Source organism: Chanos chanos, chromosome 1, assembly GCF_902362185.1.
Source record: "Chanos chanos chromosome 1, fChaCha1.1, whole genome shotgun sequence".
NCBI classification, from domain to species: domain Eukaryota; kingdom Metazoa; phylum Chordata; class Actinopteri; order Gonorynchiformes; family Chanidae; genus Chanos; species Chanos chanos.
This window is the reverse complement of record NC_044495.1, coordinates 17,731,380-17,802,317: the sequence shown is the minus strand read 5'-3', so window position 1 is coordinate 17,802,317 and position 70,938 is coordinate 17,731,380. Positions and strand designations below refer to the sequence as shown.

At 38.8% G+C, this 70,938-nt stretch overlaps 5 protein-coding genes across 6 annotated transcripts; 3 read left to right on the top strand and 2 right to left on the bottom strand.

Moving 5' to 3' along the window:
* The first annotated feature begins 13,788 nt into the window (after nt 1–13,788).
* On the top strand, nt 13,789–33,169 carry ppfibp1a (PPFIA binding protein 1a). Its single transcript, XM_030771788.1, has 25 exons — nt 13,789–13,873; nt 19,569–19,642; nt 20,501–20,706; nt 22,206–22,295; nt 22,539–22,652; nt 22,873–22,983; nt 23,989–24,081; nt 24,653–24,770; nt 25,329–25,390; nt 25,685–25,769; nt 25,987–26,099; nt 26,448–26,563; nt 26,812–26,866; nt 27,461–27,632; nt 28,213–28,354; nt 28,489–28,617; nt 28,716–28,866; nt 29,101–29,212; nt 29,347–29,435; nt 31,185–31,307; nt 31,417–31,542; nt 31,618–31,806; nt 31,921–32,079; nt 32,308–32,373; nt 32,825–33,169. The coding sequence occupies exons 2-25, from the start codon at nt 19,579–19,581 to the stop codon at nt 32,909–32,911; spliced, it is 2,772 nt and encodes a 923-aa protein (XP_030627648.1). The 5' UTR covers nt 13,789–13,873; nt 19,569–19,578; the 3' UTR covers nt 32,912–33,169.
* A 916-nt stretch (nt 33,170–34,085) lies between these two features.
* cyb5r3 (cytochrome b5 reductase 3) lies at nt 34,086–39,410 on the bottom strand. Of its 2 annotated transcripts, none has more exons than XM_030781612.1 (9): nt 39,286–39,410; nt 38,806–38,931; nt 38,501–38,573; nt 38,238–38,344; nt 37,790–37,919; nt 37,255–37,338; nt 36,715–36,800; nt 36,405–36,504; nt 34,086–35,319 (listed from the first exon to the last, which is right to left on the bottom strand). In XM_030781612.1, the coding sequence occupies exons 1-9, from the start codon at nt 39,304–39,306 to the stop codon at nt 35,147–35,149; spliced, it is 900 nt and encodes a 299-aa protein (XP_030637472.1). In that variant the 5' UTR covers nt 39,307–39,410; the 3' UTR covers nt 34,086–35,146. The 2 variants fall into 2 exon arrangements, with proteins under 2 accessions (XP_030637472.1, XP_030637481.1); XM_030781621.1 differs by lacking the exon at nt 39,286–39,410 and adding an exon at nt 39,158–39,207.
* A 2,175-nt stretch (nt 39,411–41,585) lies between these two features.
* On the top strand, nt 41,586–46,274 carry si:dkey-222f8.3 (Poly(U)-specific endoribonuclease-C-like). Its single transcript, XM_030777273.1, has 7 exons — nt 41,586–41,608; nt 42,696–42,795; nt 43,195–43,306; nt 43,588–43,709; nt 44,226–44,338; nt 44,784–44,937; nt 45,329–46,274. The coding sequence occupies exons 1-7, from the start codon at nt 41,598–41,600 to the stop codon at nt 45,587–45,589; spliced, it is 873 nt and encodes a 290-aa protein (XP_030633133.1). The 5' UTR covers nt 41,586–41,597; the 3' UTR covers nt 45,590–46,274.
* A 901-nt stretch (nt 46,275–47,175) lies between these two features.
* On the bottom strand, nt 47,176–48,102 carry tnnt2c (troponin T2c, cardiac). The gene is made up of 2 exons (XM_030773424.1): nt 47,986–48,102; nt 47,176–47,907 (listed from the first exon to the last, which is right to left on the bottom strand). Exons 1-2 carry the CDS (start codon nt 48,100–48,102, stop codon nt 47,176–47,178), a joined length of 849 nt encoding a protein of 282 aa, XP_030629284.1.
* Nucleotides 48,103–54,392: 6,290 nt separating this feature from the next.
* Nucleotides 54,393–70,180, top strand: mthfd1b (methylenetetrahydrofolate dehydrogenase (NADP+ dependent) 1b). Its single transcript, XM_030767644.1, has 28 exons — nt 54,393–54,562; nt 56,628–56,712; nt 57,469–57,528; nt 57,935–57,988; nt 58,171–58,307; nt 58,476–58,576; nt 59,463–59,599; nt 61,108–61,219; nt 61,689–61,816; nt 62,134–62,231; nt 62,435–62,608; nt 62,862–62,998; nt 63,094–63,140; nt 63,309–63,416; nt 63,630–63,704; nt 64,008–64,110; nt 64,387–64,463; nt 64,733–64,873; nt 65,350–65,418; nt 65,872–65,983; nt 66,429–66,568; nt 67,242–67,283; nt 67,870–67,970; nt 68,211–68,388; nt 68,558–68,665; nt 69,000–69,152; nt 69,378–69,489; nt 69,636–70,180. The coding sequence occupies exons 1-27, from the start codon at nt 54,525–54,527 to the stop codon at nt 69,465–69,467; spliced, it is 2,805 nt and encodes a 934-aa protein (XP_030623504.1). The 5' UTR covers nt 54,393–54,524; the 3' UTR covers nt 69,468–69,489; nt 69,636–70,180.
* Nucleotides 70,181–70,938: the final 758 nt, after the last annotated feature.

Genomic DNA, 70,938 nt, shown 5'->3' with positions numbered 1-70,938 from the left:
ACTGGAGGGTTACTGGTTCGATTCCCAGGCCCAACATCCATGGCTGCGTGCCCTTGAGCAAGGCACTTAATCCTAATGCCTCCCGGGTGCAGAGGAATGCTGCCCACTGCTCCTGCGTCTGGTGTGTGTGTGTTCACTACTGGTGTGTTGGATGGGTTAAATGCAGAGGACAAATTCACTGTTCACAGTGTGTGTGCAATCACAGAAACTTAATTTTTCTTTAACTTACTTCAGTGTGCATTTTGAAATTTAAGTGGAAATTGCATTCAAGTGCATGTGAACAGCAGTGTTTAGAAAAACATTCAGTCACATTGCGTGCAAAGTATTGTCAAACTGTCCTTACCCCTCAACATGTGAAGTTACAGTGAACCTCATGGGATACAGTCCTTTAATTTCATCTCAGTGAATCTCACGGAATACAGTTCTTTAATTTCATCTCAGTGAATCTCATGGAATACAGTCCTTTAATTTCATCTCAAACTCCAGTTCTAACTTTGACTTAAATAAATCAGTTGGTCAACTGGCTATTTCTCACTGGTGTTTAAATAATAAATTTCTTCTGAAACTGAATTCTTTCCCTCCTAATTAGAGTAAGGGAAGTGCCAGTCCTCACCATGTTGCCAACCTGGAAAATGTTGTACCATTAACGCTTCACTGGACCTTCCTTTTACCAGTCAGATAATGACATAAATAAGGTAATTAACCTGATTCTAAAATGTCAAAAGGAGATAAGACTCTATTGTTCCATAAATGGAAACCCCAGAAGGGACCGCATTCAGCTCTTTCCTTAACTGTGATTGGTGCTCTCAAAGTTTTATTACCATAGTGTAAAAATAAAACATTATAAAATATTTTTAAATTATATATATAAAAAAAACTCATCCCTGTAAAGATATTTTAATCTCCTTAGTGCTTTCCCGTCTGTAGAGACATCTTTTAATAATATCTGCATAATTCAAAAGATATTACCCAAAAGTACAGAAGTATTTTTTTTTTCTTAAAACTTTTGGTTTACCAAGAGAGAGAACAAGTGAGTGAGAGACGGCAGGATAGGAGGGCAGAGAGAGGGGGGGGAGAGAAATGGAGGGAGTGAGAAAGAAGAAGAGAGATGTCTAGACAGTGTTTGACCTTTAAGAAACTCTGGTTTGGCAAGGGTTTATAGTATTTGGCATGATATTTGCATAATATACCGTTACTCAAAGCTGACCTTTTCTTAGCAAGCAAGCAAACAGTTTTGACGTGTATTTTAGGAGGATTTGTGTTAACCTGGGGTCTCTGATCATGTATTTTAGGAGGGTATGTGTTATCTTTTGGACTTTGACAAATTCAGCTCACAAATTCCAGTATATGACAAGTATCTGCTTCTTTTTAATGATAAAGATTCCAGTAGACATTGGCACAGCTTCAGACAAAATAACCAACAAGGAGAATTAACCTACACAGATTCTATCACTTAGCAAAGACTTCTTATAGGGTCAGCTTGGGACAATTGCAAGTTATCTCTGTGCTGACTTACTAACCACAGAATCTACTAAATCTGGGGAAACCTCTGATCACGAGTCCCCCAAACCCAAATGGAAAAAATGATCTAAGTGAGCAAGCACAGGCATCAAACATATTTTGAACCTCAGTTCTTACAGTGCTCATGTTACCTGAGAGGATCTGCTACTTTATGATTACTCTTTAGAAAAAGGGTGCTCTAGCACTTTTTGTCTTCAGCAAATAAAATAAGATGATAAAATTCTTCATTGACAGCCACTGCTAGAAGATTCAGTTGGAGGTATGTAGCCCTCTGCAGACTATTAAGTCTGTGTTCATATTTATAATTTCAGTGTGTTTTGTTGCTCTATTTTTATTGAATGGTTGAGTTATTACAATTCCAACTTGTTCACAACTCAACTTAGGAATGTATTTTAACAATAAACTGACTTCCAAGAAAGAGCATTATATTTTTATTTCACGTGGAGTCTAAATATTTCAATGTCCATGGTAAGGGCTTCCTTGTCATGAAGCTATATAGGTTGTGTTGATCTAAATAACACACAAAAGGACGATTCATTTTCACAACAACTTGGATTTACAGAAGTGCCACATTACACAAGAACTCTACCTCTTTTAAAATGTAACACTTGTATTAATTCCAGATTTTAGAAATATACATATAAAGCCACTTCCCTTCACAATATAATTCCACAGAAATAAAGTGCATACTCTACAAGCAGGGTACTTCAGCCAAGCTAAAGCATTCAGATCAGATATTTGTTTTAGACACAGCATATTTGTGGATAATGTTTTGGAGACTGCTGACTACTGACAGACCAACTGAAGTACTACATTCTGATTTTAAACACATAGAGTTTACAGTGTTCACTTTATCTTAATAACATCAGCATGAAGGCTTAGTAGGTGAAAGTGGCCTCAAGAACATGTGTGCATGCTGAACTCCCCCATGGTACACAAAGGCACCTATAAACAACTCCAAATATCAAATTCTTGTTATATAATCAGTTAAAGTCATTTGACAAGGATAATGCATGCATATGATTTCCCCCCAGCATCTCATAATATCTTGTAATATGTGCCTGAGAACCACATGGTGCCACTAAGAGGATTACAAATGGTAAACATTTACAGTCTGGCATTGCATCCAAGATTATTTCACATCAAATGAAGTCCACAGTTGCCATTTTATGGACTAAATTCTGAAACACTGAGTATTATGGCCAAAGAGAAAGCAAATTTAGGAAAAATGAAACAAGAATGCCAGTCTTCAAAAGACTATGCACATAGATATGTTTTCACTAGTTTTCTTTACACATGTTTCCACTCAACATCCTCCTAAGCTATGAAAAGTCATCAGCATAAAAGCCACTGAAACTCAAAGACTGAATACTTAATTAGCATTTTCTTTGTTGGTTTGCTGCCGTCCTCTCTCTTCAGCATCGTTATTGTCAGGTGATCTGAGCAGAATGCACAGCACTATGAAAGCTACACTGTGTCACCTCAGTGGTAATTCATATGAGTGACTGGACGTGAGGGTACATACAATGCACTAATTCTGTCTTCTTTTTTGTTTGTGGCTCCTTTCATTTCCTTTAACTGCCTTTGATTGTACTTTAATAAACATTCTCAGAAATTCTTGTTTTTGAGCTGGAAAAATAAATACGTGAAACCAGGACCTGTGGATGCTTTGGAATACAGCCTACCAATGTCAACAACATGAAAATCACGCAGTTAGAGACAGACTTTTAAAAACAAGTTACCATCACACTCTATCTGCAGGATAATTCTCTTTTTTCTTTCAGACACAATAACAGGCTCAAGATCATTTACATCTGAGTGCTTCATTAACAACAAATGAGCAATGTGAGCTCTGAGCAGGTGGTCTGATGCAAGCTTTGATATAAACATAATTGCATTTATCATACAAATATGTCACCTTGCATAGCTCTCAGAGGACAAGAATGCACAGTGTTTAGTCTTTGCCACCACTGGTTGAGGGAAAGGGGACTATCACATTGTCCATTAAAGCCATTAAAACTCAGCAGACACAGCCTGACTACAATTAAGGCTGGTCTCCACTAATGTGTGCTAATGGAACATCACATGAACTTTGTAAAAATACAAAGATTAATCATACAAGGATATTTCAAACAACCTGGATTTCATGTGCGCCTGCAATATCTTTTGGATTAACATCAGCAAATGTCTGGCTAAGGTCTGCCTGTACTGAAAACATACAAGGTCAACTTGTACAGCAGTGAGCTCAGTAATTTATATGATTCGGTGGGTATGTTCTCTGGCAATGAATATCTTTCTAGCTTTTAAAAATTAAAATTTACATAATGATTGAGTTACAGCAGTTTAGCTTGGATATGCCTCGTATATTCAATTGATGGATTGCACGCAGTAACATGTAAGAGGCTGACATGCTAGCAACTACTGAAACTAAGAAAATAGCAACCCGAAGCTAGACATGGCAAACATGAAAAAAGAATTAAGAAAAAGCTGTAATCAAACCCGCGCAGCATGGGCTAATTTCTGCAGAGCATTAGGTGTGGTGTATAGTCTGAGCTCTGCCAGCACACGTATCCACTTTGTGAACTGCTGTCTACATCTAACTAAAAGCAATTCTTTATCTCAGCAATAACAATGTTCTTAGATAATATCTGATTAAGTGATCTGTCGGAGTGAGTTCCTCTTCTTAAAGTGATGTGGGAAGTCTTGATCCTGCCCAGAAAATCACTGCAGAACATAATTATCAAAATGGCTCTCGGTTTTTTTTTCCAAGTGCAGAGGTGAGTAGCACCAAAGAGACAGACAAAAACCAAATATATATAATTGAAAGAAACAACAAAAGGTGACACAGCACTTTGAACATCAGATGCATCAGCAGGACAAAATTAATGGTTCTAAAACAAGATATATCAGTTTGGAAATGCTATGACAACATCTAACTCTATATGTGTATAGAAACAATACAGACTCTTAATTGTTATAAAACTGTACATTTTAGTAATTCCACACAACTATTCAAACTTAACCAAAAGATAACTGCAGCCCCACTGGGAAATAGGCCTGTCCTTTTATAAATAAACATGAACATGCAGCCATGCTAATTCCTAACCACCTCTACATACTACTGTTATGACTTCATCAAAATTGTATACATGTATTGTCAGTTTAATCTTCAGTTATCACATCTGCAGCAGGTTTTAATAGATGGTTTCGGGAAACATTTAGCTTGTCAGAAAACCCAATATAACCAGAGGTTTTGTGGAAATATCCACAGACAAAATTATCACTTTATATAGAACTTATTTGTCTACTCAAACATTGTCATGCTGGGTGGCAGACTTCTCTTCCTTAGAGAAGATTACTGAATTTATCTGAAAAAAAAAAGAATTGGCTGCACAAAGGATTATTGAAGACTTTGACTAAGTCGAAGAAACATCAGAACAATTAACATTCTAATGAGCAATTTATAAATATAAAACGACAAGGCTTCTTTTTTCCCCAGCATCTCTAAGAGCTCCTCTCTGATTTTCTTCTTTTATGGAGACTTTGTTTCTAGCAGAGCTGTAGCATAGGGAGTATGTTGTCATTTCAGATATTGAGTATCTGGCAAAATGAGGTTTTGCCATTTTTTCTAGCATGAAGTCAAGTGTTTGTCAGGTGTGGGCTCTTATCTGCGTCTTAAACCAACACCTGAAAAATTGAAAAATTCCAACCTCTAAAGCGCGATGCACTGGTATTGACTTTGGCTCTCAATTTTTGATTACTAAGCTGTGAGACAACGATAAAATGCAATTTAACTGTCAATCAGTCATAAAGGCAGTAAAATTAATACTTAGCAAAGGATGTTTTTTTTACTAGTTTGCTTAACAGTTACTCATAACACCTAAATTCAAAAGCTTAAAAAATTATTATGCTATTCAAGTACTGGCAAATTATTAGTTAGTTAATCAGTGGGCAAAATTATACCTTTAAAAACATCACTGCAGGAAGAGCAAAACTCTGTTTAATGTATACCCACACAACCTAAATGGAGGCTGTAAACCACTAACTGAATCACACACCTTTGTCGTTAGTAAATTATCATCCCTCAGTGTCTTTCTAGCTTGACAATTTACTTTGCTCATGTACTTCAATATAAACAATTTAGTTTTCATTACGAACGTAGCTATTTGTGTCAATCAAATCTCTATGAGGATTACAGAAAAATAATCACACGTGCCAAGCAGCCAGGGAATCAGACTTTTCAAGGGAAATTCAATACATTCCTATGATGTTCCTGATTATTACCTTTACTTTATTCACAGCTGAGCACCAAATTCTGTTTGGATATTTGAGAGTGAGGAACTGTAACCACTTTCATTCTTTTCTCTTCTATTTTTATCAAATAATTACCTCAAGCTCTATGTCCAATTACAGATGGGCTGTGTGTGTGTGTGTGTGTGTGTGTGTGTGTGTGTGTGCATGCGTGCTGGCGAAGAGAAAGAGCATACTATGTTTGGGAATGGCTGTTGCTAAGTTATCCAGGTGCACCTGAGGATATGTCCTCATATGGACCCAGTTGCTCAGCAAACATAGTGTTTGAATCTGTGCTTATTCAATTATGAATATTATAGGAAGATTTCATGTCATTGTCTTAACTGCACAAATTTGTATACCTTGTCGCAACATAAGGAGTATTCAGATTTACAGTGTTCATCAAAAGTAGCCCTCAGTAACAGATACTATGAATGTATTTTTAAGGTTGCAGTATAAATGCAACTTTGTACAATTACATGCTAACCTAAAGGGCGGCAACAAGGTAATGTTTAATAACACTAAACAATAACTGAATATTTACAAACTCATAAGCAGAAATGGACCACTTTTTGTTTTCAGAACACCTTCAGTCCCTCTTGGAATGGTCTTATACATGTCTTGAAGTTTACCTAGTGAGATATTATGCAGTCCCTCTGGTCACTTTGAGAGAAAATTTTAAACTTTATTTTGGTATTCGGGAAAGAACCTGGATTCATTTTGTAATTTTCCTGGATGTCTCCAATTGTTAAGCCATTCCATTGCAGGAAAAGAGAAAAAGACATTTTTTCAGATCAAATAGGTTTTCTCAGTGCTCAAAGGTACAGGTTTTGCACTCATGACTCCAAAATGTGCATTCTTAGACCTTGGTTTTACAAGTGTTTTTGAATGGTTGCCCAAGCACTCACACTTTGTGAAGTTCACAACATAAATGTTTTGTCAAATCAGGTCCAAGAGGTGTAGATTCAGTTTGGTAGTAGTTTTTATGGTAGTTTTTGAGCCCATGTCAGTTGACACCCAGTCATAATCACATAATTCAGACAATATCCAACTTTTAACCTTTGATTGACTTCTAACATATACCCTTTTACACTCCATCATCATCAGATCAAATTGAAATGGATCCCAATCACAAAACAATCAAGCTTTTATCACTGGACACTCATTATAATAAAAAAATGATAAACAAACAAACAAATAGATAACAGCCTATTTCTTAAACTTCGATTCGTTCTGTGAGACTTTGACCTTCTCTGAGCTCTGATCCCCTAGCTTCCACGGTGGCCCTCTGTGCTACTGCATCAGAATGAGTCAGTGTGTGAGTCATTCAAGGCTGCATCGTTCTGACTGATCCCTCCTCTTAACTGCTTTTTAGGAAAGTTATGTCACTTTTCCTGGCATAGGCTCACTCCCACATGTTACTATGGACTAATAACCATACATCCACTGTGGTGTGTGTGCCTTGAATTCCACTGCTATAACAGGTCAAATGGTGTATTGTGGCACATTTTATGCAAACTGAAGAGTCTTTCTCACTAAACAAATTGAACTGCAAGGCCAGTGTCTCCTCTGTACAGTTTAATTTACACTCACACTTACATTAAGTCCTCCTGGAAATGCTTATTTCCAAAGTGAGTTGCAAAAGAGCTACTGGCAAGGACTATTCTGAGGACTGTGCATGGATCTGGTGCTTTATTTGGTATATACTTTCTTTAATTAATAAGCATAGACCTCACACCTAAAATATAGAAAAGTGCAGTTAATGGTCAAGAGGTCAGAAAGGCTTGAAAGAGGTGAGTTTTTGAGGTGTTTTTTGAATGTATCCAGTGTGACTGTGCATCTGATGGAGAGATGCTACTTGTTCCACCTTTTTGGAGCTAGGTGTGAAATTTACGATTGAGACCTTAACTCATGCTCAGTCGGCACTCGCTGAGGCAGACCCTGAGAGATATGATTTGACTGCAAATTGGATGTATACAGGTGTGGTTCCATTGGCCACTCTGAAGGCCAGCATCGAGCTCTTGAACCAGAAGCGGGCAGCAACAGGTAGCTGGGGGAGGGAGACAAGGAGAGGAGTGACATGTGAACTATTTGGTCAGTTAAAAACTAAGCAAGCTACTTAATTTTGAATTCTCTGGAGTGGATGGACTGAACATGCAGGGAGGCTGGCCAGGAGAGCATTGCGGTTGTCCAGACGAGAAATGAACAACACCTGAATTAGAAGCAGCACTGCAAGCTTGGAGAACAAGGGCCTGATCTTCCTGATTTGTACAAAGCACACCTTGCAACTGCTGTGAGGTGGTCAGTGGATGCCAGATTGCCACCCAGTATTAATCCAAGTTTTCTGATCTCAGTGGGTCTTACTGCTGAGGTCATCTTAAAAGGGATGGGATAGAGAAGCTCACAATAATGACCAGAGGCTCAGTTTTGGAGTTGAGAGGTTGAGATGCTTCTGTATTTTCCCTTTCATTTAGTGTTTTGAGCAATATTTGATACTTTCACAGAGCACAAAAAAGCTGAGAGAACAACACTGAAAAACCAGTGGGATGTCCTAGGGCTTGACTGAAAATGAGTGAAGTGACCGGGGTGCACTCTGAAGACTCAGTCCATATCACTCCTGTAGCTAAGTGCTGGTACTGGGTTCCTCTGATGGCCCTCTTCAGTAGTTGCTACTAAGTGCCTGTTCTCACCCTTCTTTCCTGCTGTGCCCTGGCCTGCTTGTTGTTGGTTTCTGACGACTGGAGATAATTAGTGGATGTCACGTGGCAATACCATGCAATGGAGGCTATTTGTAGCACTCTCTGTATTTCTTTTCTTTTTTTCTTTTTTTTTAAAAAGCCTTGTTTTAAGGCTATTCCACATCCAAGAGCAGTTGGAAAAGTAGTCCCTGCAATACCACATGTTTCTCATCCATGCGAAATAGTCTCATTTTGACACCCACGCCAGATTCAGATCTGGTTGTGTTGAGAGATTATAGTCTTAATTTATATCAGACAGCCTTTAAAGAGATTAATCAATTTAAAACACTATGTATCATTAACTGATATCAATTAGCACTTACATGCCATATTTACTAGTAAATCATAACTACACACATTATGAAACACTGCTTCTTTTCATAGTTTCCCATCTCATTTATTGATTATGGGCAACACTCATTTTATATTACACAGTACACAAAAAATTATGTGCTCAAAATCTAATGAAAATTAATGTGGAAATAACACAGCTTTTGTTATCTTCATTTTCTCCTCCAATGCATTTACACATTTTTTTAAAAAAAAGAGAGATTACAAGCACATAGCTTTACCAGAGTATTGTAGCAACCATACTGGTTGGTGGCTCAACAGGGGAGACCCCAGGGACTCAGCATGTGGGCTTGATGCCTGCTAATTAACGTGCTGTCAACTCCATTATATAACAAATGCAGCTGCAAAGGAGAGCCACCCTCGTGACAAAAACACCAAGATGGAGAATGATTAAGTAAAACCTGCATGCTCCAAAACCTGAAGAGTTCACTCTAATTAGGGGCTCAGTACATTCACATTAATACTGCTTTTTACGATTTTTATTTATTTATTCTTGTCTTTTAATGAAAAGCAGTTAAATTGTTTGCCACTATGTTAGACAACATTCATCTCTCTTTCAGTCCATTCTAATCCTGCTGAATTACATCATGGCTTCCAAGCCTGGAGACATTTTCATTCATGTTACATTACCAGCTGTAAAATCAAAGTCAGTGAATCAGTGTGTAGTACAAGGAGTGTGATCTTTGAGCAAGAGGTGACCTACATAGATGCTTACACTGTACATCTATTTTAAATATTTTCATTCATCTACAGTTTAGACATTGCATCTGAGTTCATTATCAAATTGCCCTTTAAATCCATGGTTCACCTCCAGTTTGGATTTTGGCTGGACCTCTGCCACATCACTGTGATCAAGAGCTAGCCAACTTGACCCGACCAAATCTTTCATCCCTGTGGCTTGAATCCATGAGTTTATTTGCCCTTGACAAGGAACATGCACTAGAATGGTACATGGTGAGCCAGGTTGCCATGGTCACAAAAGTATCTCCAGATCAAAAAGAACGGGGTGATAAACCAGCAATGATGAGAAGTTACGTCGACCATCAAACATGTCTTCCTATTTCATGCTTTTCCTCAAATGTTCGATTACAGAGTGAATTTCTGACCTACTTTTATTTTACGCATATTTATTGAGTGCAACTTAGGCCATAGATAATTTCATGAGGCACATCATCTGTGTTAGAATATTTCAGAATAGATATCTGAGTATTCAGAACTGATATTTCAGTTTCTGATAAGAAAATACTACTACAGCTAAAGAAATGCAAATGATTCATTACATACAGTACCAGGCAGTTCAGTTTAAGGTTATATTTGTTTTTCAATTTAAAATTATGATGTTAAAATAGAAAATGCTAAAATACAAATATAATTAACAAATATGACTAATTATGTGTATAACTATTGCACAAATTAAACGAATTTGGACATAGTACGAATATGAGGAGATATTAGTAGGTGTGTTGGCCTGTGATGTTCTGACATGAGAAATGAAAGGTCAATAACACTGTGACAGACAGACTTTGGGCTAAATGACAGTCACAGACTGCAGCTCTGAGGCCAGTTCTGTACAGGCTGGTTTCTGGAGGTAATTGCATTGCTGCCATCTAGCTGGGAAAATTAAGATAACATGCTCACATGCTCACAACAGCTGTTCCTTTTTCTCAGGCATTTTTACATAAATATTTTACATGTAAAGTACAGTATAAACTTTTCGTCTTGTTCTATGCATACACTTTTTGCTAAGAGATCTTTTACTTTCAAATTTCTACAGATGTTTTTACTTTTTTTTTAAACAGTATAATAAGTTTGAACACCCTGTTTTAGCACTAGAGGGAGCTATTCATTAAATCTCACTCAAAGCAAGGTCTCACAATTCCAGCCTATAACACCCGTTAAAGAATAATAACCCCTTTCTCTACTACTAAGCAGTCTTGAATTTATTGATGACAATAAAAAGTAAATCACCCTGATGTCATAGCAATATGATGAGTTTGCAGGTCCCTTTGTATTGACTACTGAGAGGTGCCACACAATACAAGGAGAGAAATTAATTACAAACCCTTGTTTTACAGCTGTTTTTTCTAAGGCAAAGTGAAAGTGATGTCTCATTGCATCCAGCATGAATGCTTCACCACCTCTATGTGCTTAATGTGGTCTGCAGCAATGTAAGTGTCCCATCCAATCACCTGCGAGTGCACAATCAGGTCACTGCCTAGCTTAGCAGTTCTCAATCCTGCTCCTGGGGGACCCTGGCTCTGCATGTCTTCTATCTATCCTTGTTCCAATTACACCTGATTGGTGTGATTAACATTCTCTTGATTAAACCAGGTGTGCTCAGCCAATCAAAAGTGCCACTGTCAGGTAGGTAGAGTGGGGAAAATGGAACACATGTAGAGCTGGGGTCCCCCAGGGGCAGGACTGAGAACTGCTGGCCTAGCTGACTTACATGTCAGTTTGCCAGCAAACATTTCTAAGTAACATTAATGAAAGCTTTAGCTAAGAGCATATAGAGGTCCTCTGATTGCTCTTACCTCCCTGATAGCAAAAGTTGTTGCTATCAAACCAGTTCGCTCTCTTCCACAACTTGCTATGCATCAAATCAAATGGTTTTGTATTGAAAATCATTGTTCTGACACTGTAAACTTTATGCTAGCAAATGGTGCTAATCTTAACATTATCCCCAGAGTCTCCTTGATACAATACTAAACCCCGCCCATCCAGACTGACTTCCATGTGACTTCTATGTAACGTTTCGCATTGTCAGTAAAGACTAGCACAGACGCATTGATGAGCTGGTTGATAATTTCCCTGAAAACCTTCTCACATCCCTCTGATCATCAAAGATTTCAGATATTTTTAAGCATGGTGGATTCAGTTTGTGTTTGGCATCTTTTTCTCTTTGTGTAGATATTACGCTTTAGTTAGGTGAATAAGCTGTTTTGCAATCATGGCACAAATCTGGATGAATCACCAATAATATTCATTGAAGTCTAAGGACGATCAAACAGCCTTTTGGCCGTTCCCTGGTGGCTACAGCTTCATTCTTTCAGGGGTCTCTGGCTAATCCATACTGGGACAGGACATGCAGAACACATGCTGTCTGGCTTGGCACAACTGATATTTATCCAGTGACAGGTTTAGGCACTGGAGCCTTGTGTTTTTCCAATGTCTGTCCAAAAAGAAGGTCATTTAAGTACAAGACCATATCCCCAACCAGTAGATGTTGCAGTATTGCAGGCAGTCCAGTGATCCCCTACAGCATCTTTTCAAACTAAAAACACCGAAGAGGGCTTATGAACACTGCCCTGTCCTTATTTTCAAGGCTTACTCTATTCTGATTATACTTGCTTCTTATATCAAACACAGGGAACCATTTGCTTTCTTTGGGACTATGCAGGGCATCATAAGTTCACAAGGAAATATATAGGTTGGGGATGATTTTCCTGATGAGTGTGTGATAGTCAATATACATCATCACGGACCAATTCTTTTTCCTGATTACCACAATGAAGGGCATGCATTGTCAGATGGATTAAGTTATTATACCTGCTTGCTAGCAGCATGTTCAGATGTTTTTGGACATCTTCTAGGTCTGTTGGTATTGGACATCCAGAATGCTCTCTAAAGCAGAGATTCTAAACTCCAGTCTTAAGGGCTCCGTGTCCTGCAAGTCTTTTTGTTTTAACTCTTCATTGTCACAGTTAATTGAGCTAATCGAGGGCTTGATGATTAATTGATCAGTGGAATCAGGCGTGTCAGTCCTTCATAATGAAGAGTTAAAACAAAGATGTGCAGGACAGAGGGCCCTAAAGACTGGAGTTGAGAATCACTGCTCTAAAGGGTCAAGTGTACAAGGGGATAGCGTGCTTAAGTCCTTTAGCATGACCCAAATGTCCACTGTGAGGTCTGTGGAGTTGGTCAGGCAGTTTCCAGCCACCTAGCTGGTGGCATTGCAAGATCCAAAAACTGGCCCCAGTAATGGGTGACGAAGTTTGCGCCTACTACTTTGTTACATTCACAGTGGGCATATCCCCTCAACATTTTTAGCACTCACACAAACATTTCCCAGTGCTTTAATTAACCTCAATGTCAACAAAACATCCTTATCTGATATGCTCTCGAGATTTCCTCTCACTAAGAGGGAACTGCGCATGTTGATAGCTCTGTAGAGTGTAAAAGAGGCGAGGCTAACAGAGCTCACTGTACTTGACTGAGAACACTTCCTCCTGGTTTGACCTGCTGGTTGTGTGAGTCGAACGCTATCCTGACGTTTTTTGGTGGAGACCTGTTGACCACACCTGACTCGAACTATCCTCCAGTCGAGATTTTATTTGGTTTGATTTGTGCAGGACTAGAAGAATACCGTAACATTCTGGTTGTTCCCCGGATTGAAAGGGGTGAAATATTATGAAATAACAACGCAAAATAAAAACATTAACCCAAACAAATTGGCATAATTCAGAGGTTATAATTTAACCATCTGAGTTGCTGCTGTTGCTGCACTGTTGAGCATCGCGCTTCTGAGCAGGTTCGCGCAGATCTGGATAGTTCAGCCCTATTTCGTCATACTCAAACTGTTACGTGAAGGAAAGGATATGGTTAACTGAGTACCTTAAGTCACTAAAGTCCTGTAATAATGCTCCGTAGATATCCTTCAGATTGATTCGATTTTACTTTCGGCAAACTGAAACTTCTTGCTTCCAGATCGGATACTAACGCAAATGGTCTAGTATGAACGCTCTCATTTTGTTTGGACTGTGATTGGCTTGTAGCAACGCAAGCGCACAGAATATTCTACGCTGAAAGTTTTCTCGACTCCAATTGTCTGAAGTATGGAACACTTCAGCGGTCTTCATCGTGAGTGCATGGAAATATTTGGGACTAATACGAGGAATAGAGAGACTCTCTGCTTCACGAACAAGGATTTATTTTTCCGCTAACTTCTCTACGTCTGATAATTTTCAGTCCGAGTAAGATGAATTATTCTGTTGTTTTCATCATAATTAGATACACGCACTGAATAGCTGTCAAATAATCTTCCTTGTGTGCTTAAAGGCGGTTTGTAATTCAGTTTGGAGACAAAAACAAAGTAAACGAAGAACTATTTATTTGCTGAGATTGTTTGTCACAGTTGCATTCTCAATTAATATTTTGACGCCTTTATCATAGTTTTATTGAGTAGCCTACAATTGAACGAATTGTACGCATGCAGTGGTACGCACAAGAAGTAACTCATTTGGACGTAGTTGTATCTGAGGTTGCATTTCCCTTCATTCAATCATGGATCGAGTTGAATACATTAATTATAGTGGGCCAAGAACCATTCGTAGTCCTGTTTATAAATGGTTAATTGCTTTGCATGAAGTCATAAGTTCTATTGTTGCTGTACTTGTCTTCCTCTGGTTCATACGGATTAGTCTAATAGTCACTTTGTTTTCCCCGTCCAGCAGTCAGACAGGAAACAAACATCCTGCTTTGTGTCTGTTTCTCACCAACTGTTCGTTAAGAGTACTCGTGTTACAATCGCTAAAACGTACTCTTGGTGAAAAACGGATAAACACTTAAGAAAATACGTCAGTTTAAGTATGAAAGTATTCTCTAGGTACTGTAATTTGGTGGCCATGGCACCCAGATAATGTAATGTGGTCGCTTTGTTGGTGATCCCTCATGCTACCCACCTTCATTCTGGAAACCTGATATTAAATGTAGATATATAAAGTTAGTACAAATACTTTTTCTTTTCTCAAACAACCGTTTTTGTTTGTCTTGCCACCACAACTTATGTGACACAGCTATATAGTAGTGCTTAAAATGTAATTCACAAGTCTAACTAGAAATTCAGCTGTACCACCACATACACAAGCATCCTATAAGGAGTGGGTCAGGTTCTACTCTACATGCGATGATTATATGAGTTGCCATATCCAGAGACTGCTTGTCTCATTTGACAATTTAAAAATGAGCTCTTTCGTTTAAATATAGAAAACTAGCACACCAATATGTCACAAATACCTTAATAAATGCAGCCTGCTGATCCTGTATTTCAGCAGGCAAGATTTTGCCATGGGTGTGACCCTAGATACCATGTGAATATTGCTACTGTAAGAAACTGAGCAAAAAAAGTGTCTCTAGTGACAAAAAGGGAGCAATGACATGTTTCCTGCAGTGGAAAAAAAAAGTAAAATTAGCCATCAGTAGAGAACTTTTTAGCTGAAGAAATGACTGTTTTCTTCGGTCTGTGTTTTTAACTTGAGCGTCTTATTCTGTGGTAAGCATACTCGCTGTTCAGTGTAGTGTGATGGTCTCCCTGACTGGGAAAAAATTGAGATACACAGGCATTTTTCAGTCGTGTCTCCAGTATTACCAACCCCTAGGGCAGAATCAAGTTCAGTGGGAACTTGGGTTAGCCATTTCCTTTCTGGTATACTACAGCCACATTCTTAGTCTCACATATATATAAATGAAAAGAAGAGCAACTCTCAGTGTGCAAGCAGAAGAAAAGGCCAAAGGGGCTCAAAGCTTTGTTTTAATATTGTAGCCATGTTGACAAGCATCATTCCTTGCTTACTCTGTTCCACAGGCCATGGAAAAAATCGTTTTCGTGTTGTTGAAATATAGAGATCAGAACAAGTCTTCATTTTTTTCATTTTGTTACCTCTCAGAATATCTTAGACTGTTTTAGTCATGAAGCAATTAATGGTACAATAGGAAATCCAGAATTATAAAAGAGTGTAAATTTAACAGAGGGATCATACACATTATTCTCACCAATAAGAACATACGTCCCACATGATCATACCAGTTAAGAAAGTATGACTGCTGTCAGGGTGAGTGTACGGTATTCTTGGTCAACAGCAGCCGTGCTTAGACTTAATCTGCTGCTTTTAGTCTGTTTTGACTTACATTTGACAGGTTCATTGGGAAAAGCGTGTATGTTCATTTCTGTGTGCCCCTAACGCCATGTGACCCAGAGAAAACAAAGAGCCAGTTATGTTCAGTGTCTTGTGTCGGACACAGCGTCAGGTCCTTGGTGTGGGTGATGTCTCTAACAGGCACTGTTCAACAAAAGCATACCGTATCTCCATAGCAAAATTTCTAGACTACATCACACAATGTTTTTACTGAAAAGTACATATCTCCTTGCGTTGTTTATTTTTTGTTTTAAGTTTGCAATATTATTGGGAAACTGCTTACCGAAAATGTAACTGTGCCTAACACACACCACTGGCACTTATGAAAGGGTCTGTAGTTTGGTTAGAAGGTGGGGAGCATGAGTTATTTAAATTGTGAAGGCCACATGTGTATCACAGCTGGATTTTGGTATGCTCCATAGGTCTTAAACATGCTTGTCTGGTGTGAATACATGTGACCAGTAAGAGGTGCAGTCTGGGTAATGGCTCAAGCATTGGATTGTTTTTCTTTAAAACTACGCTTCCCCTGTCTCCGCATCTGGCCTACTATGTCAAAGTATGTAAATAAACCAAAATAACTTCTACCTTTGTACAGTGAAAGCAATCATGACATTAAACGAAATTATACAATGACATAAACAATCATTTTGAGGCCTGAGTTAGTATGCTATTGTTTTTAATGAGTATAATTTAAAGCTAGTTCTGTTGGGGAGGGGAAAAAAAACAAGGTAAAAAGGGGTGGGGGGTAGTCAGACATCTTTGTTTTGAGGGAAAAGCAGTCTCATAGCTGCAGTATGGTGTAGAAGGAGGTATGTGAGAAGGAGCACATCTGGAGGAGTTTTTGAGGAATCTGAAGGGGGTTGGTGGGGATGGAATTGTGGTGTTATTAGAACAGGTCATTTAGGTCACAAGGAAGCTGGTGCCTGGTACATAGATAAAGTCTGGTTTGAGAAAATGAACCAAAAAGGAACAACTCAGAAATCAAAGAAATTTTTTGCATTAACTGAGATGTAGCTGCTTCCTGTTTGAATAGTTGAATTGTGAATCTCCACTGTTATGATGACAAACTGCAGACATTTTCATTATGAGTTTTACTAAAACATTCAGCCTATAAAGCTGGAAAGTGCAGTGGAGATTATGGAGAGTAAGCAATGGCTCATATCCAGATGTAGAGGAGTATTTGACTAACCCTCACTGGCACAACCTAAGATCAAGTCCCAGTTAATATTTCACAAAAACAGAATTGCTGAGTGAGGGGCAAGCTTTGAGAGCTTGGCTTTGTGAACACCATTGTTCTTTTGTGGTTTCAGTACTGTTAGTTAATGGAACATTGAGTTTGACTAGTGCATTAGAAATCTCAGAGTTAAATTATGGCCTGACAAATCTGATCTTTAACAAATGATAAAAATGGAAGCATCTATCACAAAAAATACATAGTTGTCTTTGAGTAAGAACAATTGAAACAGGGTAAAATACAACTGTGTCAAAGACATTGTACAGGCCTTCTTCAAATGTGCTTAGCTTTCATTTTAGCTGGTACTACATAACGTAAATATTGGGTTTCCAAAAAACTGCTGATCCTAGTTTGAAATATCCCCAACTTTTTGGCTCCCTAAGGATATAATCCAAGCAGCTGACCAAACACAGCTCCCCTCCCACTTGGGACACAATAAATGTTTTCAATCAGTCAAAAAGATCACAGAAATACAGGAAAGCCCAAAGACCAAGGAGCAGAATAGATGTTAACTCTAGTATAGGTCTCAAGAGCAATTCACTACCTTAGTATAGAATGTATTTGAATTCTTCATGGAAAAACGTTTTCCTCTCATCTGCTGCTGTGCCCATAGGAGAGACCATTGACCATGTCCCAGCCCACATAAAGGAGAGTGGAGGAACTGATTTACAAAGCCCCCAGTGTTACTAGGGCATCAGTTGCCCTAGCCACACTGTAATGAGTATAAATGGTCTAACTGTGGACGTGGCAATTTTACTGGCCTGGTCGTGCAGGAGCTGATCTGCAATTTCAATCAGTTCAGATAATCTTACCAAGATTGTCTGAGTAGGGAGCTGGTCCTGCCTCATGCTGGTAATAATGGTTCATGCTAATAAAGAGCTTCTAGTAAGATGCTAAACGGTTTCATTTGGAATTTAACAAATCTTTTCAGTCATGCATGGAGTTAAGTGTTAGACACTGAGAAGCAAAACCTTACTTTTAACTATATGTGTACTGGGATTTTTTTTGTATCAAATCAGGAAAATTCCATTCACAATTCTTCTAAAAGAGAAAGAACTTCTCTTAGTAGCAGATTTCTAGTGGTTATCATTGTGATCTGATCTTTCCAGTGAATTGCACTGATGGGATTTGATTCCAGATTTTACTTATTGTACAGTGCATGTGTGTTTCACCAGAAGATGGTAAAATCCACATTATAATCATCATGCGGCAAAGTGGATTCATACAGTGATTTGTGTGTCCAGTCTTTATCCTACATATGTCTAAAAACACAAAAGTGACCCGAAACAATAATTGCAGGATGTTTGGCTATTTGATGTCTTAAACAGTGATGAAAAGCAATAGAGCTTCCGTGCACTTGTGAATAGGAGGCTGGGAATTCTGGCTCCTGGCTTTGTTTGGGAAGTTTGGAATTCCAATCATACCATCCCATGGAAGCAGAAGATCCTGGAGAGGAGAGCTCACATTATTCCAGAGATAAATCCTCCATTTGCATGAGGAGATTAAAACTCCAGATGTTAGGGAATGGGAAAAGAAATAACCAAAACATTCATTTTGGAAAGGTTTGGAATTAAGGGGTATGAGGCCGAATAGAACAGGAGGTGTAACGTAGAATTAATATATGTGTGTGTGTGTGTGTGTGTGTGTGTATACAGTCATGTGTCGCTCCATGGCGGGGATACATTCTAAGAAATGCGTCATTAGGCGATTTCATCGTTGTGCGAACATCATAGAGTGTACTTGCACAAATCTAGGTGGTATAGCCTACTACACACCTACGCTAGCCCAGCCTACTGTTTTACAGTAAACTTTTTTTTTTATGTGTAGAAAGAGTCCACTCTAATACAGGGGTGGGCAAATCCAGTCCTGGAGGGCCGGTGTCCTGCCGGTTTTTGTTTTCACCTCTTAGCTACCTGTTGATTTTCACTTTGAAAACAGGTGTGCATGCTCTTCAGCCAATCAGAGACTGTATTTAGTTGGTCGACAAGAAAAACAGCAGGACCATGGCCCTCCAGGACCGGATTTGCCCACCCCTGCTCTAATATAACGATAAAAAGTACAGTATAGTAAATACATAAACCAGTAACATAGTTGTAAATTACAATTATCAATTATTGTGCTGTACATAATTGTATGTGCTATACTTTCATATGACTGGCAGTGCAGTAGGATTGTTTACACCAACGTCACCATGTGTGAGTAATGCGTTGTGCTTCGACATTATGCGGCGCGTGACTGTATATGTGTGTGTATATGAGGTGTGTGTGTTTGCGTGTGTATGTTGGCATCAGCATATCCCAGTGCATCTGGCTGAGCCAGAGTTCAAGATGTCTGAACTATTTTGTTTCAACCAAAACAATGAGGTACAGATAAATGTTATGTATTAATGATAATACTAAAAGTGTTAGCTAATAATTTAAAATTTATGAATGTAAATATACAACTCATAGTGTAACTGTCAGCCGTTAGTTTCAGTTTTCCTGCCTAAAATAGCCAAATGTTGTCATTTCATCCTTACAGCGGACTGGCCATGATGACTGATGCAAGTGAGATGTTGGCTGCAGCCTTGGAGCAAATGGATGGTATCATTGCAGGTAAAATAATAATAAAAATAATAATAATAATACAGTTAAAAAAAATATCTCAACAAAAGACACATGCATGCGGGTGGGAAGAGCCCTTATCAAAGTTAGCAAACAGTATCCCAGTTATACCAATTTCGATCTTACTTTCACAGTGAAGGAGCACACACCATAAATCATTTAGACGCACACACATGGAATATCCTCCTGTCTGTGCTTTATGGCTAGCCTTAGACATTACATACTTTTTCCACTGCTCAGCGCAGATCAAAATCTAGTGATTATTCACGATCCCTCTACAATATTGTCTGTCCTTGAGAACATCAGTTAGTGAGAAAAGAGTTTGCTGGATGAATGTGGGAGAGTTTTTAGAGCTCATGCTTTTCCACTGACTCCTGTAATTACAGAGCCGACATTGCCAGAGGCTCAATCATCTGACCCAAGCAGCAGCAGCGGTCAAGCCATTATTCTTAAGTCATTATTCTCCCCGTCTTTTGTTTGGATGAATTAACTCATGGCTATAGACTGATCTTGTCTCTTTCTGCCATGTCTTAGACTGTTTGAGGCCTTATAAATGATCATTTGAAATCTTATGAATTATATCTCATAAACTATTGTTTCTTCCTTGAGTGAGCATTTTCATTAAACTGACAAGCATGTTCAATTTGATCACCATGCTAATTAAAAAACAAGTTTTCTGTTTTCCTCTATTTAAGTGTATAGTGATTTGTTACTTTGTTAAATGATTGGCTTATTTGTTTACTAAAGTATTAACGATATAAATATTCTACTTTGCTCAGTAGAAATCTGACTTCAGTTCCCACAAAGTATTTCTGAACTGTATGAAATATTTTCCCACATCTGTAAAAGGCTCCAAGGCCATGGACTACTCCAATGGTCTGTTTGACTGCCAGTCACCATCCTCACCCTTTTTGGGTACACTGAGAGCACTGCATCTCCTAGAGGACCTGCGGGGGGCACTGGAGCTGATGGATACTGATGAGAGGGAAAGCCTGCGTTGCCAGGTGCCTGAAGCTACAGCAGAGGCACTTGTGGAGTGGCTGCAGGGACGACTGGTGGGTTCCTGGCATGCCCATTATTTGTTACTCTTAGTTACTCCAAGAAGTTTACAACCAGAGTAAATTAAGTGCACTCATTAATGAGGTCACTAATGCATGTGGGAGAGGTTTACTGCAACGAAAAAAAGGACATTTTGTTGATCTGTGGGATAAAGTGGTTTAAATATGCAGGATTGTGAGTATCGCCAGAGGCAGATGCAACTCTACACAGGACTCTACATTTTGGCCCTCAGTAAGGAAACAGCAGTTCAGTTAGACTGTATTTGTGTATTTGCTTTAAAGTTTCTGTATAGTTTTAACTCAGTGGAATCTCCCTTACCGCACCAACCCACTTGTTCCGTACAGTTCAGCCTGATGGACCTTACTGTGTTATTTAAATTGGCAGTTTGTTCTTTTCTGTTAACTTTCATCACCAATTTCATTTGTGTCAAAACATTTCTTCCCAGCATGAACTAATTATGACTTTTCCAAAGTACTACAAAAGCCAGATCTATGCTGATGTGTTAATTAACTATTTCGTGACCAGTTCACAGTGGAACATTAGACCTAAATATTTCTTGGAATATTCTTTTATATCTATTTTAAAGATCCTAAATGATGATCTGTATTTACAAGATATCCTCATTACTGTTTTCTTTGTTTTGTAAATTACTGATAAAGAATATTTTGTGCTATTGTGCATCTCAGTTTCTTAAATCTGTGTGAATTCTGTCTTTTAATACAGTCACAATTCACTCAGTAACTGCATTTTTTCCATACATTTAACCTTAATCCGACAAACTTGGTAAAACACTTCACCTTGGATAAAGAAATCTTGCATGTGAAAGCTATCAAGAGACTCACATGTCTCTCATATTGCACACATTCACGTGTTGAGACCGCCATGTGACCCAAGGGTCTCAGGCATGTGATTTCATTGTCAGCCTGGTCTGACACTTGCCTGTATATGGTCATTCATTAATCTGTTCATTTTGTGTTTGAGTGCTGGCTCTTTAGAACCAGTGAGGTGAAGACCTCTTTTCTGCTTAAGCTGACATAAGTGGTTAAGAAAATCTTATATTAGTGATTAAAGGAACTGGAATCAACAGCTTTTGCTGGCATGCAGATTGAACATCCCTAATTGCCCATGACTTTGTGTATGCCATCATTACCTTTCAATCTATTTCATGTTCTTGAAATGCATTAGAAATGTCCTTGCTGAATTTTGTCAGCAGTCACTTTTATTTCCAGACGCTGAAAGATTTAACTAGACACATTTAGGTATTGCGATCCAGTGACTTTATGACACATCAAGGGACATGATGTAATTGGAAAACTTTGCTAGAACATAACTGTGCAGGCTAAATCAACTGAATTGGCCTGAATGATTGTTAAAAGGTTTACCACTAGGGGTTATGCACACCTCTACAGGACGTGATAGCACTATTTATATCAGATATCATTTAGAACATCATGACTAATCAGTGCTTGTTTTGCTGTTCTGTCTGTCAATGCAGATGAATGGCCATGGCTCTGCAGGTGAGGATGTAGGCTACCAAGAGCGACTCTCACGCCTGGAAAGTGACAAGGAATGTCTTGTACTGCAGGTGTGTGTGAAAAAATGATGTCTGTGCTACATGCAATCCAGGGTAAAACGCAATTTGAAAAATGTGTATTATGAAATGTTATATTTATCTGTCTGAGGGAACGTGTGGTGCAGAATCAGAACTGCACCATGCCAAGTCTATCTGAAAGCATATCTGCAGTCTTACATATGTTGCTTAACTGCCTTTGTGTCTGTTGTTGTGGTGTTAATTCTTCTCCCACCCCCCATAATACTTTGCTTCCAGGTGAGCATTTTAACAGATCAAGTGGAGGTTCAGGGAGAAAAGATAAGGGATCTTGATGTATGTCTTGAAGAACATCGAGAGAAACTCAATGCCACAGAGGAAATGCTGCAGCAGGTGAGCAATTGACATTTTTAAACAAGACAACCATTGTATTTTGCTTTCTATCACTGTAGCAGTTAAATAAACCCGCACTAAACAATTTGTGAGAGAACTCTGAATTATCAACATTTTGGAAAAAAAACTAACAAATGGCAGACTATTCTGTATAGAAAACTGGGTTTTATGAGGGAGCAGAGACATATGGAGAAATTGTGACTTTGGGTGTGTAATACAGGAACTGCTGAGTCGGTCTGCCCTAGAGACTCAGAAACTGGAGCTGCTGACCGAGGTGTCTAGTCTGAAACTGAAGCTGACAACAGTAGAGAAAGAGCACGTAGACAGAGAGGTAATGGAACAGCATTTACAACACTGTGAAGATCTGAGATGGTGAGGTGAGCTCTGAAGCATGGGAAATTATTCTTTCTATTGTGGTTTTGGATACCCACCCAATCTTGAAATGAACCAGGATAGGAGACCTCGGGTTTACTGAAGCTTTACCTGACTTACTTTCAATAAATCACAGAAAATACCCCCCTGCCACCCCCCCCCTCTTTTTTTTTTCATGTTCAAGACAAGTCCTAGTCTGTGATTTGTGGTTAGGTGAAAACCATCTAAATTTGAGTAGTAATGAATTTGGAAGGATGTATAGTATATTTTCTAAATTGCGCATTTTTTAGTAGTGAAATTACTGCAACTAATTTGGTCATCATTTTGTGTAACTTAGTGCCATTCCTAGCTGCCTTAACTCAGCACACTCCTGGTTTAGGCTAAGAGCGTAGATTTCTACAAGTCATTTCCTGCCATAAAGCCATCTCACCCTGCCTGAGTTAAGCCTACAATGGAACTATTCAGCATTTCCATGCTTATGTGTGTTCATGACAGAAAAATGAGGGGAGATTTCAGGCCTGTATGGGTTTCTGAAACCTTATATCTACTGGGGGCGGAAAGAATGAAGTCAGTTTCATAATACCAGACTGAAGTCAAATATGGGATTAATTTTAAGTGTCTGAAAAAACATTGACTAGCTTTTTGGTAATAACTGCTTGAAAATAGCATTGACCTTTTTAAGAGTTCAAATAAAAATAAGAATTACTGTTTTTTTTTTTTTTTTAATATGGCAGCAGAAAAGTAACACAGGTCTTGCTGCTTAATAAAAAAAATGCAGTCAGTGGTTTAATGGCAACAAATTAAAAGCCTTTTTATAAACATGTTTAAAGAAAATTTGAAGGTTGATTTTAAAGTATGATCATGTCTTAGTGATCAGGCCTCCTTACAAATTCGCAAAGCTTTGCTGATATCTCACAGACAGTGTCTCTGATACCTCACAGACAGTTTAATCTTTTTCCACTAGGACGTTTACCAGGAGGTCAATGACTTGCGTGTCCAGATAGCTGGCTTGGAGGATGAAAGGCAGCAGTACGAGACCAAACTGATGTCTACCAGAGTGAGTTGCCATTGCTGTCGGAGAAAAAAAAAGTTGCTGGCTGTCCTTTTTGCATACATTGCTGTAACTTTCTTTTCTCCCCTTAAACATAACACCTTCACTTGCTCTACTTTCCTCACTCCTTTGTTTCCTGCTCTTCCACTGATGGGCTGTATCCCACCAAAATGCTTCCACCTAGTGGGCAAAGACGGTCAAGTGCATGGTGAAAAATTGTGGAGATGGTTAGCCCTTGTGGTTTTGATTAGTATTGGATGTCACTTCATCTTTTCCATGACTCCATCTTTCACCTGCTCCTGTGTTTATGCTCTTCCCCCTACTGTTGTCTGTAGTATTTTTAGAAGCCTTTGTAAAAATTTCAGCACCAATCTTGGGTGCATTGGTGTGACATTGTTCCACACAGCATAATGATACTTTGACATCTGGTTAATGAGACAAAAACTCACTCAGAAATTTCTCAGATTTTGTTATTTTCCACAACTGTTGAAAGACATACAATTGAGCGTTTTCAGCATGCATTAAACTTGTGAGCACATTATTAGATTGATCATTTAATGCAGTGTGTGTTGGTTAGGAGGAGTTAGTGGTGCTCCAGAGACAGCTGGAAGACAGAGAGGACGAGCTGAAAAGGTTACACGAACAGGCTGCACTCAACGTCAAGACACAGGTTGGCTCACACAGCACAGAGAGAGGTAGTGTCCTACTGTTTGCTTACATAATTATATATGTAGATTTCATGACAGCACCCTTCATTCACATGATATGTGGCACATACTTTAAGTAACCCTTCTGTCTGTTGTAGTTCAGCATCATCATAACAACAAGTATGCAACAAGTTTGCCAAACTGAAAGTATCATTTCCTATTCAGACTAACTGAAATGTACAAAGAAGAAATAGCACCTTAAAGATATAATAATGCAAAACATGTCTTGAATGCTCATATCTAACGCATAGACTTAGGAAGCTATTGAATTGTCATGAATGTGGATGCCATAAAAATTCAGTAATATGGAATATGGTTGCTTTTTATCATCCCACTTCTTCAAGTGGAGCAAAAATAAATTAAATGCTACAAAATGTCTTTTTTATATTCATACATAATTATGATTTTGTTCTGTTGTTTGTTGATAACAGAATGCAGCATAAACTATACCTTAGTAATCTGCAGTCAAAGTGGTTGACATTGTGAAATGGTTTAATCAGCAGGCTGTAATTTACTAATGATTTCCATAAAATATTTGTTTTGCAGATGCAGAAGTGCAGAGGATGAAAAGGGCTATTGAATCTTTGATGGTGGTCAATGATGAAAAAGTAATTATTTCTTACTGAAACGCTACCACTGCTGTGCTATTCAGGCTAAACAATAAACAAATGCAATCTATTGAGGCAATGATACACATCTTAAGGCAATATGCAGGCAAAATGAGATAAATGTTAAAAGGTTTGTGGCATGCGTAGTTTTGTTTAGTTATTTTGTTGTATGTGTGTGTGTGTGTATTATTATTATTATTATTATTATTATTATTATTATTATATTGTTATATTGTTGTTGTTGTGAATGTTTCTTGGTTGAATTTTACATTTGCAGTACAATATTTTTTTCAGGATTGTAAAATTGAGGAACTCCAGCAGTCTCTAATGCGCTACAGGACAGTCCAAGGCATGGTGATATCAGCACAGGAGCAAGAAGGTAGTATGTCCAAGGGGTGTAGTATGGTAATAATGTGTATTATTTTTGTAGGTTTAATTACAAGAAATAGTGACTTGTTTGTCACTATTATTCTGTTTAAATTGAGAACTCATTTGTTCAATATAGTTTATCCTTAGGCACTGATAAAATACACTTTGTAACTGCTAAACAAAGGTCTTTTTGCACTGTTTTACTTGCATGACTGCTTCCCTTTCAGACAAAGTTAAGGAAGCGGGCCGCAGGGAAGGCCTGAGTGACTGCTCAGTCATAGACGTTGTTGCCATGGATACTGACAGAGTCTCCCTGGGAGGCACTGAAGAGACTGATGAGGTATGGCCTCCTCTGTCACCCCAGTTACATACACAGGATGTTCTCCAGACTTCCTTTCAAAAACTTAATTTTGGCCCCCTTTTAGTCGCTATTCCCAGGAAATCACAGTATCATAGAAGTAGATACAATGTGCTGACTACCATCCACTAGAATTGGAATGGCACTTTCTATAATTATTGTAGTTGTTATTACTATTATTATGAATGTATTTTTCCATGTGAATGTTGCATACCTTCTCCCTGTAAGCTTGGTGTTAACTTTCTATGAAAACATATTGTTTTGTGAATGGCCATAGACACAAGCACTCATACATCCTGTCTTTTTTTCTGGCCTTGCTCTTCAAAAAAGCCACAGCTGATTCCATGCACTGAACTTCTCCCAGAAAAAGAAGTAATATATACAGCCACAGCAAATGTTCCCTGTGATGCGGAGCAGGGAAGGGCGATACAGCAAGTCACAGACAGGTTAGCCTCTATTTCAGTGCTCTGGGCAGCTGAGGAACTCAGCTGTATCTTCAGTAAACCATTCAGCTGTCTGTGTTCATGTATGACCCATGGAGGCCCACAGGACACTAGCACAGAATATCAGGCTTCATGAAAATTCAATTTTAAAAGTAGAAAAAACTCAATTTTTTTTATTTTATTTTATTTTACTACCTTTTCTGGCTACTTTTGTGAATGGTACTATTTTTTTTATGTTTTGTGTGTTGCAGTCCTCTGGAGGCTTACAAATTGGGACGTACTGATCATGTGACCAGAAATGTAGAGGTGGGTCTGTAGCTTTGTTGTGATAGCTTAGGCCCAGGCGTATCTGCAGATCTTATTAGTCTAGTCATTTTCCCTCTGGGATATAGGGGGAGGGGGAGATGTGATATTAGTTCTTTATATAGGAGTCCTGATCAGAAGTGGACTTGAATCTCTTGAGGGCTCTGGTGAGACCTCCTTTGCCAGAGATATTCTGCACCAATAGATAATTGTGAATCTGCTTCCCCCTGCTGGGAGTAAGTTTCAACAACTAAACACCTATTGATGCACTGTCTGTGTCACTACAGTAAGCAACAAGATTGTTTGTAATGCCCGTGGGATGTTGAGAACTTGTGGGATGTTGAGAAGTATATTTACAAACATCCTCGTGATGGTTGTAAAAATACTTGTGAATATTTATGCAATTTATATCTATAATTTATGAGGAGATTGGATGATCAGTTCTTTACTTCAGATGTTGTTTATTGACTATTACTTTGTGAAAATGTGAGTGAAACAGATGTCTTTCATTTTATACTTTTGACATATTGTAAATTCTTTTAGTGTCTCAGTGCACGTATGTTCCTACACTCCACTTTTCCATTTGTTTACTGCCAGTCTGAAGTACAGGGAGACATGGGCAGGAAAAGCACCTCGTCAGCTTCAACCTCCTCTCAGCCCAAACCAGTACATGGTGATGGCTTTGGCAGCAAGAAAGCTCGTGCTTCTTTTGGTCGAGGGTTCTTTAAGCTCCGAGGTGGCAAGAGAACAGCTAGTGCCCCAAACCTTGGTGAGAACCTGCTTATTGTCTTTTGCAAAGTTTGTGTGTTCTCTCTGTACCTAAGAGTGCATTTATGTGCTTTAAAGAGGGAGTCTGGATATCACTGACTTAGTGTGTTTACTTCTTTGTCTGAGATTATGTTTAGTGCTGCTGCTCGGAACTAATGGAAACATTGAAATGAATTGTGAAGGTGCAGGAACATGTGTGTTCTCAGTTTCACTTTGCCAAAACTGTGCTTACCTGAGTGTGAATTGTCCTTATTTCCTTTGGATTTTGGGGTAAAGAGCACTTTCAGCATGCAAGTGTCCTTTTGTTAGCCACAATAAATTTGTAAATTGCTTAACAGTAGCCTGCAGGATCGTTGTTTTGGACAACTTATCTCTGAATGCAGAGCTAGGGTCAGACTTCCTTTCATTCTTATTGCACTCCAGCTGGAAATATCTCTAAGGGGAATTCTGAATTTAGAAATCCCTTTTTGAAACCTGGTTTGCATCAGCAACTTAGATTAGCTGGTCGCTATGTGTGTATTTGGTAGAGACGATGGGAAGTGTACTCACATTGCTCCTGTTACTTGTGAATATCTATGCAGCTGAAGGAGAACAACAAGGGACTGAACACTTGGACTTGGCAGGAGCTCCATCCCACAAACCACAGGAGAGAAACAAACACACACTGACGGCTGCTACTGAGAGCAAAAAGAAGGCAAGAGGGATCAGGAGGCTCTTTGGAATGTAAGTTTCATGCAACATCTGAATACTTGAAGCAAAATTGCGTTTTCCCAAGTAATGCTGATAATCAGATAAGGATAGCTTTCACCTTTTAAATTTTTTTCCCTAATATGTGAGTATTTAATGTACTTGCTCAGACTGAGAAGAAGTCATTCCACCTCGTTTGACCTTGATGACACTCCTGAGTCTGAGTTCAAGAGGGGAGGCGTAAGGGCGACTGCTGGACCAAGACTTGGATGGTCACGTGACTTGCAACGTGACAAAAAGTAATTGCATAAACAATACGATATTTTAAGAGACAGTTTTATTGACTTAAGATGTTAGAAGAGGATTAAGAATGCAGTGCATATTGTTTACCCATCAGAGAACTGGATACTCCTTTTGCCCGGTGGACTAAAGAGCAAGTAGGCCAATGGCTCCAGGAGCAGGGTTTGGGAATGTATGTTAACCAGGGACAAGTTTGGGTTCAGTCTGGACAGACCTTATTGAAGGCCTCACAACATGACCTGGAGAAGGTGGGAAATAGCATTTTGAAGAACTTTGGAGAGTTTGAACAAAAGACTGTCTTATTACCTTTTGTCCTGTAATATAGTATATTCTGACAATACTGTCATGTATTAATGGTAATGAGGCAATGCGGTCAATTCTAAAGCTTTTTTGTAAGTAAAATGATGTATTATGTGATTGCGAAATAGAAAAGTTGATTGATGCCTATAATGCAAGAGTAGCACATGTGATTCATCCTGCAGGAGTTAGGCATCAAGCACCCTCTCCATAGAAAGAAACTGCAATTAGCCCTTCAGGCTATGGGTTCAGAGGAGGATGATGCCAAGGGCAAGTTGGACTTCAACTGGGTGACCCGTAAGTGACTGCTATCAGTCTGTACTGAGCTGACACAGCAGTGAGAGATCAAGCAAAAGTGTAGTAAATGGTAGATCACAGAATACAAGCCAGAAGTTATCAGGTTGACTTTTTGTTTTTCTTTTCCAACAAAGGGTGGCTTGATGACATTGGGCTGCCACAGTATAAGTCTCAATTTGATGAGGCAAGGGTGGATGGTCGAATGCTACACTATATGACAGTGGTAAGACTTCTGTTTTACTGTCTTTTGACTGAGTGTGTACTGTTAAGAAAAGCTCATACTCTCAAAGGGGAAGTCCTAGAGTGGTGCATCTAGTCTAATACTGTGGCACTGTGTAACGCAGTCTCGTTCCCCTGTATGTATGAGTCATGCATATACGGAAATGACAATAAAAGCAGTCTAAATCTAGAGTCAGTGGTTTTAGCCCCGACTGTGCAACATAGCATTGGGCAGTATCAAGGTATTACAGTATACCGGGATATTTAGAAAATCCCAAAGGTATGATTTCCAATACCGTCAAAAATACAGACACTCCTATTTCGATTAAACTGATCTGGAGATGCTGTCCTGAGTTAGGGTGACCAGGCATCCCGCTTTGCGTTGTACTGCACAGCATTTTGACTCTTTGTCCCGTATCCCGTATACTGAGATAACGTCTCGCATTTTCATTGGTCATTTGGTTTTTAACTATCAGAAATAAGAACACATGGATGCGTTCTTTTACCCACCCAGTGCATGAGATGCTTATACCGATGCAGCATAATTTCTACTCTACTTAATAGCGCAACGTCAAAAACAGCAACCTGACTCATACAAATGCAACATAGCCAAGCATTTCTAAAAGCCTGGCTTTCATCCAATGGCTGAGAGGGGAACTCTGAAGGCAGTCATCAAGAGGCTGTGCAGACGTGGGGCTGATGAACTCCTCTGCTACATCACAAAAACCAAACTTACACAAAAGTTTGAAGATAAAAGCTACCAGGTGACATCCTGGTCACAAAAAAAGGAAAATGTTCTTGTCGTAGAGAATGGGCCATGACGTATTCCTGCATGTCCTTACTTAACTTTTTCCAGTTAAGGTATAGTAAAATTCTATTAGCCTACTCGTCTCGACATATAATGCTTCTGAGCGAGATCACATATGATTGTTCTAGCATTGTGAACGACTTAGATTCACTAACAGTGTCTAATATGCAATTAGCCTACTTACAATAAACACCTATACTTTGTGCTGTAGTTTATTCCATAGCACACCAATTAGGCCATCAACATGTACTCCCTCGTACACAACTATATAGAATAAAAGAAAATGAAAATAACCTGTACAACATTAAAAAATAAATGCTCATATGAAGTCGATATTCATCATATAGTCATAAAATTACAGGGCTTTTAGATAACCACTTGCCAATTAACCAACCACTGATTCTCTTTACCTTTTCCCCCTTTTTTTTTTTTTTTACACACAAATACCTTCACATACCATATACCCCAATGAAATTTCAGGAAGGTATAAAAAATAGATACCGGCCAAGCCTAATGCAACATTAGCTGTTTTTGGGTAGGAGTCATCATCCCTGGTGGGCCAAGGTACCTCCCTCACTCAGCAGTGGTCACTGATGGTCAAGTGTCTTGGTAGTTACATTCGGAGTCAAATGAATCGCACTCTGTGTCAGGCTTGTTAAGTCACATGTTGATAGTATGCAACCTGTAGTGTGGAAAAAGAAAATAATGCCTTCATATGTGATAAAGGAAATATGTTGTAATATAACCTCTTCTAAGGTGATGCCCAGGTCAGGATAATGAGATTACTGGTAACTGGGCACTCCAAGTTAGTAGAAAGGGGAAATATATAAAAAGGGCGACTCTTAGAAGAGCTCCTTTCTCCCATAGAGATCTGAAGCCTAGTAACAGCGGCTTGTCCACCCATTACAAAGGAATGCAATCTATGTCTCTTCTATTTGTGGCCAGGATGACCTGCTGAGCCTGAAGGTGGGCAGCGTGCTCCACCACCTCAGCATCAAGAGAGCCATCCAAGTTTTGCGACTCAACCACTATGATCCCAGCTGCCTCCGTCGACGACCCTCTGATGAGGTAGCAGACCACACAGTCTTCCTGACAAAATATCATAACTGCTGAACATTTTAGTTTATTTAAAGAAAGAGCACTACTGTCTTCTTAAATTAAATATATATCTGTTCAGAACAACATCACCCCAGCAGAGATCTGTCAATGGACCAACCACAGAGTAATGGAATGGCTACGCTCAGTGGATTTGGCTGAGTATGCCCCCAACCTCAGAGGAAGTGGAGTCCATGGAGGGCTTATGGTATGTGAAGTATACAGGATTAGAGTGGAGTGAATTAGAAAAGATGGAATGAATTATTTACCATTTTTTCAATAGGTTCTGGAACCCCGCTTCAATGTGGAGACTATGGCCCTGCTCCTTAACATCCCACCCAATAAGACACTGCTACGACGTCACCTGGCCACCCACTTCCATCTCCTGATTGGCTCAGAGGCACAGATTCTCAAACAGGAGTGTCTGGAGAACCCAGACTACACCCCTCTCACTGCTACTGCAAAAGTTAAGGTAGGTCTGTTTGTTATTCTTCATTCCTTGCAATCTCTGTCATTTTCTTTCCTTTGTCAAATGTGTTTTTCCCCCATCTTTGAAAATGTCCACTTGTCTCCATTCTGCTCTCAGCCACGACGACTGTCTTTTGGGAGCTTTGGCACTTTGCGGCGGAAACGTCAAGATGAGAATGAGGAGTATGTCTGTCCCATGGATGTACAGATGCCCCAAAGCAGCAGCTTCCAGAAGGGCCTCAGGATATATGAGGATGATCTTGACCAGCTTGAGCAGGTGAGAGTCATTAACCCAGGCTACAGGTAGACTACTGAATTACATAAATCAACACCTAGACTCACAAGCCATCTAATGCCTCAAAAATAACTTGCAAGCTTGCGCCTCTTATTTTATATGAGATAGTAGAAGTCAGTTGTTTAGAGTTAAGCAGTACTTTCACAGTTGATATAACTGCTGATTATTTACCAATTGCAAAGTTTTGTCATCCATTTTCTCTTTGCGCAGATGGAGGATTCAGAGGGAACGGTGAGGCAAATAGGAGCTTTTTCTGAGGGGATTAACAATTTGACAGTAAGATATCTGAATACAAACACTCCACATATATTGGTGAGGGAAGCAGTAAACTGCTAATATATAGTTTTCACCAGAAAAGTATGTGCCATAAAGAATGGGTTATAGGTCAACACTGCATAAAGCACTTGATGAACAAAACGTTCAGAACTTATTTGGAGTGAGATAATAACTTGTATTTTGGCTCTCATTTTAATTTCAATGAGCTCTCGACCAGAATTTGAAATGGCCAGAAATTATGGACAACTTTCTCCTGTAAACCTCTAGTGTGTCCTGAACAACAAAACCACACTCTGTTGAAATATAACATTAGCGTTCATAAATTGTTCTGTTTTCCATTGTAATCTAGGCTTTTGAACTCCACAGGGTTTGATGAATTTTGTTCTAGATGCTATACCATCCTCAATTCCTAACTCTCGATGATTCTGTTGTTCTTACTGTTTTTCACTAGAGCATGCTGAAAGAGGATGAATTCTTCAGAGAGATGCCTTCTCGCTCTCCAGATGCCAGTGCAACAGATGATGATTCCACTGTGTGAAGGATGGGGCCAACCATTGATATTTTAACTCTATACTGTGAACTACAACCAACTGTGCCAGTCCTAGCTAAAAATCAACAACACAACAACCCTAATACAGTGATTTCTCTGTGTTCATGAATGTACAGATTTTCACTTCAACTAATAAGGCAAAATTCATGCAGGGCTGGTGCTGACCTCTACACTCTTAGCTACCCTCTGAATAAGCTGACATACTGCATGTATTATTTGGATGTTCCATTTCATTTGGATGTTCCATCTCAGACAGATTGCATTTGAGAGATGCTTTTCAAATCCTTTTTAAGTGATTCTAAAGTCTCAGATTGCTCAAAAACTTCAAACACACAAGTGAACTTTTCAAACTGCCTTAATAAGTGCCATAGGATGAAGAACCATGTTGTATTGCTACAATTAGAAAGCATTTTCTCCATAAAAGTATTCGGGGCACCATTTGTAATGTTTAAAGAACTCTGAATGCTGCACATCGAAGCTGACCATAGTTTAATTATGTACAAGCCTAAATTCAGACCAAGAATTCTGACAGGGGAATATGCATTTTGGCAATCTGTGACCTGATTGGAATCTTACCAAAGTAGTTTGTTTTCAGGACACGTTATTTATCAGGTCATTTAATGTCTTAGTAAGTGTCAGATGACTTTTGACAAAGGACAATCAAACACTGGTTCAAAAAATATCACCATCCTTCTTTCTGTTGTAAAGGTAGTGTAAGTTTAAACTCTGCATGCTTTTTGAAATATATGCTGAGGTAAAATTATATTACCTGAGAGTAACTATACCCTTAATTTACTCATTATGCATGCATTGTAGCATTATCTGAGAGGTGGGGGGGCTGTGTTTTATTGGAAATACATGAACATTTTGACAAGACAGCAGATACTGCTATGACATTTTATCCATTTCAGTGAATGCTGAATGTACTGCTTTTGTATCTGTAAAATGAATAAAATTCTGTAGAAATATTCAGCATCAGTCCCTCCTGTTTTTTGATGTTCAGCAAACTCCTATTGATGACATAAAGGCTGCCAGCTCTATTCAAAGGGCCTCAGAAATATACACATAAATCAAGTACATTCATTGTCTATTTGTCTGATAAATGAGAACATTATACTTGCACTAGGTAAAAAGTAGTGTTTACAAAAAAGAGAACAACTACTGTTGGTATACAAGATAGATTTTACTTTTGTTGACCAGTTTGTTTGTTTTTTTTTCCAACACAAATTCATGCAAGTCTTGATTATGGATATCACAAGGACAACCATAATCAAAACAGACATCAACAGGTTCTAGACAGTGTCACTTACATTGTGACAGCATCTTTGTTGCCAAAATGTTTTGGTTGAGGAATAAAATGAATATGCTGAAAGATGCAGCGATGAATCAGAATGAGCAATTTTAGTCCAAGCTAAGGAAACACCCATTAATGGAATGGGTGAGTGCTAAAGCCACGTTGGTCGTTCATATAACATATCATATACGCATATGGCACACGAAAAGTGCTTTGAAACTAAGCAGGCATTTGTATTATTTTTCTGTGACAGCAATACACTGAATCAAAAAAAAAGTTACCTCACAAGGGCTAAGGCACAAAAGGCCATATTATCACAGTGAAACAGAACAAACTGATGTTTTCTTCTTTATGTTTCACTGAACATGGAATCTGTTAGGGAGTCTTCAGTGTCACAGATTAAACAAGTAGATTCAGATCATGTCATGAAAACATCTGCCTAATTAAATAAGAGGAAATATATTATACAGACAATCCCAACCCATACATTATTCTCATACATACACTTATTCAATTCAAGTTGGACATTATGGCACATACTGACATGGAAGTGCTTTAACTGGTAACAGTCTTTCTAAGCTCTGTCAATGCCATAGGTAGTTCTCTCTTCCTTGTGCAACCAATGACTTTTAACCTTCAACTAAACATTTACCTTGAGAGATTCAATTGTCTCTGGGTCGACAAATCATGGTATCCACTCTGGACATTATTTCTGGTCCATATATTTTACTGATAGAGGTTTAAACACTACTCTTTGAAACTGTTATATATACTTTATGAAAACAAAGGGCCATTTACATTGTAAGGCTCTCACCATATATGGTATAGCTGTAAGGTTTCACACAACGGTTAAGGCTAAGCCAAGACTTACACTCTCCAAACGCAGCCTCTAGCTCTGGTTTGTGTGTTAGGTATGAATGTGGAACATTCTAGAAGGTGAAGCGTCTGCTGCTAGAGTGGCCCACTTTGTCGAGGTTGGGGTTGCAGGCAAACTGGATCATTGGAGGGGGCCCACACATGAGGATTAGAGTATCATCACTTGGAGGGGGAAGATGATCACGGACCATGTCTTCACTGATGAAGCCTTCACTGTACTCCCAACCTATTGCACAAATAAGGGTTATAATGAGAAATTATGTGACCTGTCCATATGATAGGAGGCTAATTTGATAGGTGGGGGAGCTCAGAAAATTCAGATACTCTATTAAATTCTTACTTTTTAAACAGTTTAGATTTCCGACAATGTTAACTGTTCTGAATGACCTCCTCTTTGAAATATTTTAGATATCTAAAGCAGAACCTAAATTATTATGGTAATAAATGAGAAAACAGCTTTTTAAGACTTCCTGTGTGCTATTTTGATTCTGCTTTGAGCTCGTTGTAGCTAGAGAATCGTAGTACTCTGCTCATTCAATCTGCAATTAAGCGATCACTTCCACTGTGTGAACACTTCATTGGACTGATTTGGAGGATAATCTGATAATCTAATAAGTGGAACATGTCAAAAATAAACAATTACTTTAAAATTATGTACACATATTCACATACATATGTACGTCTGTATGTACAGGTTGAGCATCTCTAATCTGAAAATCTGAAATGCTCCAAAATTCAAATACAGTATTCCAAAATCAGAAAAAAATCCATAATTTGAAACATTTCTGGTGCCAGGCATTTTGGATGAGGGATACTCAACCTGTATATGTACTTATAACATATTGCTTATCATTTGTTTAACTTCTAAGACAATTGGTTGTTTTTGACATCTTTTCATCTTTCAGATTATTGGGTTTAGCGCACTTACTGCAAAGTCTAATTAAAAAAAGAGTTTGAAAGAGAAAGTCAGCAACATCCAGTTGATTTCCTGGTCCTCCACAAATAATACTATTTTGCCGCTTATATTCATGACTGCTACACCATTTCTATGTCTACATCAATATCATTTATGGGTGACTCTGAGAGAGTCAGAAATGCTTCCAGACACTATCTTTATCTTTATGATACCTTTTTTTATGGCTATATCTAGCCATATCCTTTTTAAATACTAGATGGTAACAAATTAGTTTCTTATTTCGGATGCAAAATTCACAACTTCTTTACTAGAACTTCCCACACAGAGACACCAGACATTTGAGAGCACAGGATATAAGTAAGATGATCTTAGGCTTAACACAAGTTACTCTTTACCGTCTGGAGCCCTGTCAAGAGTGAACCACAGCTTGAATCGAGACGGGTTATTGGCCAGAACTTCCTCCAACTCGGGGCGTAGAAGGATGTCTTTTTCTGTCTGTTTGAGGAGGCGGTATAGGAGGTGAATATGGTTAATTTTAGGTTCAAACTTCAAATGGAAAATACAAACAAACAAAACAAACAAACAGATAATGTAACAGAACATCACCTAAAGTCTGAGAACAACAGACTTTGCTCTCTTTTATCTGACCAGTAAAAAAAATAATGTGCCTAACAGTTGGAGTCCCATGAGATGCTGACTGGTTACCTGGTTGGCAAAAAGCAAATGACACACTGTCTGATCTTTCGGATCCTTCATGACTGCCCTGATGATCTGCAGCATGGGCGTGATACCTGATGTGACAAACAAAAAGATCAACCAATCAGGGAGCCCCTAGCAATCCACCTATGTATGATCCTGTTTCACAACATGAAAGAATGAAAAAGCACATGCTAAAGAATTGACAGCCCTGACAAAAGTAACTGTCTGTACACAGTTCAACAATGTAATTGGAAATTAACTGAAATAAAGCATTCAACAACAGCTCTATCTTAGGACACTGAGTACAGCATTGAAGGGTGACTATAATTTAATTTGAATCTTTAACTATCACAATGTGTTAGGTATTATGTTTGATCACCAAAGGTCATTTTTCAAAGAGTATGCTCTTAGAAAAAAACTTACACACAAAATACTTATTACACAGACTCTAATATCAGAAAACAAAATGAGTTTCAGGTATTAGCAGGCAAGACTGTATGAATGATATCCAACCACAATGTGTTATTCTGAATACATCCTACTTACCTGTCCCTCCTGCAATCATACCAACTTGCTTTGCAGTCTTAATAACAGGTTCAGACTTCTTGTCAGGCCTGATGGCAAATTTCCCTATGGAAAAGTAAATCCATGAGATAATCTTTACAACAATCTCAAAAAAACTCATAACTTAAAATGCATATTATGTGCTTATAAAAGCAGTTTGCTCCGAACGGTATCAAAGGTACACCCAGCACATACTGATACACAGAGACAATGCATACCCAATATACAAAAATGTTAAAGTTGTGAAATAATTTGCACACATGTGAGACTGAAGAGGCACTTGCTAATCAAGAACTATTGATTACTGAATAACTGTGCTCTAAGGTCCTCATATATATTTAAGCTGTAAAATCAGTTGTAGCATTAATATTTGATGTTTCTCCTTAAAGATGTAAAGATCTCCTTAAAAATGTAACCAAGTACACAAATATCTTTAGTAGACATCATGTGCTTGACTTTTTCTGGTTATATGCTTTGAACTCTCCCACACATTTTCCAGGCTTAGGCAAGTGCTGACCTCTGCCTTTGTAAACCAGCAGGCCACTTGGTCCTCTGAAGTCAATGGTGTCGCCAATTCGAAGACTCTCTAAATACTGGCTCATTTTGCCACCTTCAGGAAACTTAGGGTGGACATTCTTGTAGTAAATCTGTATCAAAGTTGAGATATAAAGATTTTTTTTAAATGAAACTAGGGTTAAACAAAAAACAAAAACAAAAAAACATAGAAATTTAAAAACAGAAGCATGATTGGAGCACCCAGTAAAACTGACAGTACAAGAATATTATGAAATCAAGATACTGAGTAATCTCTTGGCGCTGGTGTAACGTTATCACTGTTTTTCATGAAGAGAATTTCAAAATGCTTCCATGGAAATAAAGATGAAATTAAGCAGGCTGTGTATGACTGTTCTTGACAGACAGAAACTTTTGAAGATCCAGATTTTTGCTTCCCAGTCAAAACTTACTTTGACCACAAGGTCCACAAAGCCCTTGTCATCATCACTGGACACAGGGGTGTAAGGCCTCACAACCAGGTTTCCATCTATTTTTGCAGACAGGTAGATATGTTGCCCTGCAAAGAGCGTCACCAGGTAATGTTAAACATAAACAACAGGATAAAAAAAAGCTTCTAGCCATAATGCAATGGATATTTGTGTGTACCTTACGGAGGACATCTATGTTTCAACTTCAAATCAATTAAGCGCATTTTTAAAAAGTCTAGACTCACCGACAGGTAGACCTAAGACATGCTCAGGGCACCTCAGAGCAAAGCGAAACTTCCTGGTGTCGTGACTGATTATCTGTGGTATAGAGAGAGCAGATATGCATATCTTGTCTTGATAATACGCGCATTACATTAAGATTCCTCAGGTAATCTGTCAAAAATATCAACCGATAAATTAGAAAGGGGTACAACACGATGTGCTTCCCCCATGAGACTCAGTATATTTAACTGCACTCCACTATGTTCCCTCTTTCGACCAAAACACGCAAACAGAAAACTCGAGTCGAGAGACTTCCGACAAGCCTCACCTCTTTATCTATGAGGCGTAGCGCATACTTGACATTTGGGTCCTCGAGAGTAATGGCAGGCTTTCGCTTTGACCATAAAAGACGCAGGAAAAAACCAAAAATTTGTTCGAAGCTGCAACGGATGAGCTGCGGAGGGAAGTGAGCAAGACAAAACAGTAATTCACACTATGTGCACACATGAAAATGGCAATCCTCAAACAGAATTTTAGGATTCTTTTTTTGCTACGTGTGCTAAAGCTAAGAGCTAACCTATCAAAGCAAAGCATTGACCTACAATGAACAACTTATAATTAGCTCACAGTGTGTTGTTCCACAAACTAATCGGTGTAACAGAAACAACGTCCAAAGTTACCATACAAATCATTTCACATGAGATACATCCACTGCTGGTCAAAGGTACGGTTCACAAACAAATTTGACTCTGGGGCAACTGCTCGACTTTAAACAGACCTACACATTCATTTCGCAACGTATACTCACATTACAAATGTAGGACAGCATGTTGTTCAATATTTCAAGTCCACCTTTGCTAGTTACGCTGTTAACTAGTTGGTACCAACCTAAATTTTTAGATTTCTAGCTGACAGTTGTGCTGTCTGTTGCACCCACCCATCAGTGGTGACGTGGATCCACGATGTGCGCCGAATTTTCAAAATAAAAGGCTAGGCTTTTTCATACGTTCATTCTGGATGTTTAGTGCTCTTGGAGGCAGGTTTACTCAGCCAGCCCGTAAGCTTGTGCATGGTGAATACTGTATTGTCTTTTCTCCATCAGTATTACTGAGAATTCCCCAACTACTCTGACGCTATGACGCTCAGATCACCCAGAAGAACATCCTACCTAGCCAGAATACTAAATCCCATACAACTCGTGCTCTGTTTTCTTCTTCTTACTGGACAAAATTTGAACAACTGTTTAGATATTTGTACTTTGTCGTGACATAAGTGACAGTTGAAGTGCTAGTACAAACACTTTTTCATTATTATAAAACATTAAAAAGAGTATTTATTATTGTGCTGCATCAAATAAACTGCCGAGATGGACTGGCTACCTGTCCGGGGTGTTTCCCCGTCTTTCGCCCGGTGAGCTCTGGGATAGGCTCCAGCTACCCCCGCGACCCTACTTAGGATGAGCGGCTTAGAAAATGAATGAATGTATTATATAAAATGCAGTTATCTTTATGGCGTTGATACCTTTGATTGTTTAACGTCGCATCCGTTCAAAGACAGAAAATAACAAGATAAGCCAGGATCGATACCTCGTTAGTTGTACAATCAAATGAAAGCATTGTCATCCTAGAAACATTTACATCATTTGCTCAAGTCACACTATTTAATGCAGTTAACACACATTCAGTGTAGAATAAATCGTGAAAAGGCCTTTGCCTGAGAATTCTTTTGCAGCATACCGGTAATTACATTTACATTTATTGAATCCATTAATTCACTAAAATATGGCCATTTAAAAGGGCTGAAGGTGAACATCTGAGCTGCTGTTAAAGAAGGATCTTCACAGAAAAACTGACATAAGGATGAAGAAAAGTCAAATATGTTTGTATTGATTAGAATGTTGAAGCACTGCTGCATTTTAGATGCGACTAGGATCAAACAAGTATAACCTACTACTTCAATACAACTCACACTTTTAATGTAGTATACAAAAAGTGGTAAAAACAACAACGGTACAGGAATTACAACAGAATAAATCATTGATAATCTATATTATATGCCTAATCCTCGATCGCAGCATTGGGAGGTTAACTGATGGCTTAAATAAGAAAATATCTATTTTTGAAACATTTTAAAAGTAATTATTGTTTATGAATGTAACTGTCGTTAGTGTGCACCTCTTGGACGAACACTTTACATAGGGTGACCGTACGTACTCTTTTTCCCAGACATGTCCTCTTTTGCAGACCTAAAAAGTCCGGGATTTCTAAATCGCCAAAAATGTCCGGAATTTGGCTTTTGTTTTCCACAGTCGCCATTCATTGTGTGTGCATTTGCATTGCTTTTACTTTTTTCTCTACGTCCCGTCCGCTCGCCTGCCATCCAATGGACGGTCATGTACACTATCATGCCATAAACATTGGTTAAACTGCATTTTGTTCATTACCGTTAACACCGCAGCAACAGCCAAGAGACCTTAAGAAAGCCGTAACGCCACCAAAACTTGAATGGAAAGAAATCAGGTCATCTTGCTCCTGTTATTATGCTAGTAGTTATTTGTCTTATTAAAGAGTATGGCTATGTATTGGGGCAGTTAAGTACAGATGCAGTTTCACATTGCATTGTCAAGCATCAGGCTTACATGCGCAACAACAGGAACCGAAAGTGACATAACTTAAATTTCCCCGTAAGTTAGGAGGGGAACGCATCATCCCGCTCCTAAGCCCCCCCGTCCCCCCACACTCGTCCTTTTTTTGAAAACCAAAATATGGTCACCCTACCTTACATAAGTAAAATGTTTTACATTTTTTTTTACACTGCTTTTGTGCCCAGTAGTAACATTATGTTTTCCCTTCCTGTTGCGCCCTGACACGTATAGGGTAAAAAAAGGAAAAAAAAAACCCTAACAGACCCGCCTCATTTTCGTTCTTCTGCCTATCCTACTTTAAAACATCCGTTTCGGGGCCGGACCTGGGAAGACAGAAGTGGTTTCACCGCTGGCATTGGCTAGGTTCTGAGGCCTTTGCAGTTGATTGACAGATCGAATAACTGTATAAATGTTACTTCAGTTTATTTCTTGGAAAAAGCACTGTCTGTTTTTGTGTGGACGTGGACAAAGCAGCAATGGCAAGGGGGTAAGATTTCTTTTCCTCGACAAACCTAGAACGACTTACCTACCTGCTGCCATTGTAATGCGGTTGTTTCTTTATTTTTTCTATTTCCTTTTTCTTTTTTCACTATGATGTGTCGACGTTATGAAGTTATTGCAATGCAAATTTGAAACGATCATGTGTTGACTAATACTCTTCTGGCAACATGAGATTGAAAAGTAACACCAATCAGTGCTTATTCGCTATATCTAAACATTCAGCGTTTCTTTTGTTTTTTTTTACTTTCTTTATTTATTTATGTCTACCGAAAATCCAATAAGAATTCAAGAAACCGGAAGAAGCTATGGCTTGTCGTTAAACTACGCTATGGTTTGTAAAGCCACATGACAGAAGCATCACTCCTCACTGCCTTTTCACCCACCCTCCAATTTAACTTTGTGATGGGGTGGTGGCTCGGGTGCACAGCTGTACATACTTACTACAAGTCTGTGTTTCAGATGAGCTCTGCTTTTGAACCCTGTTTTAATGGCTCCCGGTGGCATTTCCTACCATTTTATCAATTTATATTAAGAAACAAAATGCCTTAAATTTAATGGGAATGTAGGTTTTATTTTTATGTCTTGGAATCTTGTAGCAGAAACATTGTTTTTCATTTTGTCATATTGCTCATTGGGAAGAATCTGAGCTGTGCCTTGTACTATGGTGATGGTGGAGATAGAACTACTGGGATAAAGAGGAAAACTGATCTAAAGACAAAGATGGCACCAATTACAAGACAGCAACACCACATGAAACCACATATTGCCAGAGCAACAAATTGAAAAATCCCCTTGGTCCTTTTAGTGTTATCTATTTAGAATGCCATGTGATTGTATCTACCCACTGAGTAGTCCACCATAGTTTGGCCTTTGATCAAGCTTGTAATCTCTTTAGCTGGTCAGGAAATATCTGTCTTTTTGTCCTGTGTCTAGTGTGACAACTATTCTTATTCTGAAATACAATCAAGATTTTGCGAATATTGACCTGTTTTCAGCTTATAAGCACCTCAGTTTATCTTTTTATATGAATCCGAAGGGTAATGTCTATTACTGTTTTTGTGGCATAATTCTAGCCAGAATATAAACCAGGAGCTCTCAGATGTGCTAAACCAAATGTGGAAGGTTGATGTGAATCGCTTGAAGCCGGGGAAGGACTATACCATCTCTCTGCAGGTAAGGGAAAGTAAACATCTGCAGCAAGTAACCCCACTTCTCTCATTTTTGCATCCTCCCAACCTCAAAACAATCAACAAAATAATAACAAATTAGGTTTTTTATACTGCAAAAGAGACCTGCAATGTAATGTTTGTAAAGCCTTGAAAGTCAGTTTGGATGTCTCATTGGTTCTATCTGATAGCACTTCTCATGTGTGTTTGAGTAGATTGTGTTTTGAATAGATTGTGTTTTATGTTCTTGAAATAAAGAAATGATAAAGATGTTTTACGTAAAAGGAGCTGACATGGAACATATACTGTAGTATATATTAATGGGATTAAAACCGTAGGCTTCGCTGACTCGCACTAATTAGTGTGAAAATGAATAAACCGCATAAATGAAATGTGATATTTTCAGGGAAAGGCTGGTTATGTTGCTCAGGGCAGTAACTATGCCAGAGACAGGGCCAGGTCACCTCTGTTCTCTTATGTCAATGAGGAGAAGCTCAAAACTATCCCTACCTATGCCCGTGAGTACTGAGCTCCATTTGCTTTACACTTTATATGTTCTCCAGAAGTGTTGCCCAGAGCAGAATCAGTTCTTTTTCAAATATTAAGTTAGTAAGCGTCTTGTGTTATGTGTGTGTTTTGTGTCAAGTTTTGTGTTTGTGTGTTTACAAGATGTTGCCTGCTTTGTTAATTAACTTACAGACACTACTCATTAAGCTAGATTCCACATCATGATAATAGTAATGTTATTAGGGTGCTTTTCCTCTCCAACCTGCCTGCCCCCCAATCCCCCATACCCCAGACTTCATGAATCTTTTGGACAACTATGAAATGTCCACGGGTGTAACTGAACAGGTGACATCACAGGAAGTCGAGGAGAATAATTCCTTCTTAAATGCCATCCTTGAGACAGAAGTCATGCAGGTACACTGTCTGGTTCCCTACTGGTCCTAAATGTGCCTCCTGCTTTGCATCCTATTTGCTTAGTCTAGTCCATACCAGTTAAAACTCTGTGTTGGGATTCACATTAAATGTTTAGCCTGAAAGACAATTTAAGGAATTTTAAATATGTCAAGCCAAAAAGTGCAGTTGTGCCTAGACATGTGTACAGGCTCTTTATGAGTCAGAGTAGAATATGTAAAGGTCTTTAGGGGGAAGAATATACAAATATATTGTTTGTATTTCTCTTTGGTTTTTGTTTAATCGTCTCCCATGAAGTTCTGTAGTTCATGCTTTCCTTTAAATGTGAAATGGATTTCTCTGCTCAACTAAACACTGTCTTTCTTGTATCTTACCACTGTTTGCAAGTGACTTCATCATAGAAAGTTTCTTCTGTGTCTTGCGACTATTTCACGTGCATTTAAACTAGAGTATGGACATGTTGTCAGTGTTTTTTTTCTTTTTTTTTTTTTGTTTGTTTTTGTTTTTTTTTCATTACAGTGTGCCTACAGATACCTGGTCAGTAAGGGCATGGCTCATCCTGAGATACGGCAATTTAAGAATCAACTCTATGAGATATGGTTCAGACTGTATAACAGAGACCGGAGTGGAGGGTGAGTATATGTTCCTCAAAGGTTTGTTATTTGCTTAACATTTGCTGCAGTATGTGTTATGAGCACATAGATATTTCACAAATCTATCAGAACTCCTCTAGAATTTTGGTGCTGTTTGTTGATTTTGGTTATGCATAGAGAATTTGGAAATAAGTCAGAGAAACTGGAAAATAATTAGTTCCTGAAGATGTATACCTGGCCAGCAAATGTTGAGGTAACCACCACAGGGAGATTTTGGGTTTTTTGGTTTCATATCTGAATTGCTGTAGATGTTTTTATTTTATTCTGTTTATGGGGTCATTGCAATTAGCTTTATTCTGAAACACAAAGATACAATGCACAAAAATATATTCTGCTTATTTCAGTATTTTGTTGTCTTTAATCCTTAATCTTTTTTACTATGTAAAATATATACATTACATCTTCATTTTTTTGTTCCCCACAGTGCTGATTCATGTGGTTTTGAGCATGTATTTGTTGGTGAGACCAAACATGGAAAGGAGATCATGGGCCTCCATAACTGGGTTCAGTTTTACCTGCAGGAGAAGCATGGCCATGTGGACTATAAGGGTTACAAAGCCAGAGACAACAAAGACACAGTATGAACATGGAATCATATTTATGACCTTTTCCATACTGAGGGGGTTTAGAACTGAACGTTTTAGTTAATCGTGTTATTTATTGCTACGATGATTTCATTTCAGAGGTTTTTTTTTTTGTTATTTGGCCAGATTTTACTATTCATTAATTGTAAAGTAATAGAACTGGTTGAAGTATACAAAGTGACCATATTGTAGCTGTTAAGCTCGGTGTCAAGCAGCAAAGAAGTATTTAGAGTAAAGTCACCATAAGCCAGGTGGTACTTCACGACCCTGTACCAATGTATTGTATGTAATCAAGAGTTAGAAATAGTGCCCAATCTGCATAGTACTGCCTCACCTACGTGAATGTTTGTAATGTTTGGTGGCGTCTGTGCTTGATTCCTTGCAGCCAGATGAGGATGATCACGTCTTGAACCTGCAGTTCAGCTGGAAGGGCCTGGTCAAGCCTGTGGGCAGCTCGTTCATCGGAGTCAGCCCTGAATTTGAGGTCGGACTCTTCACCATTGTCTTCCTCATGTCCACTGAGCGGACGTCAAATGTCGTGGTGAAGGTGGATGAATATCTGCTGGAGATCATAGTGTGCAGATATGGGCGTTCCATCGGAACATCCTATCCTAAGATGCTCAGCAGCAATAACAGGGATTTGTAGATCCTTCATCGTGGATCCTCATAGTAAAGAGTGTACAGTAAGTCAGAGGTTTGTTAAGACAGTTTGAACAGAATACTGGTTTCTTTTGGTTGCTGCTGTCTCTGACATTTCTCTCTTAAATTACATAAAGTGCAGCTAACCCATTTTTTCTAATATTTTTGTTTGTTTGTTTAAAACAAATGCAGTTTATTATGTTTCTCTGATTATAAAATATTATCTTGGAAAGAAATCAAAATATATTTTTCAGCTGTTTTATGTTTCTAAAAAAAAGGAGCCAAAGTTTTCCATTTGGCACCGAATGTGATGTTTTTCAAAAATCTTTTTCAGTTGACTTAAATGATTGCTTGTTCACAGACTAAAAACACAGATAGGGCACAAATGTTTTCATTAACCACTGTGGGATGACAACAAGGCAGCTTTAATAATGCACCATAGCATGGTCTATATTGTCTATGTTTCGTTTAATTCACCATATTGAATATTTGTCAAACTCTGAAGCTTTAATTTTTTGTTTTCTATATTTTCATTTGTTTGTGTCACTGTTTTTGTGTTACTTTATAACAGCATCTTAAAAAGAAAACAAATGTGGAAATAGAAAGTTCATGCTTTAATCTTTTTCAAAACATTATATTATAGCACCTTATTTCAATTTTATAGCCACTATTAATTAATTGCAATTGTAATTAATTGTAATTGTAGTTGCTAGTTTTTCAGCTGTCTGTTGCTCTTACTGTTTTGACTGTTTTACTGTTTGTAGTTATTAAACATTATGTGTACTTCTTTCATAACATTTGGTTTAATCTGAGATAGAGAACTCCTGACATATGGATGTAACTTTCTCTGCTTAGAACAGTACATATCTAATCATAAAGGCATTTCTTTCAGGACTTTCAGATGCGTACTTGCACCACATTTAAATTGACATGACATTCTTCTCCACTATTATCTTTACTAGTTAGTGATATCCTACATAGACAATAAGAGGCTAGTAATTCAAGTGCTAGTGTGTGACAGGTAGATGTAGAATTTCACTCTAGGGAGAGTAGAACAATCAGAGAAAGTATATGAATTATATATAAACTGAAAAATGACACAGCACGTGAATATATCTTTATTGCAGTTTTGTGTTTGTAACATTTTTTAAAATTTACTGCAACCTGTACATCATGCATCATCTGTGTTATATCATATAGTGTAATTATAGACACTCGATACATATTTTTGTAAAGTAACACTGTCAAGTACATCAGAATTAATATCTGCACAAGAATGCCCTACACCGTGTGGCAAAGTGACATTCAAACTACTCTGCATATACTAATGTACACTGCAACACATAACGTGGACTTCTGTTAATCAGAGTAGTACAAAGCAAAAAGAGACTATGGTGTGATCAGAAAGACGATAGCTCTTTCTCAGAAATGTTCTCATGTTGAATGAAAAAAATGTGACTGAAGCCGTTGTTCAACTGAAGAACCCATTGGAGTGTTGCGAGACTTAACAGTTATTTAAAACCAATTAGGGATCCCATCAATTCTAAGAACCATAGCTGTCCTTTACTCCGCCACCTCTCAGTGAAAGAAGACTTACTTCCAGGATCCGCTTTTGCCTTTGGCTCCTCGGGTGGTCTTGGCAGTTTTGGTGCCCCTCTGGTGATCACTGACTCGATTGCGCAGTACATTAATGTCATACTTTTGCCTCTTGAGCTTCTCAGCGAGATCAAATTTCTCAGAGTGAAGCTGGCGTAGCCACTGCCAGAGATCACGGGCCTTCTCGCCCAGCTTCTCTTGGTTGAGATGGTCGATATTAAGGGGCTTCCGGCGTTCCATAAGAGCTTTAGTCTTCTTTTCGCGCTCTGTCAACTTTTTACCCTTCTTCTGATCCACTTTTTGCAAATAGCCACCGAAGCCCTTATTCGAAAAGATCTTCTTCTTCTTGGCTTCCTCCTCAGCACGAAGCTTGGCTGCTTCCCCCTCACGTCTTGCCTTTTCCTCAGCCAGACGTGCCTGCCTTTCACGTTCCTGTTCGGCACGAATGCGCTGCTGATCAGCACGGTCTGCACGGCGACGCTCAATGCGGTTGCGAAGAGCAATCAGCTCCTCTTCCTCTTTCTGCCGGTTGCTGAAGTGTAGCTCAATGAGACTCTGGAGGTCATTGAAGTCCTTCTCCAAACGCTTGCGGTGGAGGTCATCAAAGTCCACTTTCTCTCCATCAGGCAGCTTAGGAGGTGTGATGTTGGGCACATACATCTTTGGCCGGGGCTTAGAGTCCTCCTCTGCCTCCTCACCGTGAGGTTCTTGCTCTTGTTCCCTCTCCTCCTCTACCTCATATTTGCTCTCAGGTACCTCCTCTGGTTCCTCCTCCTCTTGTTCCTCTGGGTCCTCTACCTCAGTCACTTCCTCTTGTTCCTCCTCTGCATCCTCCTCTACCAGTGGATTCTCCTCTTCAGCTATCTCATCCTCCACCTCCCTCTCCTCTTCATACTCCTCCAAGATCTCCTCTGTGTCAGACATGGCTCTGGAACTGAATTAGACTACGTAAGAAGAAAAAAACAGAAAGAGCAAAGACTCACTCCTTCTTTCAGTTCAGCTGGTGTCTCAGAAAAGTCCGGTTTTCCGTATGGGAGCCTCAAGCCTTTATAGTGCTCCCGCTATCATGTGACCCTCTTGACTGGATGAAACAGTATTGGTGTTTGGTCAGGATGGGAGGCTTTTTTTTTTTTTTTGAACAGATGGAAGGCAATCTATTTTCTCCTTCCCTGAGTCTTGTCCTGTCCCTCTAGGGCCTTCATGCCCAGACTCTGATCCTGACCTCTGGGTCTGAAGCACCCCATTCCTCTGCAAGGATTAGGGGAGTTTCTATTTCTGACTCAAAACAAATGCAAAAACATTTGTGCTTTGCTTGAGGTTTCTTTACACGGTTAATTACATCGAACATGCTCAGAGCATTTTCAACACGATTTTGGATTAAAAGATTAAACAGATTAATTCCAGTAATGCAGAGTTAATTTTATGTAAAAAATTGGCATTCACCAAATAAGTAAATGTCATGAAGGAAACATAATTTAATGTGTAACACAGATATTGTCATTAATATAGAATGTATAGTTACATAAAAATAATGGTGGCTCAATTTTATCCAACCTGGGCTGCCATACTATCACTCTTTTCATTTTCATTCCACTCACTAAACAGAGAAACCTCATCCATAGGAGTTACATATTCAGTCCATAAATGGAAAATGACATCTCAACTCTGAAGTGTAATCAAATTATTCCGAGACACCAGCATATAAAAGAATAAAAGGACAGATTACAGAAAATTGCACTCTAGTTTACTTGACTGCTGCAATGACATTGAAGACTAGTGGTGATGGTATTGCAGACAAACAATAACAACAATAAATATCAAGTATCACAAAGAAAGACCACTGATTTTACTGTTGGACAGAGTGATAACTGACAAATGCGGACAGCTGTCTTGTGGCGTCTGGCAGATCCCATTTGTACACGAAGAATTCCCATTACCCTTTCAGCTGTTTCTACAAGATGGAATTTTCCAGAATGTCACTGCTGGCCTTCTTCTAGCAAAGAGGAACATCTCTCTTGTTTCATTTTTACTCATCCACCAACATATGTCTCTAGGCAGTTACATGTTTTGAAATATAATGACAATATTTTTTGTTTCCTGTAGCCTTGTGTATTATTAGAAGGCTAAGCTACCACACATTGTCGGTGGAACAATCAAGAAAACATAGTGACAAAGTGTTGAGTATGTCATTGTAATCATTTTAATGGAATAACATATAGCCTATTTAATGTGTCCATTAAGTTGAAATGAAACCATAAATTTTAAACATAGAAGAGACACCAAACATAAATCAGCTGTCATTTAAGTATCTTAAAAGCCAAGGCAAAATAGTTGCTGAAAACCCAGTTAATGACCTGTGGACAAGATTTCAGCAAGTGAGGACAGAAAAATTGAGGATAATCCAAGGAACCTCAGCAGGAATGCATTTGTTTAGGGTTAGGGAATTGGTGAGATCCCAAAGTGCCAGCAATAAAGCTTTTCAAATGGCAGGCTTGTTACCTCTACCCAGAGCAAAGAAAAAGGCATAACCCTAAAAACACGCGCGCACACACACACGCATGCAAAGACACACACACACACTCACACGCTCACACATATATTTATAACATATGTAACACACATATATATATATAACAAATAATACAGTGATACCGGACTTACCAGACAGAGGCAGGTTTCAGGTCGATTGTCTCTTATTGACTCATTGGCCATAAATGTAGAATCAGAACTGAATGTTTAGTTAAGGGTGTTTAAATAACTGTATTAATCAAAGCCTGTTCTCTCAAGCCAATTTTAATTTATTTATTTAGTTATTTACAATTGTGTTATGAGGGCATTTTAAATGTTTATTCAAAGGAATATGCTTTTCCATTTCTAGCTGGAAATCTCCAATAACATTTTAAACTCATAACCTTAACAAGCAATGACATTAGTAGTGTAAAGCCCTATATTTGCCAGAATTAAAGATTAACTTCAATGCAGCTAAGCTTTCATTTTAATCCTGTTAAGCAAAAGAGCCCTCAGTATAGCCTACTACTCCTGCCCATCAGTAATTTGTGACAGGCAGGTGGTGCTCTTATTTAAATCTCGCTCTTGATTGTCCAGTTAGGACAGGGCAGCTGTGTCTCTCAATAAGAGCACAGGATCTGCAACAACCAGCAAGCGCTTAAAATAACCACATCCTTGTTACAGTGTGTGCCAAAGACAATAAATGACAATGGCGTGGAATATCTTTTTTCATTTTCTACAGCTGAAAATGTATGGTATACACCAAATCCTACTGGCTTGTTTATTATATAATCATACAAAGCAATTACATGATCAGAAGTGACATTTCGTACACAGTGTTCTCTAAGAAATATATAAAGATCATCACAGAATTTATAACACAACTGTTGTGCAGTTATAAATTATATATGAAAACCAACACATCAGACGACTAAACTCACTGTAAAGCCTTTGGATATGCCTCTTTTTTGTTTATATTACAAAACCCATGTTCTCCAATTTATTTATGATAACATGGAGTTCAGCTGAAATCTACCACTCAGTACCAATCCCTGGTAATAGAGAATATAACAACTGCTGTCATAAAAGTTGAATCTGTAAAAGAAAGGTGTCCCAAAGGCACTTAGGCTTATTTACACACTAAGAAATAGTTTTTTTTCTTCGGACTGCAACTCTGTCGATGGCCCTATTCTTGAGTTAATTTTTAGTGATGTTTCCTGAATACAGAACATTTTTATGCTCCAAAAAGGTTGCTTACAAAACGTATGTTTCTGATATACCATGTCTCCATAAAAAGTTTATTACTCTAAATTAATATTTTGTTTGGAAACAAATTATAGCAAAACAAACTTCTCTGACCAAAAACTGCTGTAACTGTAGAGGGATAGCAATACATTTTCTGGAACTGTAGAGGGATAGAAATGTTCATAAGAATTAAATATAGGGCTAGTCAAACTTTTTAAAATACAGTTAGCAATTTAAGTGCATATAGAGTTGAAGTTGTTGTTGAGCAACTGTAACTTGAAAGTGAAGTGGGAATCACATTAGAGTTGTCTAATTCATTCTTTAATAAACAATTTCTGTTGTATCCAGATTGTTACATATGTCCTATGATTATTTCTTTGAAAGTGCAATCTTATCATTTTAAATAGTTGACACACAGAATGAAAGATTTACAAACATCGCTTTTATAAAGCGTCTTCTTGGGCACTGATACTTAGTCTCGTCCCCACCACACACACTATAGCTTTCAGCGGCAGTCCACTGGACTCAAATGCTTAGCGATGCTTATGCTTTTACTGGCACTAGAATAAGGCCAATATGAGGAAAGCTGTTTTTATGAAACTAAGGACTATTGCTTAATCGTATTAACCAGTACACGCTGTAACTGAAACGGCGCCAACTGTGCAAAGTGGTCTGTTCAAATATCACAATGATATTATGTGACATAGCCTACTTCTTATTATCATTGTGGACATCATTGTTCACGAGTCTTCGTCACACGGCGAGAGAAAAACGTCATGACGTAAATTAATGTTTGAAACTGATAATGTAATCGAAATATCCCTTCAGTGTCTATGGGATGGTCGCGTATATTGTCAGCAGCATATGACACAGTAATTTAGAGAATTGCCTTTAGGTCTACTGGAGCTTCTAAAATTTTGATTAATCTTCTCAAGAAAGGAGACAGTTTCCCCATTTGAACAATTAAAATTCTACACGTAGAAACCCTGCTTGTGACTGTAAATCCGCTGTCCTTTGTATAGTGCAAATTTTACTTAAAACCTATCTTTCTGGGATGTTTACTCCCAAACTATGCCACCGCATGACTTGCAGATTATGTGTTTATTGTGCTGGCTCGGCATATTTTAAAAGGAAAAGTTATCGTGAGAGAGACGAGGCATAAGTACCCGCTGTGCTCGACCGTGTCTACGAATCATGCATCGAGTATCCATGTGCTACTATCCAAGTCTTACTCTTAAACGCTTTTGTTTTGCCGTGCTACCAGTCGTACACAAATAAACTAACTTATACATTTCATTTCAAAATCGCCTGTGTATTCTTTAGGGGTGAAAAGTGTCGCATACCATTACACATAGCCCATGATTTGGAAAAACCTTAAGAATGGCTATTAAGGCACGACAGCCAACCACAATGAACTTCGCGAATGAATCGCATAGGCCTATTGAAAGATATAATTATGAAACATTTAATATCTGGGTCAGCCAAATTTCCCCAAGACATCTCGCGTTTTATAGAATGTTATAGATGTCATTTCAGACTCATCCATGCTGTAGGTGGTAGGCCTTCTAAAGGCCTACCATATCAGTATTTAGTGCTATGCTTCTGGGCAGTATATACACCCATTATCGTGGGTGGTCATGAGTAAACAATAAGACACCTGTGCAGCGTCTTATCATGCCTTACAAGATATCACAGCGCAGTTTTACCACAGCGCTTGGTTTGAAATCTTTTGCCGCATGCATTTAAGACGCACTCCGGTAAAGGTTCCCTCTGCTGGTTACTGAAAAGTGCTGCTGAGTGCTGACCTGTTAACTTACATGTTGTTGTGAAAGACACTACATATAGCAAGCCCAAAATTATTCATACCAATGCCAAGTTTTGATTTTTTTTTATTTGACCAGTAGGTTTCATCTGGCTGGAAATGATATAAACAAATTAAAAAATGATACATTTAAACTATTTCTTTTTGTTGTTGTTGTTGCTGTTTGTTTGTTTGTTTGTTTGTTTTTTACATTTTTACCAAAAAGACCATGTCCAAAATTATTCACACCCCTGGAAATTGTTGCAAAATTTTGAGAAAATGCAAGCCTTGAGAACAGCCAATGCAGTAGTTCCCCAATCAGTTACTAGTCAACTGCAAGTCATGGCTAATACCAAACAGCTTAGTGAGGATCTGTGGTTGCGCATTGTGGCTGCTCACAAGATGGGGAAAGGCTATAAAGCCATATCTAAGTGTTTTCAAGTGCCAGTGGCCAAAGTGCAAAGCATAATCAAAAAGTACAAAGAGTTCCACACTGTGAAAAATCCCAAAGGGCATGGTGAGAGGCCAAAAGTGACCACTGCACTGACACGAATGGCAGTGTGAGAGGACAAGAAGAATCCACGGATCACCACCAAGGCCATCCTGATGAATCTGAGTAATTATGGTACCAACATCTCACTCCAGCAGACACTGCACAAGGCTGGTCTCCATGGATGCCGACCAGAGGACTCCACTTCTCCAAGACAGAAAAGAAGAAAGCTTTTAGTCATCAATTCTGTGGTCGGTTGACCAAAAGCTTTCTTCTTTGTCCAGGATAGCTTTGCAAAGGCTAGGCGAGCTTTTGTGTACCTGTCTTGGCGAAGTGGAGTCCTCCTTGGAATGGTATAGAGGCTTGAATGTTCTCAAAAATTTGCGACAATTCCAAGGGGTATGAATAATTTGACATGTCTTTTTTAATAAAAATGTAAAAAAAACAAAAAAAAACAAAAACAAAAAAAACACACACCCTAGAAACAGTTCAAATTTATCATTAACACGACACAATGTCTTACCGTCTTTTGTCACTTGTTTGTCATTTCCAACCAGATGAAACCTATTGGTCAAGTAAAAGTCACTTTAAATCAAAATTTGGCATGGGTATGAATCATTTTGATCTAAACTGTACATCTGATATACAATTTATAATGGGTATATATGATACTAAGCAAGCAGAGATCATTCTTATATTATTGCCATTTCTCATTTTTATGTTAAAGCATAGGGACGGATTTTTAAGGACGACTGGTTACATTGTTTTGCTACCCGTTTTTAGTTTAGTTTTAGGCTTAGTCTTTTGACTAAATTATATTTCAGTTTAAGTCAGTTTTTTGCATTGCATTTTGATGACTTTTAGATTTTAGACTCATCATACTAGATTAAATCAACAAAAATTGGTCGATCTGCCCTGTTTTACTCTTCTTTTTGCTACACATACTCAGTTCTCAAAAGGATCACACATCATCTAATTAACTGTTTGAGTGCAACTCTGACCGAGTTCACTAGATGGTGCACACATTTCCCCAATCATTAGTTTGAGTCTGAACCGGGACCACGTTTACCCGCGTAAACCTGTGATCTCAAACACGCTTTCTGATTGGCATTTATATTTCCACCCCTGAACAGTACGTCAGCGGCTACGTTCGCTCGAATTCATGGACACAGTTAGGATTTTTTTCTTCACATGATACCAAAGCGGTGTTTAAAATACAGTTTTCGACGTAGTGAGGAAGTTTGCAAGGAGTATTTTGGAAAGCAGCAGCGTGAGTAATTCAGGGGAAGGCGAGCAAATACAATGTCAGCGCAAATCATCAGTGGAAAAGAAGTTTCAGCGTGAGTTTATCAATATACTTGCTTCTTGTAAACTATAGATTTACTTTGATCATGGTAAATTCGCACACTTAACCAAGGACGTTCACGAGGTGATTTACGGGTATTTCGTAAGCAAGGCATTTTTTGGATTAGCGTCGCTATGAAAATACATGTCCACTTCACTGTACAAGTACATAAATGGTTTTCAGTGTTTCTAAAATGAAGCCCCTCATTAGATGTAGAGTGTTAGAGTTATAGTCCATGATCAGGCTACCACGTGCAGAGTGCAAGGAAGTCCCTGATCAGCCCAAACTCAGTTAAAACACAGCTTATTTTAGAACCTTAGTAATACAAGCGATTTAAATCTGACATCTCTTCTGGAAATGTGCGAGGGTGAATGTCTAACCTTTACACAAATTAGACTGCTCACGTCAAGAATGTATGTTACTTGGATGTTGTATAATGGGTATGCAATGCGTGTCCGCCTTGCATTTTGACGTGTTGGATATGTCACTGATTTTACAAAACTCCTGTAGTTTTTGTGCATCATGTACACTGAGTTGCCTCGTCTACTACGACTTGCCACAGTTGGTGCATAGCGGAGCAACTCATTCTGGCACCTAGCTCTTTTAAGTGTAAAATGTGTTGCAAACTGATCAGTCGTCAGAACCTGACAACAGTAAAACTACCTGTTGGTTCAAAGTGGAATGTAGTAATCAGGATTGCATAGTTCCATTGCTCAGTTTATACAGATAACAACTTCTGCTTTACAGTGTGACTGGGGCATTTATGGAGCACTTAATCTACTTTTGGAAATCTTCCTTCAGTGTTTTGGATATTTTCACCTTTATATCCAATTCATGTACCCCCCCTGCTAGTCATTTTTATCCAGTTAAGTCCTGCAGCACCTAAATCTGTTGTGCCCAACTAGATCAGTGCTTGTGCAGCTCCTCACAATTTATTTGGGTTGTACTGATCCAAGAAAGGTTGCAGCAAGAGGTTATGTCTTATTGTGAAAAGCATAATGCTGTATTGCATTAGCAATATCTAGAATGATCTTATTTCTACTGAAGTGCTTTATGCTTGTCACAAGATGCAAGAGACTGTGGTTTCATAATTTGGTCCCTCGTATGGATAATTTGCTGAAAATGGCATGGAAATTGGCTTACAAATTCAGTATACAGAGTTTGTCATGTGAAGGGTAGGCCTAGTTCACTGTGCTACAGCCTAATGAAGCCAGAGGGGTAAAATAAGGATCATGCTTGCCTATTACTCTGTTTAAAGGCACTTCTTCCAGATAAATGTCTGCTTGTGTGTTTTAGTACAAGTTGAGAATTTCTTTGTAAAAAGGACCTTTGTCCTAACCAGGTTATCACAGAGAGATAATGTCGGCAGCTGCTTGGGACAGATTCCTCATGGCAACACAGTGGTCTAGATCAGAGTACATTTTTGTGAGAATCCTCCTCTAACTGGATTTTGGCAGTTCTTGAAAAATGCTTATCATGTTAGGATTTAGGCCTTTAGCTTCTAGAGGTTGCTTGCTTCAACACTCTGCCTTTTTTTTTGATACAGTAATTTGTTTTATGAATAAGGACTATAGAGTGTTAGTACCAAGTAATAAGGTAGCATTTTTGTCAAAGGTCTTGACCTAATGGGTATTTTGTAGAGCTGAGGATTCTGATGAGAAGACCATTAAATCTGTTGCATTACTCAGGGTGCAGTTTAGTATGAGTATTTTCTAATTCAGAGCAACCCTCTCCCTGAGGACTATTCAACTTCCATTTCTGTCGTGTGCTTCCTTTTTTGTCCCCACACATTCACACAGTCAGATCTTTTGGTTTCAGTTTGTTGATGGCCCCCACTAAACTACTAATCAAAAGATATTCTCCGTTAGTTTCCATCAAGGATTATGAGGGATTAAAGAAAAAGGTTTGTAGTCTCTGCAGTCCCAGAGAATTCCCTGTCCTTGTGACAGTGTGAATTAAATATGCAACATCAGTGCTAGTATGGTCAGTGTCTGTCTTGTGAGTATCTGCATGACCATGGTTATCTCTCTCTCTCTGATTCTCCATTTGTTTGTCTCCAGCAAGGTGAGAGAGAGGCTGAAGAAGGATGTAGAGGAGATGAAGATTAAGGATCCCAACTTCAGACCGGGCCTGGTGGTTTTACAAGTAAGGGAGATTTTACTCTGAGATTAATATGAAGGAGAAGTGCATGATGTCTTTCTGTGTCAAATTATGGAACTTCACATGGGAGCCAAGGGAATTTTGCTGTTCGAAAATAAATAAATCTTGTAAAAATCCCAGAACATCCTGGTTTTTGCATTACTGTGACAACCACATTATATGATGGCTGAAAATATAATGTAATGGCTGAGTTGCAGCATACTTTGAACAAAGAGGTAAAGCTTCTATTAACTTACATATCTATTATAAACTTTTTCTGAGGTTTTTGACTTCATGCCCAGATGACAGGATGTTCATAAAACAGTTGGGATGAACCAATGCCTGTAAACATTAAATGAACATTTATTGGATATCTCCCTATTTGATATTCAACCATGCTCAGCTGATACGCACTTTCATTTGCACATTCTGCCGTGTGCACACTGATCAAAGTATGCATTTGAATGGATGTACTGCATTTTTTTTTACACCATTGTTAATGATTTATTTATAATCTCCTTAGGATAGCTGAATGAAGAGCAGAATAATGCTCATGAAAGCAGACATTGTTGACCCTTTTTTAATCTTAACCAGCATTTTCCTGTTTGAAAATATTACTCAGCAAATCTGAAGTGTTATCATGTTGAACATCCTGGGGTGAAATGAGGGATTACTCTATAGACTCTTTTAAAGTTCTGTAAGCCTGCTTACTTAGCTATGACCATTTGGGTTATAAAATGCACCTCTTGTTCTCTGCTGTAGGTGGGAAACAGAGAGGATTCTAACCTGTACATCAGCATGAAACTCAAAGCTGCTGCAGAGGTATGGGCAAATAGGGGAGTAGCAGCAACAATAATGTAGAGCCTCAGAATCTGGCTTTCATCCTTCAGGACGATTATTGGTTTTGTGTGTTCCTGTGTAAACCTTTAAGTGAACTTTTTAAGCATACATGCTGTATGACATGACACATAATTTGCTGTAAAAGACGAATAACAACCACTTACACACTTCTCTAGTTTTGCGATGCAAAAGTAGTTGTTCACCTGTCCGTAGATTTTGAAGTCTCAACGGCGTTCTTTGTTTTTGTTTATTTTTTTAGTCAGAAAAGCGTTAGTCAGCGCATTGTTTTTAATGGGCGCACAACCTTCTGATGTGTATGTATTCCTCTGGAGCACATAATATTCTGCTTGTGTTTGACTTGTTTCCTATTCCTTCCATTGAATTTAAGATTGGAATCAATGCCACACATTTGAGGCTTCCGAGAACTGCCACTGAGGATGAAGTGAGTAAAGAATTCCTGCATTAAGCTTGAGAGTGTGTTATCTCACTACAAATGTCTTTGTATGAGCAGGTTTTCTCAGAAATCTCATCGATGTTGCATCTCTCAGTCTACTTATTTTGTCCTATACCGAATGCAGCTGTTCCACTACTCATTACATATTTATATGCTTGTCTCATGTAAAGGTCATGCATAGCATCATGGAAGTGAACGAGGACTCCAGTGTCCATGGGCTGATAGTACAGTTACCCCTCGACTCAGTCCACGCTATTGACACGGAGAAGGTGACCAATGCAGTCGCCCCAGAGAAGGATGTGGATGGGTGAGAAACTGTTAAATGACTATGATGCACACACCTAGAATAAGACACAGTGTCTTGATCTATTAAAAGTAGAGCTCACCTGAGTTTAAGTTAGAAATATTACCAAAGCTCAATGTGCCAGTTTAGGTTAATACGTATCGCTTACTTTTTTCGGATGTGTGTTTCTAGCCTGACAAGTATTAACGCTGGAAAACTGGCTCGTGGGGACCTGGGAGACTGCTTCATTCCCTGTACTCCAAATGGCTGCATGGAGCTTATCAGGCATACAGGTTAGTGGTGTCACAGAGAGACAGGGGAGCTGTGCAGGTGACCTTTTGAGAGGAGAAGAAACCTGTGAGCTTGGAACTTATGTTTTATTTGAGGGTTTTTTATTTATTTATTTATTTTCAGACAGAAACTGATGCATTGGAAGATTTTGTTTTTGTCTGTTGATGGGATAGTGGGTGCAAGTTTATTGTTTCATGTTAGCAGCTGAAATGTAGTATGAACAGGGTAATGCATTTAATAAATACAGCTGAAAATAGGCCCTTTGGTTGCACTAACAGCTACTGTCTAAAGATTGTCTGCTAGAATCTATTACTAAATGTACACTAAGTTTAATTTAAACAGGACTTTGCATTCAGAAGATAGTTCCATTCGAAACATGACCCAGTATTTGTGTTAGGGACTGTTTGCACCATTGTATTGCCTGGCTGAATAGAATTAGTTGACGAACAGAAGTGGGTGTTCAGTTCATCAGGGCAGGGGACCACGTGAGTCTTTGAGACAAATTAGGTTGGGGGATAGCAGGGGGGTCAGGATGGATGAAATTATGCAAGAAATGCAGCTCTGGGCTGGTGGTGGAACGAGAGAACTGAACCACACTGAGCATTTGGATGGCATGGCATGACATGGTATTTGAGCATAGACCTATTCAGGATGCGTCTTTTCATTTAAAGTGAAGTCTGTTTGTTAGATTGCCAAAAGGATGTCTTTTTGAATAAAAAAAAATAGTGATGCAGACACCCAGTATGTTTGGCCTCTGTTCATACATGAATTTCAGCTGTAAACTAAATGATTTTGTGGGAGTGGGGGAGTTTTTCTTGTTGTGAGGTCATTCATTGAATATTTCTCTGAGATTGTCAGAGAATGATCTTGATAACATCCTGTGTGCAGGTGTGTCTGTGATGGGCAAGAGGGCTGTGGTTATTGGGCGGAGCAAGATTGTTGGAGCACCAATGCATGACCTTCTGCTCTGGAGCCATGCCACAGTTACTACCTGTCACTCAAAGACGGCTGACCTTGCTGCTGAGGTAAAATCCTGCCAACATTGTGCCATGCAATTAGCGCACACAGGTTCAAGCCAAACAGGAGTTGCAACGTGCTCACAACCTTTGACTGCTTACTGTTGCACATGCACTCTGCATGAACATACAAATGCATGAACATAGTCATTCAGTTCTAAGTGCCGCCATAGAATTGCGTAATGGAAGAATACTTCCGACATTTAGACCCATAAAAATAAAATTTAGAAAATGATTAACAAACTCAGTAGAACAAATAGCTTTGTGTTTACTCCATTTACATTGTCTAAATTCTTGAATAAATTTCCTAACATCCAAGTTGATGACCCCAGAGAGGGGAAGTTAACGAATTTTGCCTGAAATAGGAAGGAGAAATATACCTTTGGCCGCTTTATTGGGTACAGGTAAAAACTGCACCCCTTGCTCATAAGAACAGCATGAATTCATCAAAGCATTACTCTACAAAGAGTAGAGACCACAACATAGGGCTGCCCATGTATACTTCATTGCTATCTTTATTTGAAGTGGCTGGAATCTGGCTGATTTAGAATCTCTTCTTTGAATAACATTTTCAGTCTCATTTCACTGATGCTTGAGTTGATTGGTAACTGGGTAACTGGGAGGGCCACTGCAGTGAGCTGAATTTACTGTCACGTATCAAGCTGAGACCACTCACTGGGTTAGGGCTTCACACCAGGGACCATACAGTTTCTGGTTTGAATCCCAGGCAGGCTATTTGGGATTTCTGTTTGTCACTATTGTGCAAAACACTTAACCTCAAATTGCTACAGGGTTTCGACAACAAGCTCCTCCTGTCCTTTCGATCCCAGCACGGCAGTCTTAGCATATTTTCTTTATTTTCGTTTTTTGTGAAGTGGTTCTGGCTGTATGACTAAATAAAGGATTAACGCCTCTTGGATCTTAATCTGTTTAGTGTACACTTTCACTACTTTTGGCCATCTTTCAAAAATGGGCTTTGTCCAACCGCAGAGGAGCTATGGGGTGAATGATTTTTTTTTTAAGTGGTATACCACTGTTTGTTACAAACATGAAACCCCAATAGGGTTGCTGATTCTAACATACTCATGCTGTAGTGTCCATGAGTCATTTGTGTAACATGCAGTTTATTTTAAAAAGCCAAATGTACCTAATAAAGAGGTAGTTCAGTATAATGAAACAGCAGAACGCTTCAGTGATGAGCCCTCTGAAAACAAATCTAGCAAAAACAGTTTTGTGCTTCTAGACCTTCTGTACTTTGACTCCTAAAGACAGAAGTTTGTTCTTTGGGAGTCAAAGTATAGCTACCGAACAAAACGAACAAAATCAACAAGGCTCTCTAAAAATTGATGGTGCTTAATGCCCTAATCAGTCCCTTTGACCGATGCCCTTTTGTGAAAAGGAGATTTTACGTCTATCATCCAGTGAATTCAGGAAAAAGCTGTAAATTTGCTTTGTGTAGTTGACTGCTAAATTGAAATGTAGTCATCTGATCATGGTATTCTTCATCCTGTCTCTAGGTGGGCAAGGCAGACATCTTGGTCACAGGTATAGGGAAGGCAGAGATGGTGAAGGGAGAATGGATTAAAAAGGGGGCAGTGGTCATTGACTGCGGTATCAATCATGTTCCTGGTAGGTAACATCCAGCCCACTAGCCTGACTCAGCATGCAGTTTTGGCCTCCTCATATTTGGACAAGACGCTTTGTATGATAGTAAAGTTTAAAAGTTTATTTGTTAACTACAAAGTTGTGTGTATCCGTTTCAAAACTGAGTGCAACTGTGTTCTTTGCAGATGCTTAATCTTTAAATCATACTCACATGTACAGTTCATATGAAACAGGTGCCATCCTATGACTGTCCCATACTGAAAATGATTGCAGTCTTCATTACAACCCATTCTACCGCTAATGTTTGTCTATGGAGACTATTTGACTGTTTGCTTGATTTTATACACCAGACAGCAATGGATGTGCCTGGGAGAGCCAAATTCACTAATAAGAAGTGATGTCTGCATACTTCTTGCCCTATACTGTATGTTTTATTTTCCGAATGTGATTTATCCTTTTCTGCATGTAATGTCAAGTTTCTGTGCTCTCACAGACAACACAAAGCCAAGTGGGAAACGGGTGGTTGGGGATGTTCATTATGCCACCGCTAAAGATCAGGCTGCATTCATTACCCCTGTGCCTGGTGGAGTTGGTCCCATGACTGTTGCCATGCTTATGCAGGTAGGTCTATGATATTGTCTGATGCTCAAAACCTTTCAGTAGTGTTCTCTCGCTGTTAATCTGTGTAAGAATTCAGAGAAGACACAGACATACTTAGGCTACTTAATGTGAGCTTGACATCACTGTTTTTTTTCACCGTTTTTTATTGTTTGGGTTAAATGGAGTACACCTGAATTTTCCCCTCTGATTTGTAGTGTGGGTTAATTTTTTATTTCTCATCTTGTTCAGTTCCAAAGTCCACTGAATAACACTAAATTTTTGTTCTGCTGATCTGTCTGATTCTGGTTTTGCGTGTGTGTGTTTTTCCATTTAACTAGAACACGGTTCTGAGTGCTAAGAGGTTTCTTCAGGCGCATGAACCGGGGAAGTGGAATATAACCTATACCAAGCTTAACTTGCAGAAACCAGTCCCAAGGTTTGTCTTGCTTCCAATCTTTGTTTATGAACCCATTCACAGAGAAGAAAAAAAAACATTATCCATAAGATTTCATTGCACTTAAATAATAGGATTTGCAAAACTGCTGCTACCTTTGCTTCCTTGATGATCTTTTGCTTCAGTGGAAACAAATTTCTGATGGTCTTCATTTACCTTTTTATTTGTTTGTTTTCCTCACTCAGTGACATTGTTATCTCACGCTCCTGTGTGCCAAAGCCCATTGATTGCCTGGCCAGGGAGATTGGCCTTCTGTCAGATGAAGTTGAGCTCTATGGGAAGACAAAAGCAAAAGTACAACTGGAGACCGTCAAACGCTTGCAGGCACAGCCTGATGGAAAATATGTGGTTGTCACTGGGTATGATGTGACCGTGAGAACATTCATTAATGTGGAAATCCTTTTTTTTTTTTTTTTTATTCAACATTACCATCTCACAGTTTTCATTAGCATTACAAAAGAGCAAGAAGACATGTGAAGTCAACTATTGATACAGAATGTCCCATCTAGATGCATTCATCTACAATGAGAATTTTTTTTTTTTTCTGTGTACTTATGCAGTATTTTTCAATGAATCTTTGAAAAATGAAATGAATGTATGTCTGCCCTCCAGAATCACTCCCACACCTTTGGGAGAGGGAAAAAGCACCACTACTATTGGTCTGGTCCAGGCACTGGGTGCTCATCTCAAACTCAATGTGTTTGCTTGTGTTCGTCAGCCCTCTCAAGGCCCCACTTTTGGCATCAAGGGTCAGTTTAATCAATGATTAGCAGAATTTCTCTCTATACTTGGCGCACTTTCAGCAAATTTCAAAACTCCAGCTAAACTTTTAAACTTTCCACAGGAGGCGCTGCTGGTGGTGGTTACTCCCAAGTCATTCCCATGGAGGAGGTACTGATGTTTTTGCAAACCCAGGACAGGATGTCATTTGACTGACTGTTTTTGTTTAATTAGGAAATTTCATTAAACTTCAGTTTTATTATGATGTTAGGCTAATTTCCAGCTATTTTAAATCAATATTAATATCTGTCATGATCCTTATGCATTATATGGTTTCAGTTCAACCTGCACCTCACAGGAGATATCCACGCCATCACAGCTGCTAATAATCTGGTGGCAGCTGCCATTGATGCCCGAATGTTTCATGAGGCCACACAGTCTGATAAAGTAAGCACTCATCAGGAGATCCCACTGCATGCCTTAATATGCTCTGTGTACTCTATATAGTCTACCGTAGTTACTTATGTTTGTGGATTTGTTGTGTTTTAGATTGCAGGATGACCGAATGTACTGGCATTCTTTTCTCACGCTCTATTTCTCTCTCCCTTTCTCCACTACCTTTGATTGGTAATTGTCTGTCTCTCGAATCGCTGTTTGCAGGCACTCTATAACCGCCTGGTGCCTCTGAGCGGAGGACAGAGGAAATTTTCCCCTGTTCAGATTAGCAGACTGAAGGTAGGAGTGTTTGTCTACACAAATTTACAATGAACCAATATGCCATCTTACAATTATTAGGACTAGCTTCACTGGTTGTCTGCAGGTGTGTTTTGGTTTTCTTTCAAATTGATTTGGAACAATTAACTTAAATAAAACTACATTTAAAGTTAATTTAATGTGTGGTGGACTTGCAGTTGTTTAAAACATTTGTTTTTCTCTTCTGTCTTCATTTATTCATTCAGTTTGGATGAATAAATTAGAGTGCGGGCAGTGAATTAACTGTGTGTGACGCTTCTCTTTTTCTCTCCTTCACGCGTTCAGAGACTTGGCATAGAGAAGACTGACCCTAATACTCTGACAGAGGAAGAGATCACTCGTTTTGCCCGTCTTGACATTGACCCTGACTCAGTCACTTGGCAGAGAGGTACAGTAGGGCCGAAGGTTTGGTGTGGATGCTACAATTAAGGTCTCAGAAATGTTGAGTTATGAATATGAATATGATGCTATGATACATACCACCATAAACCAATAGACACACTTGTCTTAAAGCAATGAGAATTTTCGTGGCTATTTTTTTCTTGTGTGTACAGACTGTTTTGTTATCTCTAATAATTCTGTCTTGTGGTCTGATAGAGAAGGAAGGAATACATTAGAATGTGTGTTTGCCAAGTTGTTTCAGGAAAATATTTTTATCTCCTAGTGTTGGACACTAACGATCGTTTCTTGAGGAAGATCACAATTGGCCAGTCCCCAACCGAGAAAGGCTACACTAGAACTGTACGTCCTTGCACACACTGTAGAACAGTGTCGTCCTCACCTAAATGTTTCCGTTTCATTGATCAAATAACAGTAAAGTCACCATTGAAATAAGACCTTTTCAATGCTGAAGCATTTAGACTGGGTCAAATGTTTTCCCCTGATTTGAATAGTCCAGTGTGAAAAATATTAGATTGTTGGACCTCTGGTCACCCAAGAAGAAATGTCCTTTGTTAAATTCCTAATTTTCCACAACTTTAAATTACTGACCCTTTGTACCTCGCTTACAGGCCCAGTTTGATATCACAGTCGCCAGTGAGATTATGGCAGTGTTGGCCCTTACCAGCAGTCTGGAGGACATGAGAGAGAGACTGGCGAAGATGGTGGTGGCTACAAGCCGCAGTGGAGAACCAGTCACAACTGAAGACCTGGTTAGCGCTACAGAAAACTGACATTTTAATGAGGTTTAAAATGGAGCCAGTGTTTTTAAGTAAAGTGTGTGGCCCTATGTTTGGGTTTAATACTTAGATGTTTTGGAATGATTGGATGTATAAAAACCTCAAGTTATACATGAGACTTAGCCTTGAGTATAATACATATGACATCTTGTTGGAGTACACTAACTCTCACTGTGACAAGAGTGGCATTTTAACGCTACCTGAAGTGATCAAAGTTACAGGTTTAATGAGAGTTGGCCGAGTATATGTTTATTCACAGACTTATTGCTGATCCACAGAGGCTAACCCAATGGAGAGACCCTGTACAGTTTTAAAACACTACAATTAGTTATTTTGCTATCATTTCACATTGTGATTAAGTTAAGTAATAATCAGTTTGTGTAGGCTGTTGATCTGTGTGTGTGTGTGTGTGTGTGTGTGTATACACTCTGAGACCTTGTCTCTTGCAGGGTGTATGTGGAGCTCTGACAGTACTGATGAGAGATGCCATCAAGCCCAACCTCATGCAGACATTAGAGGTGACAGACACCATTTCTCTCTGTCTCTCTGTCTCTTTCTCTCTCTCTCTCTCTCTCTCTCTCTCTCTCTCTCTCTCTCTCTGTCTCTGTCTCTCTCTTTCTCTCTCTGTCTGTCTCTCTCTCTCTGTCTCTGTATGTGTGTGTGCTTGAATTATGTCTAAAAGGCACCTTCTAAAACTGGTTTTAATCAGTACATGTGTCTGCCATTGTTTTGTAAGCTAAAGAATGCTTCAATATTAAATTCAGCATTTATTCATAATAATCCAATATCCAAAGAGGATCCTTTGGACCTAGACTTTTGCCTTTTGATTTTTAAAATTCATATGTGGAACTCATCAGCCCTTGCATTCACCCTTCCAGTGACATAACCCTATCTATCTTTTTTTTTTTCAAAAGGGGCAGACTGGCTTGGATGTTTTAACTGACACATATGTATTGTTTTTGGCTTTGTAGGGGACACCTGTGTTTGTCCATGCTGGCCCGTTTGCAAACATTGCTCATGGCAACTCCTCCATCTTGGCAGATAAAATAGCCCTGAAGTTGGTTGGACCAGAGGGATTTGTTGGTAAATGAGAACATAAGGGCGTCAGTAGATAAATCTCAAGAAGAGAGACTGAGAGTGTATTTTGTTTTGTTTTGAGGTCTTCTCAAAAAGGTCCACACAGTATTGTAGGGTCATATCAGTGTTCTATTGCCATCTTTTTATTTTACCTTATGGGATGGTGTAATCAGCTCGTCATCACAGGCTTTATTCTTTATTCTTCAGGTGTGTTTGGTTATGCACAATGTTTTTCAAAGTGATCTCAGGCCAGTTTGCCATTCCTTCTTAATCTGACTCCACTTCTGTTTGAGTTTTGTTTTTTTTTGTTTTTTTTTCCCCCTCTGTGGACTCCTGTTTTATGGTCTCTTCCAAAATCATGTAAGAGTACAAAGCATGTCAAAGACAGTAAGATGTCAATCCCTCGTGTCTGAAATTAATGTTCTGAACGTGATTCTTTTCTCTCTGGTAGTTACGGAGGCAGGTTTTGGAGCTGATATTGGCATGGAAAAATTCTTCAACATCAAATGCCGTTATTCAGGTCTACGACCCCATGTGGTTGTGCTTGTAGCCACTGTCCGCGCGCTGAAGATGCATGGAGGAGGGCCAACGGTGAGTGGCACTTGGGTCTGCAGGGTTTTACTTTTCATCAGTTGTGAGCAACCTTGTACCTTGAGATTCAAATTGTAAGCACTGACTAAAAGACTTCATGTGTGTCCAAATGATGCTTACATCACTCTCAGATTGAGTGCATGTGTCTGTAAATCTCAAGGCACATATCTTAATTCAGGAAGACACATGTCCCGAGAAAATCTTTTTGTCTTTCATTTTATAGAAATAATTTTGCCTTCTTTTTCCTTACAGTTACACTTATGCCTATACTGATCTGTATGCTTTTTTTTCTCTGCACGCCATAGTTTATATCATGTGGATTCTTTGACCCGCTTGTAGCTTACGCTCTTATTTTCCTTTTACTTACGTTGCATGTGGATCTGGCTTGATACTGAAGTTGGCGGTTGCACTTATGCAGCAGTCAGCTCCTTAATGGCTATTTGCTTGGATTGTACGCGGCCTGTCTTGGAAGTCGCTTTTGATAAAAGCGTCTGCAAAATGAATAAATGTTATGTAAATGTCCTCTCACTGACTGCATATTTGTAACTAGCTACTTCCTCTGCCACCTTAGGTTTTCTTTCAAAAGATGTATTTACTCAAGCTGGCTATGAGAGAGATCATGTCCACTATGGTTTGTAATTGTATGGAATAAGCTCATTTTATATTTCCATAGGTCACCGCTGGGTTGCCACTACCCAAAGAATATGTGGAAGAGGTAAGAATTTCAGCGCATCACACATCAACACATTGGAGTAGTGCTGATTTTTTTGGCAATACAGTACACTTCTGCTGTTTGATGTGGTTATTGCAGTGTAACTGACACATCTAAGCATTCTCCCCAACTCTGATTCAGGGGATAGCAATGCTTATCTACAACTTTATGCATTCTCTAAACACCATACGTTTTTCAGCATATAGTAGCAGAATGGTATATTCACAATGTAACTGTGTAGCCTACATAAAGACACAAATATGAACCTGTAACTTTAATCCTATCGTGGGCTCCTACATTTACAGTGTTTTGGGTTTTTTTTAATCTCAGCTAATTATTGATAAAAATTTTGAAATGCAGTGCATGCTAACAAAATTTGTGGGTTTTTTTGGGGTTTTTTTGAAAATCATTTCACTTTAAGTCCATTAGTGAAATACAAAATTTCTAATTTTCCATTAATTGATTAATACCATTTCGGCAAAGGTTAGGAGTTAGTCTGAAGCTCAGATGTCACATGTGAAGCGCTGCTCTAATGTGAATGTACTGATGACTGTGTTGTAATGTGTACTGATGACCTCTAATGGTGCAGAACCTGGAGCTGCTGGAGAAAGGCTGCAGTAACCTGAGGAAACAGGTGGAGAATGCCAAGGCCTTTGGTGTTCCAGTGGTGGTGGCTGTCAATGCTTTTAAGTAAGCTCTTTGTGTTGAAACACACTACAGTTCATTTTCACAATTAAACTTTCTTTCAGAGAGTCATTAAGACGGCTCTTGGGCGAGATGCAATTTGATCAGAAAATTTTTATTGGAAATACATTAAGTCGAGTTAGAGAAATTGTCCTGGAAACTGTGTTACATTTTAAAATACATGACACTTATGTAATGTTTCACTAAACCTTTGTCCTTTGAACCTGGAATCTGCGGTTATGTTAGGACAGACACAGATGCTGAGCTGGATCTAATCTGTCGCCTGGCTAAAGAGGCTGGTGCATTTGATGCAGTGCACTGCTTTCACTGGTCAGAAGGTGGCGCTGGTGCTGTGGAACTTGGAAAGGCTGTACAGAAGGCAGCAGAGGCACCCAGTAACTTCAGGTTCCTCTATGATACTGAGGTAACAGAAGCCATGGGTAAATAGCAGGAGTCTAACAGTTTGCGCATTTTCCTCAAGGCATTGACTTGAACTTCTGCACCTGAACTACACTGATCTCTTAACAGTAATTTTCAAATCAAATTATGACTGATATCTGCGCTTGTTATATATATTTTTTGTTACTCCTTAGCTTCCTATCGTCGATAAGATCAGGATCATTGCCCAGAAAATCTATGGTGCAGATGACATTGAGCTCCTGCCTGAGGCCCAGCACAAGGTTGAGCTCTACACCAAACAGGTAAGAGACGGGACTGCAAAGCTAGAGCCAGGGGAGAATTACTTGTCCCCTTGATAGCTGAGGCAAGCTGTGAAGAATAATGGCATGATGAGGCTCAGTACCTGTTGTCACGTCAAGCAAGACTTAGGTGTCAGTAAAATACTTCTGTGCAGATTTAGTTTTTTTTTATTGGCCTGTTTATTTGAAAAATGCACTTTAGACTACCAAGTGCTTGGCATTTTCTCCATGTTTCGTGCAAAGTGATTTGGTGAAGACCATGTGTTTTTAACACAGTTGATGATTTGAGTAGCAGATATATTAAAATTGATGTTATTTTCCTCATTTTCTTTGGAAGGGTTTTGGGAATCTGCCCATCTGCATGGCAAAGACCCACCTGTCCCTCTCCCATGATGCAGAGCGAAAAGGGGTGCCCACTGGGTTCATTTTGCCTATTAGAGACATCCGTGCCAGTGTGGGCGCTGGCTTCCTTTACCCACTGGTTGGCACGGTGAGCATTGCCATTAGAACAGTGTCTCTGTGCAACCACAGGCTCTGTAGAATACAGGATGGGAAATTTCTCCCATTAAAATGAAGCTGAAGTCATCAGCTGAGTTTTTGTCAAAGCTAGAAATGTATGTTCTCTGAGATTCTGGTATTTAATGTGTTGTTATTAGGAGCTCTGATGTAGCCTCTCCCTTCATAATTTCTTTCTCCCTCCTGTCTCCTAATGCAGATGCCCACCATGCCAGGTCTCCCAACAAGGCCGTGTTTCTATGACATTGACTTGGACCCTGTCACAGGGCAGGTCAATGGGCTCTTTTAAACGGAACTCATTTGGAATCATGGTATGGAACAAATGACATTTAAGGAAGAGTCACGTTCCTACGATTATTTGAAACACGTAGATAAAAAGCTATTGCTTGTCCTTTTTTTTATTTTTTTTTAACCAGAGTATTTCTGCTCTGTGCTCTGCCTTCATGCCTCTGTACAGGTTGTGTTCAGCCCTCTGTGTGTTCCAGTGAAATGTGATGGAGTGTGTCCTCAGACCTGGAGATTGCTCCTCTTGTGATCAATAGCTCTCATCTATAATTGTTTGTCTCTGCCCTGTGTTTATCATGAAATTTGTGGTTCTTTACAAATCAAAGATGAAGATCTCTCTCTCCCTATTATATCTCCAGGTTTGCACAGTATAATTTGTACATTCCTTCATGACAGTTTGTTAAACTGAACACCAACATTTTCCACTGTGAGTGCTCAGAAAACACCACTGTGTCCACCCATTTCAGGTTTCTGTGTCATACCACTTTTTTACCCCAATGTATTAAAATTCACATGAATTGAGAACACTAACCTTTATTTTACTGACCATTGTCATGTGTTCAGTTTTGCACTCTGTCCTTTTGATGAATTGAGATTTGCTGTGAATTACTGTGAACTTGCACTGTTAACTAAAGATAATCAAATTCTGGAGCAGATAGTTTAGTATTAATTTTCTTTCTGTCATATAAGAAATTAAAAATTTTCTCCTATAATGGATATTGTGGTTTGTTTTTCAGTATAATCTACAGTATGCCGAATCAGTGATCGGTGAAGCCATCAAATTATTACAAAACTGCCCTGATCTCAGAGAATTTCACTTAAACCTTTCACTTAAAAAAAAAGGCTGTTATTTGTGGGTGTCAGTGAACGGATTGTGTATGTGATATAAATACCTTTTGTTGATGCATTAGTAACTGAGAGCAGTAAAACCATACATTTGACTCACAGTTCTGAGACTAAGAGCTTGTGTTTGGAAACAGCCAAATGCCTGAACAGTTAGTACAGTAGTACTCAAAATTGCTGAAACCTTAATTGCCCGGACAAAATTATTAGCACTCGAGAGTTAGTACTTGGTTGCACAGTCTTGGCTAGGACAACTGCCTCTGTAAAATCCACAACAGTTCTAGTCCTGGACCAGTTAGAATAATCATAGTACAGATGTGTGGAAAAAAGTGGATAGGTATGTTGTAGTAAGGAGATCAAAATGTTTGTGGATAGGGTTTGAGAACAGCAAATGGTAAACTAAGAAATCAAGTCATTAAGTCACTGATCTAACAGAATATATTATTTTACTGTACAAGCATACCTCATTTTAGTCCCAGTCTGTTTTTGGGTTCACTGCAGGCATACATGCTGATCTTAAAATGGCAGTTGGTCTGAGTCACACGAAAACTGACATAAAGCCCTACTTGCCTAAACTTGTTTATTATTGTGATGAAGCCTCTATAATTGCTCTGTATCTTAATGTTTATAAT

Bases quoted from the DNA above. Each gene is read 5' to 3' on its own strand.
- tnnt2c (XM_030773424.1), bottom strand. From the start codon at position 48,102: ATGTCTGACACAGAGGAGATCTTGGAGGAGTATGAAGAGGAGAGGGAG. The intron at 47,908-47,985 runs GTGACTGAGGTA...TATGAGGTAGAG, and splicing joins CAGAGGAGGAACAAGAGGAA to GAGGAGAGGGAACAAGAGCA.
- cyb5r3 (XM_030781612.1), bottom strand. From the start codon at position 39,306: ATGCTGTCCTACATTTGTAAT. The intron at 38,345-38,500 runs GTGAGTCTAGAC...CGCTCTTTGCAG, and splicing joins TGTCTTAGGTCTACCTGTCG to GGCAACATATCTACCTGTCT. The intron at 36,801-37,254 runs GTAAGTAGGATG...TTGTCACATCAG, and splicing joins TATGATTGCAGGAGGGACAG to GTATCACGCCCATGCTGCAG.
- si:dkey-222f8.3 (XM_030777273.1), top strand. The intron at 43,307-43,587 runs GTGAGTACTGAG...CCCATACCCCAG, and splicing joins AACTATCCCTACCTATGCCC to ACTTCATGAATCTTTTGGAC. The intron at 43,710-44,225 runs GTACACTGTCTG...TTTTCATTACAG, and splicing joins TTGAGACAGAAGTCATGCAG to TGTGCCTACAGATACCTGGT.
- mthfd1b (XM_030767644.1), top strand. From the start codon at position 54,525: ATGTCAGCGCAAATCATCAGTGGAAAAGAAGTTTCAGC. The intron at 58,308-58,475 runs GTGAGAAACTGT...GTGTGTTTCTAG, and splicing joins CCAGAGAAGGATGTGGATGG to CCTGACAAGTATTAACGCTG. The intron at 63,417-63,629 runs GTAAGCACTCAT...CGCTGTTTGCAG, and splicing joins AGGCCACACAGTCTGATAAA to GCACTCTATAACCGCCTGGT.
- ppfibp1a (XM_030771788.1), top strand. From the start codon at position 19,579: ATGATGACTGATGCAAGTGAGATGTTGGCTGCAGCCTTGGAGCAAATG. The intron at 22,296-22,538 runs GTGTGTGTGAAA...CTTTGCTTCCAG, and splicing joins AGGAATGTCTTGTACTGCAG to GTGAGCATTTTAACAGATCA. The intron at 29,436-31,184 runs GTAAGACTTCTG...ATTTGTGGCCAG, and splicing joins TGCTACACTATATGACAGTG to GATGACCTGCTGAGCCTGAA.